Raw genomic sequence first — 72,089 nt, 5'->3', positions numbered from 1 at the left:
TCGATTGATGAAATTCAGTTCTCAAAATACAACAGAAGATGGATAGGCTTAGCGGGTTAAGGGAGATTATTTTTAAACAATTTCTCTGCACTATAAGATTTTTTAAAACCCTAAATAGTAAGGGAAAAAACCAAACAAGTTCAGAATCCTGGTTATAAATAAAACACTCAACATTGAACACAAGTTGGGAATTGTTTAAGAGAAGTCGATTTAAAATGAATAGGTCCATCCAATCTCAGTAGACATGCCTGTGGTCGTATTTATTATGCATACTATGTCTTCAATTTATGTTGATTTCTTTTGGTTAGACGATTATGAAAAATTTGAGTTGTGTTTTAAAAAAGGAACCTTTGTTATAGCAGATGTTGTTTGTAAAGCCTGGGAAAAAAGACAGAACACACTGCTTCAGACTGAACTTTGACAGGAGCTGGCAACTTTGTAATGTTATGGTTTTTTGTGAACCACTGCAACTGAATTCTTTGGTGTCTTACAAGCCCATGAAGGTTGGGCACTTTGTGTGCATGACACGAAAATAAATTCATCATCATCATCATCATCATCATCATCATCATCATCATCATCATCATAGGAATTTAGATTCCTACATATTTACATGGGTACTTGGGTAAAATGTAATGTCTCATAGAGGAGCCTCGTGCCACATATTTGGTTTTAGAATGATTATTTGGTTAATATGGGTGCAGTAATATTGATATGCTGCATTTGTGGGAATTCAGTTGCCACATCCAACGAGGATCAAACGGGGTGAGCAATACTTTGAATACTCTGGGACCACAAAGCAGAGGAATTTGGCCATGACTTCTGGGAGTTATATCTCTGTTTCAGTCCTGTCATATTTCACAAAAATCCACATATTTATCGTATTTATTGTTTTATATACTGCTTTTTTGTCTTCTTGTCTTGTGTTTTGAGGTTTTATTTCTACTGCTAACATCATCCTGCAGCATCACTCTTATGGCTTGAAAATCCCTTGCAAACACAAAAAAATAAATCCTTTAACTGCTCATGTTAATGTTCCATCAACACTTTGTGATAACTTATATCTCTGGCAGTACACGCAGTCATAAACTAACTGAGAACCATCAGTGAAATGAGGTGAAATGAGGCTTAAGAACTCACTCTGACACCTTTGGACTCGTTGCTGGCCTGACTCGCCTCATCTCACAGTTCAAACATCCAGCCTAACGATCCAAACTCTCCTGCTAATGAGTCTGAGTAGGTGGCTCTGACTCAGCATTCAAATCACAACTGAAATCATTAGATGCAAAATGAAAAGGGAGTGTCAAGATGCCATTGTCCATTTGTGCCGCTGCAGCTTGTCATGAGGAGGAGGACAGAGGAATGGGGGGTTGCCACGGCGGCGTATCTATTAGCAAAGGTTAAAGATGACACACTATGAACTAAAAAAAAATAGAAAATGGGGGCCATCAAGCTTCCTATTAATGTCCACCAGGTCCACTGAATGCCTTCATTGACCTCCCTCTCATTAAGAAGCTGTTGGATTTAAATGGCCCTATAAACAGGATAGTCCATTTCTCTGTAACTAACATTACTCCAGTCGATATTGTCATGACAACAGCTGCAGACATCTCAAAAGCAAGAGGGAAGATTAAGCCAGAGTTAAACAAACTACATAAATGAAAGGTTTGCAGTTTGTGGCTATGCTAAAAGTCAGTGACTGTACTCCTGTTCCTAACCTTTTTTTGGTTTACAAGCTAGGCTACTTTGAGGAGGAAAGCTGGGTTTTGAGTTCTGAGCATCTGATTTATGGATTTGGCTGTGTATGAAAAGTCATCATCACACATGCAAATTCGAACTAGATGAAATCCAAAGTAAAATGAAAGTCTGCTCATGTTAATCAGAATCAGAAATACTTTATCAATCCCGGGGGGGAAATCTGGTTGTTAAAGTTGCTCTTTAGCAGTGGGAAATACAGAAATGTGTATAAAAAAAATTATCCATCCATTATCTATACCGCTTCCTTGTTCAGGATTTCAGGGCTGAATCCGATTCCAGCTGTCATTGGAAGAGAGGCTCGGAACACCCTGGACTGGTCGACAGTCAATAACACTGCTGACACACAGAAACAGACAACCAGCCACACTCACATTCACACCTACGGGCAATCTAGAGTCACTATTAACCTAACAAGCATGTCTCTGGACTGTGGGAGAAAGCAGTACCCAGAGGGAACCGACACACGGGGCGAACATTCAAACTCCACACAGAAAGGTCCTGTACGATGGGGATTTGAACCAGGAACTTTCTCCCTGTAAGGCAACAGCGCTAACAATTGCACCACCGAGCAACCCTATAGATTATAGAATCAAATATTAATATTAATAGAATAAGCATGAACCAAAGCACCGAGTATCTAATAATGAGTTATGTACATGCACAGGGAATTGAATGTATGAATAAGATTTACAAATATAAATTTACAGAATGTGCACTGTTGATGTTGTAGGTATTGCACTAAGATTAATATTCCTCTTTCTATGTCCACCAAATGTTATCAACTACAACGCTAAAATTGAATGAAAATCAACTAGCTTGGAGCTTGAACCAGCGTTAAAGATTCACCCCGTCACCCATCGTACTGCGCATTCTACCCGCTCACCTCATAGACTGTAAATATTACGTTCACCTGCCTGGGAGCTGGAGTCTGACGTCACTTTCCTGCGCCGTCCACTTTGCCATTTCGTTTTCGAGTTGGTTTGAATTATGATCACTTTTTAGCACGGCAAGTTTGAAAAACGAAAAGCCAAAGACCTTTTCGTTTTCATTTGAATGATGTCATACAATATGCATACATAGAGAGTAAAAGTATAATGCAAACGGATGACTGAATATTCATTTTAAATATAGGTCAAATGTGTATAATCTGAAAATTAAAACGTGTTTCTGTTACTGTATTTTCATTTTAAAATTAGCTTTTTCATTTGAATTATGATACAGATGTAGCGGGGCATTTTGAAAATGATAAAGCAAATGTAATTTTCTTCTTCATTTTAATTTAGTCAAAGAATGTGCATTTTTGAAGTTAAAAAACTAAAATTCAAATTAGATAAATTAATCATCATTTTATTTTTGAGTCAAATAATACACCCATGTTCTGAAAATTAAAAAGCATTTCTGTTAATGCATTTGAATTTTCAAATTAGCTTTATCATTTGAATTTTGATCACTAATCGCTTCCATAGTTACAGCACAAACCAAGAGGCAGGGTTGGAAAAATGTGCTGCAGCAGATTAATGCTTCCTTCCCTCTGGTTAAATTCACTAGTGAGGAGATCCAAGTCATATAAAAAGAGAGGCAGTTTCACAATTACAGGAACTTCTATTTCATTTGGGTTACCTCATTGTAAACCCTCTTGTCTTGTTATGTTTCTGAACAATCTTTAACCCCTTTGTTTAGTTTGCAATGGGAGCTGCAGCAGAGGAAGGGTCACAAGAAAGGGCTTCTGTTCTGAACTCCATACTGAGGAGCTTTGTCAGCTTCACTGTTGGCAGGTAAACTATGGTAAACATCCTCTCCGAGAGCTAGAGGGGGGAGCATGTGGTGATGTGGCTATCAGGTTCAGATATGTCATGCCAGGTGATATTTTCACTACAGCCGGAGAAAACAACTGTGATGTTGAAAACAACCTGTGTTTGGGGGTGCCGGTGGCCTACAGGTTAGTTCACGTACAGAGGTTGTAGTCCTTGAAGCGGCATTTCCCCGCATGGCATTCCCTACTCTCTCTCCCACCGATTTCTGCCTCTATCCACCTTCCTGTCTCTCCAAAAAAACCCTGAGATAAATAAATAAAAAAGCTATAGTTGCAGGATAAAACCTGTTCTTTTTGGGGGGGGGGTTTTTATCAATGGGCTGCTGTCAGGTGTGTTTCAGGTTATGAACAATTCAGCTTTACTGAAAATGCCAAACACCTGATGATATGAAAATGCTTCATGTTGTTCAATTTCCTATAGTCTGTTAATTTGAAGAAAGGCTTTCTTAATTTAATTTAGAAACTGAGTGGACTCTGACAAAATTTTCATGTTAGTAATTAGTTAATTCAGCTCATGGTTCTTGGTCTCTGGTCCCTGCAGGGCTTGTCGGTGTTGACAGTGATGTCATGGTGCATTCCTGTATCAGCTGAGAACTGCATTTACCAAAAGGGTTTGAGAGATTGAGGTTTGGGCTATACGTTTTTCTCCTTTTGACTGATGCAAAATCTGTAACACAGATTTATTTACTTTATTTACTTGGATCCTCAGTTTTGTCCAAAATGCGGAAGCCAGGACCTTAAAGAGTGAAAAAAAACATTTTTAAATTCTGATTCTGAGATCCGAATTATGTTCAGCTCATTTCTATATTGTCACAAAAATGTTGATTTTTAAAAGAAGAATGTGTGACTTTTTGATTCAGTAGATGTCGTCCTTGAGCACCAGCATGAAACCAAAACAAACTACTGTTTTGCCAAACCGCCGCCACACTGAAGCCACTGCTCTCCTACAGCGACACACTTGCAACCCCTCTCCAAATTGTCCTTTGCTCGAGCTGCAATTGCTTGTGGCCTGCATTGATGTGTTAGCAGGCTAATGTAAGTGCTTTTTAGTTAGCTCGTAGCTTAGCATTGCATTTAAATTTACAGGAAATTACCGTGATCCACCGTGACAGTCAGCATGTTATTCTTCTTTTCTCTCGTCCTTGACTTAAACAGCTTTTATATGCAAAGGGAAAAGCCGGCCATCCCGTCCATGTAAACCTGATGCAATCACGGCTCAGGTGCTCTATTGAGAATCTAATACAGCTTCATGGTGTATGTGGGGTCAGGTCAAAATAAATTACAGCTTGTGTTTGTGTGCTTAATAGACCAATTGTGCTGCTCATTAATTTGTTTTTACGTTTGGTCTGTGGCTCAGAAGATAGATGTAGTGTTGGCTTTTGTTGAAACATCCATTGGTTTGCTTGGTTGTTTCTTTTTAATGGTAAGTATTTCTAAACAATAAAAACATAAAATGTATTCTTTACCAAGTCCTTCATTTTAACAGTTTCATTTTCTCTTGCATATAATAATGTGTCCAATAGGACTACAGCACAGAGAAAAAGAAACTTAGGGTTGTTATATGTATTGTTATGTTTCAGAAAAAGGAATACTGTTTAAGATGGAGGGAGAGAAGCGTTTTTTTTCTTCCCTAAAATGCATCGAAAGGTTTTTACAGTCATGGTAATTGCTTCAGTGTTTTATTACTGTAATTTTCCCCACACTGTAAAGGCCAGAGTCTGCGAAGGCTTTAATGCATAAAAGGTTATTAGTTTGTGAAGGGGGTATGTAATGCAGCATTATCCATTATTAAAGGTTTTTAATGAGTTTGGAAATCTTTCAGTTTATTTTGTCCTCATGGAATCTTTGAAATTACAAAATATTTTGGGTAGAAATTACCTGACATACATCTGTATAATATAGGGAGTGGTGAAAAAGAAGCAGTTGAAAAAGATGTAGAAACAGCCATATCCAGAAAGATCTCAGGGTGATTGCTAACAAGCTTAGGTCGCTAATGAAAATGTGTGGCCCTTTGCAACAAAACTAGATGGCTGGCCTGTTAGCAACGACATCTGATTAATGTAGACAGGGGATAAGGAATGAGTTCTTCACAGTCTGACGGTTTTATTATGAGCCCTTCAGCTATAATAAAGAGTTTCATTAGTGCTGCTAATTTGAATAGCAGAAACACACATCAATCCGTAAGTATGGATTCATATACCTCCGCACAATGTATCCTTTATTCTCCTATGGATATTGATTTGCAACAGCCTGGTAAGTATCTAATGATTTTTCACTGTGACGTATATCCCTCCATTAACACACTAACACCCACAGAATCATTTAAACTAATCTGTCAGGTGTTGTCATTATGTGGGTTAATGCACCGTGGGGAAAATGTATTGTATGTAAATGTACATACATTACAGGAGATATAGTGATAAAACAGATAACTGCAGTAATGCTTAATCTCTGTTGATGACTAAAAAAAACAGTCGTTTTCAAACTCATTTGCAAACCAGTTTATTTTAGCTTTTGCAGTTGCTTGATGTGTTTACGTGTATTACAGTCGCTTAAGAGAACCCTGAAGAGAACAGCTAAGGTACGGTTCAATCAATCAATCAATTAATGTGGTTAATTAATCGTATAGCGCCAATTCGTAACAAATGTTATCTCAAGACACTTCCCGGTGTGGAACAAGCCCTGCCAAGGTACCCTTGAGCAAGTCATCAAACACCTTTCCCACCAGCTCGGGGGGGAAAACTCGCTGTGGGCAGCACCCTCACTCTGACACCTCTCTATTGGTGCATGTCCATTGGATCCTGATTGTGCATGTGTGTGTATTTGCTCAACAACGGAGTGTGACATTTAATTTCCTCTCATGGTATTAATAAAGAAAAAAAAAAAACTAAACTAAAAAGTTCCTTCAAGAGGCAGAAACATCAAACAGCCATCTGCTGAAAATGTGTCGGGCTTGGAAAGTGGGATAGAGGGAGATGCAGTACGGGTACACAAAACAGTTTTCAGATACACCACTTTTATTTTATAATGTTTCATTTCTGCTCTCAGCCATGATATCAGTATGATACTCTGTGGATGTTGTGTTGAGAAGCTTTGTCTGTGACCTCTGAAAGCAAAAAATCATTTCAGACTGGAGACGCTGGGATAAAATGTTACCCAATGGGGCCCTGTGGTCTTGCTGCGATAGATTTTGACATGAAGAGCTTTGAGAAAAACAAGTGTGTGACATCATCAGGCTAGCTTAGTCCCCTGTTGCTACCAATATTTTTTCATGTCTTGCCCTGTATTATTTTGATTCTCATCTTACACCTCAACTCCCTGACAACCTGTTTTTACACCTGTGTGATTTCCTGCCCCGCTCTAATGTAGTGGTTCTGAACTGGTGGAGGGGGAGCCATTTTCAGTGGGTAGCGAAGGTGTGCTTGGAAAAACAATGTGTCAGAAAGTCTATGAAGCGCTTTTTAAACAAAGTTTGTAAAAAAAAAATTGGAAGATCCTCCATCATTGCCAAAGGGGAAATATTTTCAGATCACTTCTGGAGAAAGGAAACATGGAATACACAAATTGGCACAATAGAAAGCCCACTGCTGCCTCTGTGTTCCTCTGCTTCTGTGCCAGTTCGTTTTGTTTCTATGTGGCGGCCTCCCAGCATTCCCTTGTGTTCTGAGAAGCTTTTCATCTGACCGTATTGTGTTTTTGGATTCTGCCTTATCCTGCTGGTTTGGATATTGCTTCCTGTCTACTGACCTTCTGTGTAATGGACCCTGCTTTAAACTAAGCAGACTTTGATGTTGCATCCTGTCTCTGAGTCTTACACTTGGGTCCTCACATCGGTTCAATATTGACAATTAAATGCACTTAAACATTGGCTTTACCACATTGCTTTCTTTGGTGGCAAAACAGCAACAACACAGCAATCAGTTCTCAGGAGCAAAAATAAAAAAAATATACAAAAACAGAAAAACAGAAAGAAAATGAAACCCTGTAATAGTGTTAGAGCTTCAGCACAAATGGAAAATGTATTTAGCCTAAAGACCTGAAACAGCAGTGCACACAGAATGTGTAGGAGAGGAGATGTTTTCAAAAGCTATCTGGAAAAAGAGGCAAGACAAATCACTACACACCTAACTGAGGGGATGTGCATTGAGCAGTTGCGGCTCCTTTAATAAAGGGTTATGTAAAGGTGAACTCTCTGAATATGTAAACATACAATCACAGAGAGATGATTCCCAGCCTCGTCTTTGTCGTGTTCTTCCTTGTTTATTCTCAATTAACACATGTGATGTAACATATTCACAGCACTAAAGACTTAATAGATGAAAGTTCACTTCAAAGCTCTCCTCCTGAAAGCTCTTCATTTGGTGCCTCAGTGTTTGCTGCTCTCATTATTATTCTGCAATAATTCCAGATGTACCACTAAGTGGAACCCCTTCAAAGAGATGTCACTTTTTATGAAATACAAAATCTTCCACATTTCATTTCATTCAGAAGGACTCACTTGTAACTGTCTCAGAAACAGTTTTGGTCAGTTGCCCCGCCTCACTTTAAGTGCAGCACACAGCCGCCTTCTATAGTTTTTCTACAAGATTACCACGGCTTGAGCTGGAGGAATCAAAACAGCAGGAACAGCTTGCCTGGCCCTTCTCTGGTGCCGGGGGGTAGACTGTTCTGTTATTTCAATATATCCAGGCAATGGCGGCTGGTGCATTGTTCTCCAGGGTGGGCCCAATTTCTCACAGATGGACTGGGATGTTTATCTAGTTGGTTTGCCTGATTCGAGCACATACTCGAAAATGCCTGTAACTGACTTAAAGAATTCGCATTATGATAATTTTGCACATAGGAAAAGATCTACTTTACCTAACAAACTTATAAACTGCACCATGTAAAAACTGCTGACTCATGCTGGTCTGGTCTACTGCTGTGATCCGTCTTTATAAACAGCCTGTGCTCTGATCCAGTGACACTGCATGGCTCGCTCTTTATGTCTGAGTTCATGGAACGTATCCCCCCCTGCTGCCTACTTTTGAGTGGTGTTGTGTAATATATTTTATGAGTGCATTTTTCAAGTACATCTCCATGCTCCAAATCTGTTGTATCGAAGAGGAGAGGAGCCCGGAGCTCTGTCTAAGTGCCAAAGAATGGAAGCACTCAACCAATCAGGAACACAAGACAGGTAGAATGTTTTTTTAAAAAAGAATGCTTAAAAAATGAATTCAGTGAAGGTCTGTTTTTCTCCTTGTGTGGAGTGGGTTGGTGGCGCCCTAGCACTATCAATCGACCAGCCGCCACTGGCATATATCTCTACATGTTTCTGGGATTTTTAATTTTTCAATATGTAGAAATAATTAATCCAAGTTATACTATTATTGACACTAGCAGGCACTGAAAGCTATTGAACTATCAAACAAACTGCTGCAGAGAGTCGTGACAAACCCCACAGGCATCAGGAATAATATCCTCAGGCGAACAGGCTAACAAATGCTGTCTTTTCTGTTACATTAAGGAATCAGGGGAGCCCAGCAGCTCCCAATGCACTTTTTGAAGTCTTCCTCAGCATGTGGGCTGCAGCTCAGCGTGCAAGGGAAGTGAAGAGCTCAAGAGAGCTGGACTGAGCAGCAACCGAGTCAGTCATCAGTGTCCTGTAGAAACGCACCAACCCTGATGAAAGTAGGCTTCATTTTATTTTTTCATACCGTACTGTGCGCCTTGTATTTACCCTGTTTTAAAGTAACATAAGTGTGAGCACACACATCATCCTGAGGCAGAATGTAACAGTGCAGACCTTAATGAAAACTATATTTAGTGTAAAGTTACTGCTTTTTTATGAACCTTGTGGCTTAAAAATAGCAATAAAACAATAGTTTCTGGTTAAGCTAACAGAAGAAATCTTACTTCAACTAAAAGCTCAGTCTCTTTAAGGATCCTTTGTGTTATGTTTGATTGTTTTGATCAAATCTATTTCTCCTGCCAGAAGCAAAAACATTTCTTGTGCATGTTCCCCCTGTGCATTCGTGAAATCTCTCAGGCCATGATAAACGAGAAGGACATACACAGAAAACATCACACTGAATTGTTTTTCATTAGCATTCTTTTTAAGTTCCTCATTCAGATGGAAACGGTTTGATAACAACCGCACATGCGCCCATACTTATTGCCCTTTGCTGGGTTTTGGGTGGATTCAGTAATTGGTTCAATTAAAGTGATGGTGCATAGATCAACACTTTGCTGGAAAAGCACTGTTGAATTTAATAGAATGAGCAACACAAACAGAACTTGGGAGTCCACCATTGTTGTTGTTGTCCAGCTACTTGTGCATGGCTATTGACTGACACCATGATGAGCTAAATGTCTCCGTTTTCAGAGGGACTGCATATTGACAGTTTACACAGTGATGGTATTTGTGCCGTTTTAAAAGTGTGCATTTTGTAACTTGTCTCAAACTTTTGCGTTTTCTGGCAACCAAATTGCAGTTTGTGCAACCAAACAGTCAAAGGTCACCATTGTTGGCTGAAATCATCATGTAAACAGGTCCTACAGAGTATTTTGGCTTCCTCTCTGTTTGTTAGGTTAAATGCAATGGTGTCTCTAAAATGGCCCATAGGTGCGAGTGTTAGAATGAAATGTGGTTTCTTTGTACATGTCAGCACTGTGATTGACTGACGACCAGTCCAGAGTGTACGCAGCCTCTCGCCCAGTGACAGCTGAGATCAGCTCCAGCTCCCCTGGGACCCTGAATTGGATAAGTAGTATAGATAATGGATGGATTATGTCCACAGCCAGTCTGCTGGCTGAAGAAAACTCTATGAACTCTTTCTTTTTTTTTTTTTTTGCGCTAACCCCTAACCCTTAGTTAGTTTTAATCTACGTATATTAAACTACATTTATTTTCTTTGCTGATGTCAAGTTACACGATAGGTGTCTTCAAACTCACTATCAATCCAAAGCCAATTGTCTACATCTTATTGTTGTGTAAAGACGATGAATTAATGTGTAAAACTAGCACAAATTCATCGCTTTAGCTCAATAAATGGTGCTATCTTCCAAATTGTATTTTTTAATACAATGAACTAACAAGATACAAGATGTTAAATAGTGAGCTAGAGAAGTGCTGAAATGTGTATACAGTAATCTTATCTTTGGAGTAAATCAGGGATGCTGTTTCCTACTGCTTTCAAATGACTGAAAAGCATAGTGAATATTCTCATCCGACTCTCTTTAGTTTCACATCATGTTTTACAACATGTCACACTATTCCTCTATTCCTCTATTCCTCTATAATCAGCCTGTCACTGTTCATAACAACCTGATCTCAGACGGCTTAAGCGTTTTCCTGTTGACAGTTTATGATGAAGCACATGACTTCATTCATTATAAGAAAATCTTTGAAAATCAGTTCTGACATTAAAGAGAAAATAGTTGATTGAACATTACTGACATGTCAAAACTACACCTTGGGAAACAGTCTGTGGTGAGTTCAGGATTTAATCAGGAAAAGAATGTGCCCGTTCAGTTTGTCCAGGAGGGAGAGAAATGCAAAGGAAGTCGATTTTTAAGCAATAACAGTCAGGCCTTTTAAAGGGCACTAATGATTAGGAGATGCAGGCCGGTTTGGGAGGAAAACTTCAGAAGAAATAGTTTGCACTAACCTAAGGCCTGACATCGTGTTATGGCTGGCGAGTCAGCGGATCGTATATTTTATAGAAGTGACAGTTGGTTCTCTGGGAGGACTCTGTGGGGTAAGCATAAAAAAAAGACAAAGCTTTGAGGTGCAGATGTAGGGGCAGAAGCTGAGGAGAGAAGATCAAAAGTTAGGGTTCATCTGACAGAAGTGGCTAGCTTTCTCATAATGGGACAGATGGAAGTGCAGGGACAAGGTTTGCAAAAGACAGTAAGGGTGACGTAAGATGAAGCAGTTTAAACCAGTCAGGCGTTTTGGATGAGCCAGTTGGGGGCCAAACTAAGGACAGGAAAAAAACATTCATATCCTTTGTTCTTCTCACACCAGAAATAGTTGTGTTTAAGTTGTGGGGGCAATAAAGGGCCATGTGGTAGGGTTGGCAGTATCAGCGTTGTCACTGCATGGAGCTTGCATGCTGGGCCTGTAGGTGGCAGTGCTATTCGGGCAGTGATGGCAATGCGGTAGTAAGTAGGATATGAAAGTTCTGCATGTGGGTATGGTGGTCGGTGAGAGCTAGGATGGATATGCCAGGCTCTGGGATGCTGGAGCAGATTGTCCAGTCTCCCTAAGGTGTCGGGGGGCTAATTGGACCAAAGGGAGGTTCCCATTTGACAATGTTCTGGCACTGGCTGCCCATTGATCTACCTGATTGAGTTGTGTGGGCCGGATTGGCCAAGTGGTATAGGGTAGATAGTATCATCGAGGATGTCATTCAAGCACACAGGTTAAATGATCCGCAGCAGATAGTGGTTGTGATTGGAGAGATTTTGGTTCACTCATGCACGCACTAACTCAAATAATATGGTAATAACAGTGAGTATTTTTTGTGCAGTCCTGTTCAGTCTCATGCTGTTTTATGATTTTGTGGTGATGACATTTAACCTCAGTATTGGGTAGTAACTGAGTTATTGTTTGAAGTTAGGGGTGGAAAATAGATCAAACCCCACATCTTTCTATAAAGTGCAAGGCTTGAACATTTTTGCTCTCTTCCTGCAACTTTGATTTAGAAGTTCTTATCATATTTGCATCTAAAAAATAACCAAAGATTAGACAGCACATGATGGGGATTCTATTGCCTGTACATGTTCTGCACAGTCAAGACTATTGTGCACTTTGTTTATTGTGCTGCTTACGTCCATCCAGATCTCAGATTTTCATCACTTCTAGGGTCTACACTCATCAGGGATACATTCCTGTGTGGCTCATGCTGTGTGTCTACTCACATGATTTATAATCATTCCATGATGAGATCTAATCACATCTGTTCAGCTTTTATATCTTGTCTCCTAAATGTCACATATATTCACTCCACTATTAACTCTCCAAGCCCCCTTTTTTTTGGTTAGGCATTGCTGATTGAAGAACAAAGAACACTGATTGCAGCTACATTGTTCAGATGTGTAATACACTCCAATCCACCATGACCTTTCTAAGAGGGGGAAAAATTCCCCCCAAGTAGGTGTCTGAAGTATCTCTTAGAGTATTAAAGTTGTCTGACGGACCATCAACTACTTTTTCCTTAATGCTGCTGCTATTGTAACTGGAAGAGACAGCTCTAACAAGCAGCCATGTTTGTTTGTTCAAAGGGCTGATGCATTGTTTAGACCAGAGGTTCCCAACCTATTTTCCTTGGGGCCACCTTATTTGTATCCAAGAAAAGCTGAGCCCCCCCCCCCAGGACCCACACAGAAATAAGTGATACAGCGCTATTAAAAATGAACATCAATTTTCAAAGTGTTTTATAGAATAGGCCTGTTGTTCTTACATAAAGACTGTTGAATAAAATGTGTTTTATCAGGATTTTAGTCAATATGCTCATATCTAATTTTCATTACCTCAGAGCAGACAATAGGCCCCCCCCCCCCCCTCTGAGATCCCTGGAGCCCCTCTTGCTGCTAGGATTCTGGTTTAGTCGACTCAGTACAGCAAGCACCCCAGACACAGCATTGATCACAGGTTCGACTCCTGGCCCCCATTGATGTGTTTCTATCCCACTCTCTCCTCACAACATTTCCTTTCTCTCTTTAGCTGTTCTATTGATACAAGTAAAAGGCCAACAACATGCAGCTACCTCATTCATTTTAATGAGAAGAGCTGCAGGAGAGTTACAGCTTCCTTTGAAAAGTACCAGGCAATGGGCAATATGCTGCATTTTGCACACACTGCAAGTATCCATTTTCAGTCACCATGCAACGGTGAAAATGCTGACATACAAAGCCATTTTAAAACAAGCAACCACAAAGTATGGGTACAGGCTTGAAGTAGCACTGTTTTGATCTACAGTACTTCAGTAGAGTCAACACCACCTGACAACCAAACGAGCTGCTCAGGAGGGCATCTTTACCTACCACAGACCACCTTGTGTGACTATAGTGCAGGCCACCTGTGGATGGATACATGTGGGTTTGCAGTAAAACATGGTCTCTTTACTTAAGACCCACCTCAGCTCCAGCTCTTTGCCTTGTGTTAGGTCGACTGAAATTTAGGTTGAGACAACACTTTCAGCATGGCGACGCCATCGATGGGACTCCAGAGCCTCCTGCAGTAACCAATGGGTGACATCACTGAGGCTTCCTCCTCTATTATTTACAGTTTATGGTAATTAATAGTCAGTAACCTGAATTATGTAAATACTAAAATAGGAAACCAGGTTTTTAAAAGTGTTATTCCCCTTCAACTAAAGGGAAAGTTGACTACCACTAAGCCTCTTCTTTAATAACTTTTACTTCACTGCCCAGCTCTATTGGACATTACAGTCTCCTTTAAGCAGCCAAAGTATCATCGATCAGTCCTAAAACGATCTATAATCTTGGATGAGAAAATGAGAAACGAAGTACCACACAGGTTTAAAGCCTGCTCCTTTTTGGGGGTCACACTGATGATAACATTATGCAATCAGATAAAAAAAACCAGCCAGGAGGTATTCAGACAGCTTTTTTTTGTAGAAATCTGAGAGCTGGAGAGTGCACAGCGGTGCAGTGATTGATCATGAGGCGTGATAGCACTCTATCGCTGTGAGCAGATGAGTAGTAACACCAATCAAGTCTCTGGCTGCATCAGTCTGCTGCCTCTCTATTCTCATTAATGTCACGCTGCTTCATGACAATCTGTCTCTGCAAGGATTCTGCAGCTTAACTGGCTGCACACTCCAGATAAGACCAGATGTTGAGGAATTCCCCGTGTAAATACATTTTATGTTAATGAGTAATTGAATGGGATTTTTTTTTTTTTTTTTGCTTTCATGGCTGAATTTAAGATGACAAAAGTTTCTTCCTGACATCTGTTTTCTTATATTTTATTTCTTGACTTGTAAAAGGAGATAAAGCAAATAGATCTGAAACATTTTGTGGTAAAACAGCCTGACATAAGTTCAATAATTCAAGGCAGGGAGGAGTCATGAACACAGTTTAATAGACTCACCTCTGAACTACTAATAGCTAAAGAATCTTCTCTGTGACTTCAGTCAGGAAAAAGTTTTCGTTTGCTCTGAGGTCACATTCTGCTGCCCTGCAGTCAGCTGCATTGCTTTTGAGCGTTGGAGTTTGTTTCGGCGTGGGTTTCCTCCAGGTGATGCTTTCTTCTCCCACAGTCAGGTTAAAGGTGATCAGCACCAATTTAGTATTGAATTCTTATAAAGCAGGAGTTGTGAGAGAAAAATGAGTCAAAGAAATGGTCAAAATCCAAGAATCAGATGCCAGTGTGAGGCTTTTCAGGCCTTTTTATGAAAAAAAACTAAGTTCAAGAACAAAGACCATGGCTCACAATCATCCCATTTCCATTATGTATTGAACCACACCTCACCTTTTGCTTACCCCTTTGATTCTGCATTCAACCCCCCTGACCCAAAATCTCCTTTTGTAAATACAGGATCCACCGGGGGCTCCATACATCAGAGCATGAACTGCCTGACTCACAATCCCATCGGTCCCATCAACACCACCGCTCGCTACGACTTTATCGTCTACATTTGATCCCTATTCCCTACCCTCTTCCCTTGAATTCCACCTTCACCCTTCATCCCTTGACCTCTACCTTTATCCCTTAATTCCTCAACCCTCGACCCCTACCCTCATCCCTTCATCCCTTCATCCCTTCATCCCTAAACCCCTAAACCCCTATCCTCATCCCCTCATCCCTCAGACTCTATCATCCCTTCATCCATCACCCCTCGAGCCCTCCCCTCATCCCTCAACCTCCTACCCTCATCAGGGGCACCGCCAGGAACTTTGGGCCCCATGAAAAGATATCACATTGGGCCCCTACCACGGCCCAAACTAACCCGGAAATGGATGACCGCACCTCCATCACACAAATGACCCATAAAACCTTTGAACAACTATGCTTTGTTTTACACCCTGAAAATAGAGATAAATAAAGATAAATAATCACTGTAATATTTCCTCATAGTTTCAAAATTATTTAAACTTAGTAATATTTGCACCTTTCAGACATTTGAAGCATTTCCAGCAGCATTATTTTACTTATTAACTTGCTATAGTTAATGTTGTAAAGGCTTTTATTGTCTAAAGTGATCTCATTGGTTAGCTTATTAAATAAAAAATTCTACTGGCATTAATGATAAACTATAAACAAACAATAACTCTGAATTAGATTCTACCACTCTTGTCAGCGTGACTTTAAAATGAGGCTGTAATAGTTCTTCATAGTTCTGACTTCACTTTAATTCTTCTTACACTGCATTATCATTTGTCTCACTTGACGTTAAAATATAGTTTTTTGGGCAGAAGTAGCGGACTCAGTTTTGCTGCTAGCGCGACAACATTGGTATCATATGAATTGACATATAAAGTCATATAATTATCGCTTCAAAGTGGATTCTTTTTTACCGCAATTTCATATTTTTACAAAATAGGGTCATATGAAATCGGATCTATGAAGGAGATTCATATGATGAATTTATGCATAAAACACAAATTGAACCAAACAATATTTTTGGCTGAATTCCTCTAACAACTGGTTTAATCTGCAGCCTGCCACATCTCTCACTCTTGACTCGACTGACCGCCTACAGATCAATCCAGTTGAGAGGTGCGGGGCGGACTAAACCATTCTGCGCATTCAGAAGGGGGGATAGGGGCCTTTGAGACAGACTCCACATTTTTTCCAGAAAGGAATTCTGAATGTTTGTTTATTTATCAGACAATTTTAATGATCTTATTGTGGTTATAACTTACAGAAAAAAGCGAAATGAGAAAAACATTTTTATTTCAGGCCCATGAAGGGCCCCCCTCCCCACTAGGGTCCTGGGTAGTCAGTCCCACTTTTCCCCCCACTACAACGCCCCTGACCCTCATCCCTTCATCCCTCATCCTTTGATCCCTATCCTCTTCTCTTCATCACTCATTCTTCAACCTCTACCCTCATCCTTTTGTCCCATGACCCCTTCCCTTTTCCCATTTCCTTTCACCTCTAACCTTTTCTATTCACCTACCACTTATCCATTCATCTTCCATTCATCATTTCTATCCATGTATGTCATCCAATGCGATAAAATACTCTAAATCCATTCCTCCATTCCTACTAAAGTGGTCATTGTTAGTGACTCAAGAATGTAGAAGGCTGCATCGCACATCTGTAAAGTGCAACCTATTGAATCATCTTTTAAAAGGACACAACCCCGCTTCTTCTTTCATAGCCTTCAAGTGGCCAAACGGAGAAAAGAAATCTATGGTCTCAAATTATTGCATTGAACAATCAAAATGCTCACCCATGTAGCGTATATAAATTATGAAGATGTTATGTCTTTATTAAACCTCGGATTTAAGAAGGGGCACCACTTCCTGTTAAAGGAAGAAAATAACTTTAATGGTATAAGTTAATTAATTAATCAGTCAGTTTCATATCTTGAAAGAAGTAAGTGCTGGAAATGTTAAACAAGAAAACACACAGACAAAGTCCTGAATTTTATGTGTAAAATTTAATATAAAAAGGGGTAAACAATGAGGTATAGATGAAACAGATAAAGAATATGATTATTATGATCAGGATAATGCAGTTATAATGTATGGTGACATTATATATTTAGAAATGAGATAAGACGTGGTATTGTTTGAATGACTTAATCAAAAAATGGTCAAAAAGAAAAAAGTTGATAAAGGAATTTTGGGATTCTATTTGGATTTAAAGGAGGGCTCTGAATAGACACGACTCAATCTTCTCAATCTTCCAACACCCCTTGCCACCAGCAGTCTTACTGTGAGATGTGTTCAATTGAACTCCGCCGGCTGGTCCCGCATTTCAGTCTCTGGCAAGCGGTTCTTTTCAGGCCCAGAGAGGTCCACGGGCCAGATTAGATGCCTTAACACTTGGGTCGGAGTGTGCAGCTGGGATGGAGATTGTACGTCGGTTCAGTCGTCGTCTCAGAAGCTCCAAGAGGATCCAACAGGAAAAATTATTTAAGAGTCTTTTGATACGTCGATTTCCAGTTCAGATTAACCGGATGGCCATCTTGATGAATCCAAACTAAGGAATTGGCATTCAAAATTGAAGAGCAAAGACTTTGGAGAAGAAAGTTCAAAAACCTTGCTTGAGCCAGAAAGAATTGAGGTTCCAAAAATTGTGTGTGAAAAAGAAAGTTCGGCAGAGACTCGTCTCTACGGCACAAACTTAAAAGAAGTGATTCGGACCGAAGTCCGAAGAGAAGCAAGCAAGAGCTGAAGTTCTAAACTTCAAGAAACCAAAACTAAGAAGAACCCAAGATCTGAGCTGAGTGTGAACTCTTATCACCTGGATGAGAGGAGGGGGGTCTGCAGGCAAAGAGGGGTGCCGCCCACGGGTGACTCCTATTCTGACTGGAGGACAACTGTTTAAACTAAACTGAGTTTACTCACTAAGATTAAGAATAAGAATCTAAACATATAAACGTCACCATACATTCATTTCGATATTATTTCTATCAGATCCACGTTGATGTAGGTTCACGTCATATATTTAAACAAACATTTCTATCAGATTCATGTTGAGATGAAAATCACACCACCTGGAAACATCTTTAGTCAATCCCAGCCTGTAGGTGAACAAAAACATGTTATACAGTAAACATTCTTAATAAGACATATTAATAAAGTAGGAAAATAAATTGGTGTCTTTAAATAACACCTTCTATCGCTAATATCAAAGAGTATGCTTTATAACTCGTCTAAATGTATAATTATGAAGGTTATGTATTCATGGATATTCTAACACTAGATGGCAATAGCGCTCCACGTCAAATTCCTATTAAACATAAGATAACTCTTATTCCTATTCTGAAAATCAGATTTTGAGTTTAAAAAGATGATTATAATACATTCAATGTGACAATTACAAATATCTAGATGAAGAAAGACATAAATGTTCATTTGATGCAGAATTGAACGCTTTGGTTTAATTCAGCTCTTCAGCAGTCCTTCAACAGATGGTCAATTTTACGACTTTGCAGAGACTGGTTTCGGTCATAGTTCATGTCTTTGGGGTCAATTCGTAGATAGCAGAGTGTTCTGTTTCCGCTCGGTTGTTTATTCCAGGTGTTGTAAAAGTTCAAAACATCCTGTCTGAGAGGGAGACTTAAATCATTGATCAGTTCCTTTGTTCCTTGGTAAAAGTAATCAACATGTTAATCCACAGTCCTGAGTCCTGCAGGAAGAGAGTTGTAAACGTGGCTGCTGATAACGGCTACACCCATATCTTGACCTTCAAACATCTACCTCTAAGATAACACAAGTGTGAGGGTTTAGGGCGCTGTCCAAGGTGCTGATCCTTCTCCTGGATCACGTTCACAGTGCTCCACAGAAGGAGAAGATCTACGAGATCTAATGTTTATCATCAAAAAGTGTTCTTTAAAACAGCTTGCCAAGAGGTACCACCTTCCACCAGGACATGCACTCAGGTGGCTATTCCAAGGTCGGTTTCACATGGTTTAGTGACGTGCAATCACAAATTAAAAGTAACCGTGCAAGTCACGCAGATGATGATTATCATTGTATTGTTTTATTTATTTTTGCATACTCAGATATCTTTTAACAGGATGATTTACATTTTAATGAGCTGGAAAATGATGGCTCACGAGCTAATTATAATTTCAATTTAATAATAATGCAAACAGATTCACGGCACTCATAATGTGTTATGAGCGCTCAATGCAGTAAAATACGGAATGATGAGGGTTTTTTTTGTCTCTCTGTGGGCCTCCAGGCTCTGTACAAATTGCTGGCAGTTCATAAAGAGATTATCGAGTCCCGACATTAGAGATAACCCTCGTGACATCAGTACAACACTCTAAGATGACAAAGAGTGCTGTAGGTTAATTATTTTAGACTCACTGACTGGATGACTTACCTGCCTGTCTCCTTCTTTCGCCCACTCTGCTATCAGTCTTCCACAAGTAAATTAAGCACAACAGTCACAAAAAAGAAAATGAATGAATTGCGCTCCTCTCCTTAATGTTCCTTTCATGACTCGTCACGCAGCAGCTGTCATGATTCATTCTTGTTTAGTTTAGTTTTTTGTTTATTTCATTTTTTTTTAATAAATTTCCTGTTTTGTCAGTATCATTGTGTTTCTCTCTCCCTGTGTGTCTTATTATTATCTTCCCATGTGGGGGTTAGTTTTTTAGTGTTTTCTGTTTCTCTTGTGTGTCATTTCATTGTATTATTTCCAAGATTAGTCCTCAGTGTGTCCTGTTTTAGTCAGATGCAGATTTCTAACTAGCAAGTTAACTCTTTTATCATTTCTCACAGTTTCACTTTTGGCACAATATGGCGACAATGAATTAGACAACGCACAGGAAATGTAGTGGAAGTTATTGCTGAAGTATCCAGTCTTAAAATAAACTATTCGAGGCAGGACCAATTAGTAGACCAAGTGTTAGTTTGGTAGAACTACAAAGCTGATTGACCTACAGTCCAACCCATGAACAACAGCCTGAGATTATAATACAGAAGGTGTCTGCATCATTTTAACCACAATGTTTAAAACCCAATATAAGGCTGTGTTGGTTATTTCATTCGACTTTTAAAGAAATCAAGTTTAATGTACTCTTTCATGAGCCATTTACTTGCCTGAGTAAGGACATTTCCATTATAAGTGTGTTTTTTTATGTGAATTACAGTTCTTTAACTTTAGACATTAAGAACAAAGTAATACCCGCTCTTAGCTCTGGAAACTGGTCTTTATTTTTTCACACATACTTGAGGCTGACGATGGCTTTATCTCATTCCCCTCTGTGTAAAAAGAAAGAAATGGACCAGAACCAAAGCAGTCAAGGAGCAGCTGCTAAGCTTCTGCAGAGTTAAACAAAACACCATAAATATGAGGGCTTTTATATTTCAGTTAAATTGCACTAATCACTGCGTAGCAGGGCGTAGGCGTTTTTCTCTGAAGTTAATTTTCTAAAAGGTAATTGGTTAATCTGCAAGCCTCTTTCTCTTATTGCCTGAGTGCTCCTAAATGATGATTTTTTTTTCCCCCCACTCTAACTTGCCACAATTTTACATAAAACATTCAGTGTTCACATTTTAGCTGGTAAGAATTGGGAAGAAAAGCACACTTAAAGTCAAATAGTGCAGATACTGTTTAGCTACACGTTATTTAACAAAATTTATTTTTGATTGATTGGTTTTTATTCCCGTTCCCAACCCAGTCCCTCCAGTCTGAGCTACTGCCACCCCCAATCAGGATAATTCACTTAATGGTTTTTGTTTGGGGTCTTTTGGTAAGAGTAAGTGTATGTGGACCTGTTGTGATGGGGTTGTATCAATGACAGAAAAAGAAGGTAGTTATACGCACATCACGTAGGTGCAGGGCAGAGCAAAAACACCAGACTGAGGTATGTCTGCACACTCATTTAAAACTAAAAGTTGTATTTCATCATATTCACAAGGTTTGACCAGAGGTCTTCTTAAAGGAATAATTATGCCTTTGTTTAAAAAAAGAGTTGTGATTGCGATGAATTAAATGTTTTTGTGGCATTTGAGCAAGGTTTGAGGTTTTCCCTGTTTAAATAAAGGTCACATGGAAATTGTATCAATAAAAACAATAAGAATAGATGATCATTTTTGACAGCACTGTCACTTCTTTTTGTGAAGACACTAGGGAGGCTCAGCTTTTCTTAGACACAAACAGGGAGGGAAAAAAGGTTAGGAACCACTGTTCCAGTGTATTGTAGGTATAAAATATACTTTTCTCTTGGTAGCTGGCACCTCCATATGTATTATTCATGAAGTGATTATCAAAGAAGCTGAGACATTATGGGAAACTCACCACGGTAATTTAAGTCAAATCAGCAGCCTTTTTATTTCACAGAGAGGGGTGATCTGTGAGCAACATGCAAAAGAAAAGAATGTGTACTGTATTCAATCTAAAAAGATTGTTAGAAATACATTTCCATTTGTGAAAATCAAATTGAACAGTTTTGCATTTCTGCCCTTTTTGGTTCACTTCCAGTTTTGAGATGAAGTTAGGTGTGAAATTGATCTGCCAGAGAGTCATTTCAATTTTCCAGTAACCGTGAAAAGTAAAGTTCCACATCAGATAAAAAAAAAAACTGTGATTGTACTTTCCATTTGCTTATTCACATCAGTGTGGTTAAACGTACAATATAACATTTATGAATGTTTACATTAAAATATCTAAATTCATTAAAAATGTGCTGCACCTATGTCATATTTTTTCTTTTTGTTGAGTTCTTATATCTCCTCAAATATTTCCAAAAGTTATCAAAGCCAGAGAAATCCGTAATTTGATAGTTGTAACAGGACGTGTCTTGTCGTGGCAGCCGCCATGATGAGCCGCCATGACAGACACGACTTGTTTATCGTTGCCGTGGAAACCCCTAGATGTTGCGTCAAAGACCGCTACACAAGGAAACGGGAATTGATACTGAAAGCTGCCGTACCTTTGCTGTTTGTGCTGCAATATAATGAAAAATTCTATTATCTTCTTTATTTTCCAAAAATAATATTGTGTCCCAGGTAGAAGAACGCAGTGTAGTTTTTGATATGACATCTTAGGCTGGATTGCAAGATTCCCAGAAAAAGCAAAAGATCCCCAGAGAATATAAACTACATATACTATCTTAATTCCCCAATGTTAAAATAGAGATTTCAAATCCCAGTCTTGAGTAGATGTCCTGATGAAAAACTTTGACCAGGCACAAGTCCTGTCAGATTTCATTATATCACACTGAACTGGTCAGCACTAATGTTGAAATGAAGCATGTTGTTTGATGTCGGGGTTAAAGGGACAGAGGGCAAAAGGAGAAGGGGAGTCAAGAAAGGAAAACCAAAAGAAGAGAAAGTCAAACATGTTGGTTCATTAATAATATGTTCATAAAATATATACAACATTGCACTTGCATATTTTATGAGGTGCAGAGAAACTTAAAATTCATCTCAGCAATTTCTAATATTCCTGCAATCTACTTTTTATTCTTAATCACACTCCCTGTGCGTTGACTTGTATCACAAACCTGATGAAGCCATGCGGGCGAAACATGTTGTTTGAGAATGTAATTAAATCTAAAAAAGTAATTCAGCTTTCCTGTGTGCAGTGAATCTTCTTATTTGCTGTCAAAATATCATAGAGCCGTATAAAGCTGAAATCACCTATCAAATAACCAAACCTGAATATTAAACTAAGACCTGGCACACACTCAAAAGTTTCTTAAAATCTTAAACGATTTTGAAATGTGAGAGAGCCCGCACATGACGACATATCGTGACAGATTAACAGCTCAGTTCTTAGAGGTGTGCAACTAGACAAACATGATGTTCAAGCTAAATGTGGCTGACAGTCAGCTGGTACATCCAAAACATTTTGGTCCAACTCCTTTTCTTTTCAGTTGAATTGAGGTTTGTTTCACAGGACACGTAAAACCACTCAAGAAGTCGGTCCTGAATTTATGATGTCCATCTAACTTTATGCTTTGCCTTTGCTGTTGTTGCCATGGTAACAACAGCAAACTTACTTCTGGCTTACTTTTTTATGGGCTATTGTTCTGTTCCACATGACAGCTCACGGAGTCCGTCCTCGGGCCGTCCTTGTTGTTCTTAACACACCTCACACCATGTTTACCCCGCTTAACTGGACAGATAGAAGATCATTTTCACCTGATCGTTGAGGGGTTAAGTGATGCTCTCTTATAAACAGTATTGCCAGTTTAACTAGCTACCAGTTATATCAAGATAACAGTCATGCCAGATCATAAAAATAACAGTTTATTGCAGTTTTCCTGTCCAAAGTTTTGTTAAATAATCATGCTAACAGTTAACCCTCGTTTACAAAGCAACAGTTTGAGCAGATATTGGCACTAAGATCTTAACATATTGCTTTGGGAACCAGGTAACCATATGCTATAAGTGCTACAATACAGTACCTAATATAAAGCTGTGTAATTTGTTGCTTTGCCTTCAGCCTATGTTGTGCGTCAAAATGTTGCAGTATTTATGCTGAGATGGTGTACAATGCAGAATTGTTGGGTCCCCCTCTCTCCAGAGGACTCCAAAGACAGATTGTGCATCAAAAACATTTATACATCTGTGTACCCCTCAGTGAGTTTGGCATATTTTTGTTTGCTTCATTTTTGGTCCTTGTGGATTGAGAGCTCAGCAAAGCTTTGTTAATTAGTCGAGCTTGTGAGGCATGCAGTGGCACTCCTCTAATTACACCACAGTTAGCATCACGCCTGTTGGAGCAAAACTCGGCTCCTTCCTGCTGCTCCTCTGGTATTTTGAAAGCAGGGACAAGGGGGGGGCGGGGGGGGGGGGGGGGGGGGGGGCGCAAATATGCAGGCTGTTAACTCACACAGGGGGCTGATGGGTAAAGATTTCTGAAAAGAAGGTAATCAAAAGAATCTGGCATAAAATTGGAGACTGCCTGTGAGAAACTTTGCTAAAATGAAGCAGATGAAATGTTGTTTTGTTTTGATTTGGTTTTTTTTGTACTACTGAAATGTTTTCAATTTGTTTCTGCAGGGCAACAAAATGTTCCCTGTGTAACAACAGAGCTGCTAGGTTTTCGCTGGAGATTCATTTTGTTTGAGGCAGGACAGCCCTTATAGAGAGAGAGGGTCTATATAAACACTCAGGCTGTCAGTGCTTCAGCCTACACTCCACTACTTTATCTCTGACCCTCTTCTGGTTTCTACATCTCTCTGCGGCTCCCGTTGCTTTTGTAGCACAGCCATTTTTTTCATAAGTGCAAAAGGGTTCTGATTCACCCCGGTGCAGAATGGACCGGCAAATATCCAGCAGACAGATGAAAGCTAAAGCAAATGGAAGGCCCACAATGGAGATACCGTGCATAATATAAGAAATGGTTCCAGACTGGCTACATATTTAGAGGCAGCCAATTCTGAAGGGGTCTGATTTTTAGCCTCCAGCAATTTCAGTAAAAGCAAAGGATTTGAGTAATTGGCTTAATTTCCATTATAATTTTGAGTGTGATGGGATTTTGTAAGAAACTGTGAGCAGAGTTACAAAAAAAAATGCATCTATGACTGTCATACAAATCTGTTTTTCAAAGAGGGGGACCTCAGTATTTATGACACATGTGGTTTACTTATCCCATCCATCCATCCATCCATTATCTTTACCGCTTTTCCCGGGGGGTGGTGGACCCAAGCCCAGCTGTCATTGGCCGAGAGGCGGGGTTACACCCTGAACTGTTCGCCAGTCAATCACAGGGCTGACATATAGAGACAGACAACCAGCCACATTCACACCTACGGGCAATTTAGTGTCACCAATTACTAACAAGCATTTCTTTGGACTGTGAGAGGAAGCCGGAGTACCGGGAGAGTACCCACGCATGCACGGGGAGAACATGGAAACTCTGCACAGAGAGGAACTGTCCGACGAGGAGTCGAACCAGGAACAACACCACCGTGCAGACTGGTTTACTTATACACTCTACACTTTCAACAGAATCCTGGGAGGTGACAAAAACAAAAAAAAAACAGGACTTCACTGTCCCCAGGATTGTAATTCTGATTTGTAGGGCTATCTTTGCAGTTCAAATTGCGTAAGTATAAAGCGAGATATGGCAGGTTGAAATGACTGTGGATGGTAAAAGTCTGTTCAGCCACTGTGGAGATGACAGTGTCAAAAGTCGGGAAAACTGTCTCCCCTAAGATTCCAGGACATTGGTTTCAAGTATTTGTTACATGATGAGGTTATAAGGCAGCCAGTGGGAAAAAGATCAACTATCAAACTGAGGGGAAAAAATGGCCTGAGAACAAAAGTCTATCACTACAGCGGGTTTTAGTCAAGCAGCAACCTCTGGTGCTGAAAAATGAAGGCTATGCAGAAGTGTAAATTCCCGCAGTTCGACGAGGCAGGCAGCTGAAGCACCTGAAGTTCCATACACGGCTTTTCATTGAGTGATATGTCATTATTTTCAAATCTTGCGTTGTGTGCATGTTTGAGTTTAGAGGAGCAAAACATCAGTAAAGTTTCTTCTTATGGTTCTGAGGCAACCATAAGGTTGGAATTGTTGTTTGGGTATGAAGGCTGGAAAAGGACCTTGGAAATAATGATATTCCATATATGCCATTATCGTATATGTAGCATTCATATATATTTTCTTTTAAGTATAATTAATTCCATACTCAATACAAAGGACTTGAGATTGGCTTTAGAAAACTGAATAAAGGACAAACTGTAGCCAAGTGTATGTAAGATATTTTTGTAGCAGTGAAAAACACAGAACTCCCACTCAAGCCAGAGGAGTAGTACTGATTGTTTGTGTCAATAATTAAATTGATTCTTGCACAACGAGCTCTTGAAGCTGTACACTCGTCTCTACACATCCATGGCCGTAATGAGTGGGCACAGTATAGAGGAGAAGGTAATGTGCACATCAGGATGTACTCTATGTACAGTCCCAAGAGGACATTGGGTTGGGGAGTAAGCACTTCAGTGATATTGTGTTTCATGGAGCGCTGCGCATGAATTGATTGGACGTTCAAGAACAGATAAAAATAACATCTATTATCGTTTGACCCTCGGGATGAATTTCTCTGATTTACAACTCCTCTTGTTTCACTTTGAGTAGTCATCTCAAAGATCTGGGTTTTGTTTGTTTGTCATGTTTTTTTTAAAGGTTTATTTTGAGATAGGACAGTGAACAGAGTCAGACATCAGGGAGACAGAAAGATGGGAATGACATGCGGGAAAGGAGCAACAGGTCAGATTTGGCACTAACATAGGCTCAAAGTATAGAGTGTTTAAAACAAACGTCAACGCAGTCTGAGTGATGTCACCTATTGGTTTCTGAAGAGAGGATTTGAAGCCAAACAATGGGGGGGGGGGTTTATTGAAAAAATATTTCATCTTAACTTTTATTCTGTAGTGATCAATCATTTTGGCTTGTTCCAATTTAAATGTTTTTGTTCCCTAAAATAAAGTCTCCTGAGGTGTATGTCATTACAGAACCTGCAATCTATAAAAGAGGTGTGACACTAGGCTGGTATAAGGAAAGTATGTATTGATAAATTCATGTTTACATTTACAAAGTTGGATGTACAAAAAGTGAAATACTTAAGTTTATACAAGTTAATATGTTTATATGTACAGCACATTTCAGCAACAAGGCAGTACAAGGTGATTCACACAAGACATAAAAAGTATCAAGACAAAGACAAACAGAAACATTATCTAAGAAAATTGAAAAATCATTCAAAGGAATGGTTAGCAATCACAGAGAAGATGAAATATGAAAAGAAGATCAAGATCCAAAAGAAATACAAAAATAAGAAATTGAGAGAAAATAAGAAATACAAAATATATACACCAATTTTTAATCGGAATCTGTTGGGTCTGTCAATAAAAGTCAATGATTAAGTAATCAGCTCTGCGTGCACACAAGACTCTGGTGCTCTGAAGTCACTGACCACAGAGTCTTACTGTCCCTCTGGACAAAGATCCACCTGCTGGTCCTGAATAATCGAAATGGATTCTGTCTAACGATCCCCCTCAGAGGTAACATACAGGATACACCTTCATCCTTTCACACACATTCTCACGCTGATGGTGGACGCTTACATTCAAGATGTCAGCCTGCCTGACTGGATCGAATCTCACTCATTCAAACACACTTTCTCACACTGACGGCTCGACCTTCAAAGGAAGTTTGGAGATTAAGATTTTTCCCAAATACGCTTTGACGTGTAGACTGTAAGAGCCGAGAATCCAACACATTAAATTCAGATTAGTGGGACCCCACTTCTTCAAAAACATTACAACAAGGAAAAAGGGTTTTTTCTAAACTTTTCCTTAACTCCTCTATCCTTGTGTCCTCCACTCATATCTCAGGTGGGAGGGAATAGGATACAAGGACAGGAGGGAAGGAAAGGAAAGGAAGATGTACAAAAGATTTTTTAGAGAACTAGATACAGGCAAATACTGCCCCCCCCCCCCCCCCCCCCCCCCCACAACTGCCCCCCATTGCCAGACGACTAGGGGGCCCCTGAGGACTCACAAACCTTAACCAAGCAGCAGTGGCCCAAAATGTGCAAATTTTGCAATGACATTAGAAAACCTCCCTTAGGGGGCCCCATCTGACACCATTTACCCTTGTTGCCCTGCTGAATGTTGCATGCATTATTATTACCATGAAAACCAAAGTTTGTCAATGAAAGTCACTGAAGAAAAAAATGAAGAGGAATAAGCTGTCAATGAAAGAGAAAAATAAACAGGAAAAAAATTGGAGGGCCCCCGAATTGATTTTTGCCTAGGGCCCCAACAAACAAAAAAATCGCCACTGTCGACACTCAAGTAAATTACAAGTACATTACGACTCTACTTTGTTAATTCTGATCCTTATTTATCAGAACTTTTATGATCTAATGAGATTCTGAACTCATGTACAAAAAAATAAGAGTTATTCTACATGAAATAAGCAGCCCCCCCTTCTTTGAATAAAATCTGGGCAAAAATAACTCAAAGGCAAATCATCTCAGCACCTCTTTCAAACAAGTCAATGTTTCTGGAGAAAATGGAAACCCTGACCTAAGTCAGGCCCTAGGGCCCTATCGACATTACTCTGTACATTAATATGGATGTAAGATCACAGAGGAGGTTGTAAAAGGATCATGAAGGATCCAGTGTAATTATTTCATCCTGAGCATTCTGCCTCACCATCCCAGGCAGCTGTGGAAGAGAACCGTAAAGACAGCCTGCCTGGCAAACTCTAAACGCCTGCCGGGAAGGACATGTAATAAATTGGTGTTTTTTTTTATTTTTTATGTTCTGTCTTCCTCCATCTCCCCCCTCACCACAAAGCACTTCATCATCTGACAGAATGTATTCTCCTGATCTGAAGCCACGCAGCAGCCACATTTGTGAGCATCACGAGCAGACACTTCCAGTGACACGTTCCCCGCACCCTTGTGACGATGGAGAGTGGCAGCGGGCTTTGTTATATTCACAAAATGTAATTACAGCCCTGCATCCATGGCCTGCTTCCCTCCGAATGCCCCAGAGGAGCAGCTGTTTGGAGACTCCCACGGCTCTCTGATGATTCAGTGATGCCCCGCAGCCTTGTTGACATCCATCTCATGCGGCTTCAAAAACACAACTCCTCTATTCTTTACATGAACGTCTTCATTTGCGCTTTGTCAGCAGCAACGTCTTTTCAAGGGTAACCCTGGGATAACCTTGGATTTCATTATTGGACCTATTAAATTGAGATGTGATGATTACATGGCTGCTAATTCATCTCTTCCATGCTAAAAATCCTAAATATGACATTGCACAGGGATAATCATGAATTTATGTGGAAACTTTATCTAAGTGTAGCTGCCTGCCTTTAAAACTCATTCCATCGATTAGTCCCCGCAAAGACAAATTGGGCATAACATTTTCATCGACCCAGTGCAGTCATAAATATTCAATGCCCATATTCAACATGAAGTCGAGCTCACAATTTCTTTCTCTGTTTTTTGTCCCTGCGAGAACATAATAACTCACCAAACTACGCAGTAGCCGTCAACATTTGGAAGTCATAGCCAATTATGTATTCGTGCAGCGCCGCTTTCTGAATGCCTTCTGAGTTTGTTTATCTTGCTCTGCAATTCACAAGGAGGCTTATTGATGCAGATCCCATTCAGATTATTCTGCTTTTATTTTGTTTCATATTACCTTGATATTTGGAAAACCACACAAAGTTTGAATTGCCTTTCTGATTTGAAATTAAGGATATGAATCATAGTCGGGACATAAATGGATCATACTTAGGTATTCATTCGTGACTTTCATATCTGTATATTTATAAGGGAGGCAAAGTCAAAAAAACAAAATACAAAATTAGATCATAATGAGAGCAAAAATATCCAATAGCTTTGATTTCAAAAAGTGACCGAACAGGACGCAAGGTAAACTTGTCCTCAGGTTCCACTTGCCGTCATTTGAAAGTTTTCATCCGTGTATATGATAAAGAGCTATACAGCTGTTCTTCTTCTCCAGCTGCTTTAAGACTAATCAAGACGTTCAAGATGTCAGCAGCTCTATTTAGATCCTCACACCTTCCACTAAAGATTTGACAAGGTGGTAAGTAGCAATCCAATTTAGACCTCGTCTTACAATCTGCAAATAAGAGCCCTTACGCCGAGACACCATGTATTTATAGGATTCATTCAAACTAGCCTGTCACCAGCCGGAGGCACCCTGTCAAAGCCACAGGATGAGGCTGGTATGGTTCGCTTCAGGTCACTTGTAGCACATCGCGCTAACGACTTTGTCAGTTCAAGCTGTAAGGCAAGGCAAGTTTATTGCATTTATATAGCACATTTCAACAACAAGGCAATTTAAAGTGCCTCACACAAGACATTTATAAACGCTTTATAAACCAGCAGCAGTGTTTTAAAATCGATTCTCTGACAGACTGGGAGCCAGTGTAAAGACCTTCAAATGGAGCAGATCTTTCAGGTGGAAGATAATTAAAAGATAGACATTAGCACGGAATCAATCAAGACCTTATGGATTTGCACTCCATCATCACTGCTGACGTGCAGGAATTACTAAAAATCTCATAATGGGATTTAATCTGTGCCCCAAGGCGACATTGTTAATAATGCCAGCACCTGTCTTCTCAGCTTTTTTCTCCTGCGTCACTAACAGTGTTCTGTACCTAAGCTGCTTTATTGTAATCCTGAATCCAGGATGCTAGATTTGTAAACTTTGGTAGATGAATTCTACGAAAAATAGAAGAAAAAACGAGACCCACATCAAGACCACAGCAATTCAGTTTTTTATTGCCAAAAATTGCAATCAAATACTTTCAATCTGTCTTAATTGCAAAAGAAGGTTGCACAACCTACTTAGCAACTTTTAATACGACCTTTTTGTCGGAAAATCTGAAGTTCCTTTAAAGCTTTAGTGCTTTTACTGATCAACAATATTGATCATTTAAATAACAGATATTGTGTCACTTTAAAACGCATGGTATGGGAAGGTATAAAAGAAGATTGATTGTCATCCCCTGCTCTCTCTTCCATACAGTGTCTCTTTTCAGCTGATCAGATAAAGGCAACAAAAAAAAAGGGGTTGTAATACAGAGAAAATATATATATTCAGATTATATGTTTTACTCCACAGTGATGTATCACTAAAAAGCAGGGGGACAGCTTTGATGGATCATTGGACCACAGTGTGCAGAACTCATCACTCGTTTTTCATGACCACAGACATTGACCAAGAGTTTTTAATACAGTACAGCAATCTGACCAATGTGTCTTCAGCTTGTGTTTGCACATGTAAATGACTTACAGACGGACGACTTCAGCCAGCACTGATACAAATTTATAAACAGGAACCCCACAAGCCAAAGGGGACATTTTGAAGATCCTGTAAGTTCACCTAAAATCACATCTTGACCCCTCAGGTAATTGTTTTTTTAAATTTTTTTTATATACTTTAGCCCTGGGTAGACCGGCTGGTGTCTTAGAGTTTGTCTACATCAGCACTGCACCTGAGACCTGAGAAGGATTTTAAATCGGTCAAAAAAACGGTTAACACAGCAACGTGGTCCGACTGTCTTGCAGCCTGCTGGCTATAATTCTGCCAAATAATAGGAAAACTATTTTCCTCACTATGTTTGGAAATCAGATCCAATCTTGTTTCCACTGTTACAAGAAAAATGAGTTCCTCACTAAGTCTGTATTGAAGAATAGTCACCCATTCTTAATAAATTAAATACACGTGTGAGAGAAAGAAGCATTAATCAAGCAGTGCCCAAAGTTATCAACAAAGGAAAATTACAAATAGATATTAAAAATGTTTATCATTAATATTCTGTGAGTTTACCAGAAACCCTTTTTGTGATTTGTAGCTCTATTAGGGCTGCATGAGTAATGGGTCGCTCATGACTCATATCACATGGATTCAGGACTCAACTTCAACAAGTGTTGCTATTGCGATGGTTAGTTATTCGACTGCATCAGAGTACTTAAAAACTGCAGCTTTTGTGGTCGATACCTGATGGAGCCGATCCCAGCTTTCACTGGATGAGAGGCGGCGTACACCTTGGACCGGTCCCCTGTTAATTACAAGGCGGTTATATAACAAGCAGTCACACTCACATTCATCTATGAGTCATCAACTAACCTAACGAGCATGTCTTTGGGCTGAGGGAGGAAGGCATAGTACTTGAAGGGAACACAGGGGAGAACATGGAAACTCCAGACAGAAAGACAAAGCCTCGGTTTCAAACCAGCTACCTTCTTACTGTGAGGTGACGGCGCTACCCACTGCACCGCCGTGTAGCCCGTTCCATGGGAGAAAAAAAAAAACCCTTAACGCTGAGACAGGGTCATGGCTCAATGATGCACATGGGGACCCGTGTGGTTTGATCCAACAGAAGAGATACTGAAGCTACTGAAAGAGTTAACGCCGATTCTTGTAGAAAGGTGTCGGGTCCATAGACTGTAAATATTAATGGATGAAGCCTGAGTGACGTCAGCCATCTGTTCCTGCAGGGGGCTCTCCGGGGGCTCAGCGCCAGCCACCGCCATGTTGAAAATCCTGTCTCAGCCTAACTTTCAGTCAACCTAACGACAGGATGAGAACTGGAGCTGAGGCGGGTTTTAAGCCTCTTGAGAAACCGTTGCATCGCGCCCACCTGTCAATCATGTCAGCTACGCGCCTAACTATAGATAACACATATCAGTGATGACCATAACTAATCAGACCTATTTAATTTTTTGTACCAGGCTGTAAACATGTTTGTTTGTGCTGTAAAAACGTTTTTTTTTTTTGTCGTGCGTATGTGACTTCCTGCGTTGCTGGTGCTAGCCTCAAGCGGACACTCGACGAACAGCAGGATTTTGCACTTCAGCATTGGCTTCATTTTTCCAAGACTGGAGGTTGCCACTTGGTCAGGACACACAATGCCTCAACAGGTCAGGACTGTTTTGGGGACAAAAGTTGGACCCACCCAGTATTTGGAAGTGGTCATAATGTTACAGCTGATCGGTGTATATCTGTTAGACATTTGTAACTTTATATGTCTTCTGATTATTGACCATTAAAGTCTGATGATTGGTGTTAGTTTTGAACTTTGACATTCAGTTGGTTTCTTAATACGAAGTGGAGTAGAACGGTGTCACTGTTGACTGACACCATGTTGATTTACTGCTAATTAGCATTAGTATATTGGTAAATGGTAAATGGAATTGAGCTTGTAGAGTGCTTTTCAAGTATTCTGACTACTCAAAGCACTTTCACACCGCATGTCCCGCCTACACATTCACACACTGATGGCAGAGGGTTTCTATTTAAAGTGACCATCAGAAGTAACTAACCCCACTCGCACACATTCACACGCTGCCGACAAAGCAGTGGGAGCAATTCAGGGTTAAGTGTCTTGCTCAAGGACACATCGGGCATGTTGTTGCAGGAGCTGGGGATCGAACCAAACCTTCCAGATGAGAGACGACCGACTAGCTGCCCCAATCACGCAAAAGGGCCAAAGGGACATAAAGGAGGTTTGTACAGAAATCCAAGTTCCACTTCACATTTTACCCTTTGAAGAATAAAGAGCCGAACTCTGAAAGGGAAGACATTATCCTGATAAATATTATTTATTAGTCTTACACCACATCATAAAGTCTGTGTCACTGGGACTGTGATGAATCAATCTGCACATTTTATATTACACTGCCCTCATCTGGTCATTGTAGACAGCTATATATTGATTCTTCACTTTAAGTGGACAGAAGAATGAAGTTCCTGAAGAGGAGGCAGAATAATAATGACAACATGCTGAAATGAAAATCACAGGTTGTTTTAATTTCTGAGTTGATTGTTCATTTGTACAGTGTGGCTTGAGAAAAAAAAAAAAAAAAAACATTTTAAAGATCTCTGTATAAAAAAAAAATAATAATAATATTTTGTACCATTACTAGTCGGAAAGAACATTCGAGAAATACTTTACAATTAAAATATGTCAGCATTACTGTGGATGTACAATATAAAGTCAATCAAATCTACATGAATGATCTATACAACTGCAGCCTTTATAAAGTACCATAAAAGAGGCAGGAAAATAAAAATATGTACATTTTCCTGCTTGGATAATTCAATTATAAACATAGAATTAAAGGCTCAAAACTCGTAGTTTTCTACACAGCCGATGAAGGAACAGAAGGTGCCTTATTAGAAGATGATCTAGTGATATGTGCTCTGTGAGAATCGATTAATAGATCTACAAAAATACAGTAAAATGCACAATTTTCATATTAAGTTAGAATCAGCGATCTGCGGTTTCCAAACAGAGGTCAAATTATGATGCTAACAGAACTATAAGTGGTTATTAAATAAGAAACACACACTGCTGCACGCGTGTCTTTCACATTTTGTCTGAACTTTAAATGAAGGGTGAGATCCTGTGAGGAGTAAGGCAGGTGCTGCATGGCACCTTAAGATGGACCTCTGTGGTACCTTTTATATATATATATTAAAAGAAAAGTGTATAAACTCTAGTTTGATGGTACCACTGACAGTGTTAGAACTAACAGTCTTCTCTGTACTGTACGTGCACAGTCTCATAGAAAATCTAAGGTGAAGGCAGGTAAAGGCGCAGTGAGTGTTTTCCCTTGCGGGACACAGTGTGATAACTCTCCATCATTCCAGCTCAAGCAAACTATTTCTCCCGTCCCAGCAGAGGACGAGGAGGAGCAGGAGGATTTCTTAATCTTTTACTGTTGGCAGCATGTACCTCCATCATAGTCGCACCAACAACCAACCCCTCCCGACCTGCAGTTTGTCTGTGAACTCATTAGTGGTGTCTTCTTTTTTTATTTCACTTTGGTTCCAGTTATGAGCAACAGTGGCGTCGTCAGCTGATGCACGGTTAGTAGGCGTCAGTTTAAAAGGGACCAAATAAGTCACATGTTCAGTTCATACTTGGGAAGAGTGGGAATTGCACCCCGGTCTAAGTGCTTTACTGGTCAGCATGGGTGGCTAAGGCCGGTGGAACCTGGTGAAAGAAGAGAGAAAAGTTCAGGAGGTTTTCCTTAGCCGTCTAGAGGTGAAAGAAAAGTCTCAGAAAACAGAGTTATTAAAGTATTGATGAGTTGCTGAATAAACATGCTCAACAGCTGAGGTGAATTATTGATGTGTTTGTGTGTATATGGGCCTCACCGGGTATAGATCCTGCTTGCCTCGTGAACCTCCATCTCTGAACTCTTGAATTCATTGAGCTCCTTACGGATGGCGGCCTGAGAGGAGACATGAAACACATCAGTGGGGAACAGTTTACACAAAGGCACAGAAGAAGAAAGAGAGTGTGTGATCAAAGCTGCACATATGTACACCTTCATTTTAGACTGATGATGTCGAAGACCAGCTACAAATGTACATGTTTCTAACTTTAGCACAAACGAGTCCTATAAAAAAAATAAACACAGTACATCAATATTTTGCATTACACTGTTCAACCCATCAAAATAAAAGCTTTAATAGCCAGAGCTTAGCATAACCTACAAATATAATCCTGAAGTTAAGTAAGGTTTATGGATATGAAGAATCTGAATATAAAGACATCACAAAAACAACAATGTAGGAACTCAGTTTCTGTTGCAAATCCCTTTTAACCTAAAAAGTGAGCAATTGTCAAAAAGTGAAAAATATAGCTTGCATGTTTGTGCATTCAGATATGCTTCCAATCGATAGGTTGTGTTTGTTCATTCAGCCTTATTTTATGAAACATCAGATTTGTTTTGCTGTAACAATTCAAATACTTTCTTCAATTGTTATGGCTTTTTTTTTTTTTTTTTTTTTTGACTTGCATACACTATTAGCTGAGGTTATTCTAAATTTAAGGACATGAAGTATTTTGAAATACTCAGATATGAAGAAATGACATCACCACAACAAATACTGTGAGTGTAGGTAGTACTGCCTGATCATTTCTAATCAGAGCTCTAACAGTTAAACATGGTCTCTTCCACTATGTATATGTATATAATATATTATATATATACACACATATAAATATAATTTCTGTTCTGTTCTATTTTCTGAGCTTCACTGGACCAGGTAATTCACTTGCGTCTGTATTGCATTCTTGGCATTCCTCCTCGATACTGAATCTGCTTGGAATGCAAATCCTGTCATGGTTGACCAAAGTGGAAGACATTGCTGTCAAAAACGCAAACAGATTAGGCTCGCTCTCACTGAGACGCTCTGCACCTCAACAGCCCTGCTGACACAACAGAGCTGTAGGGTGCGCATGTGTGTGTGTGAGGCTGAGCATGTGCAGAGTCTCACCTTGTCAGCAGGAGTCAGCTTGGTCCAGGGTTTGTCCGCTCGCCGGTCGTAGTCGTGGGCGTGGGTGCTCTCTACGTACTCGTGGAAGCGCAGGATCTTCCTCTCCTGAAGTTCAGCCACAGTGGGTCTCTGGGAAAGCTGAAGCCAAATCAAATAAAAGCATGTTAATACTGTAGCAGTGAGTTAGGAGGAGCGTCACATAATTATAAAAATAGTAAGTGTAATACGGCTCCTTGGTTGCAGCCTGACCTTTCTTGTGAGCCTCCGTTTGATCTCACATCTCTCTAATCGCCGATCTGCTTCGTTCTTGGCTGCGGGAAGAAAAAACATTCCATAAGAGAGAGAAACACTGCGGCCAGTCAAGGTGGATTTCACCCGAGCTGCCGTCGGCATGCTGCAGTTACATGAATCTTTAATGACTGGCTCGCTCCTGACAATGAGCTGCATTGTTTAACCGTGGGCACGAAGCGTCGCCTTGGCAGAGTCATTCCAGGACAGACAAGACGCCGTTTGGTGGAATGAGTCCTGGATCAAAACGTGTTGACAGATTCTGAATAATACTTTATGTATGGGATCCATAACATCCATACTGCCGATTTACACTGTACCCAGTCTGCTGGTGGACACGATACCAGAACTTAAACTTAGGCATCCGATACATAAAATACATCAATATCGGACCGTATACCGATACAAGACCAGATTGGTCCCGTCTCTCAACCTGTGAAACTACACAAAAATGACTCCCCCCACACTGCGACGGACTACATCTGTATGCGTGGGTGTGTGTTTGTATGCAGTAAACATGCACAGTTCCACTGGAGGATTACAAATGGAGTGAACAGGTACAGAGAAGGAGAAAAAAAAAAAAGAGAAGGCCCAACAAATTACATTGAATATTAAATTAAGGAATACAGGAGTGATTACAATGTTTATTTGTTATACATGAAGCTAGATTGAGACTTTCTGGGGGCAGGAACATTAAGAATTTATTTGAATAGAGCCAGCATCCAGAGCTAGGCTTTACGCATGTGTTGCTCGTCGTCTACAGCTTTACAACTATTTCACATTATTAGAAAATTCAAAAAAGGATTGACCATGTCACATATTGGCAATTTTAAAAATGTCACAGGTCACCTAACTAGGTAATCAAGTTGTATGCAGCACCTTCCTTTGCATTTAATATTTACAGCGACAGCACAACTCATTTTAAAACATAGGAACAAACATCCAAAGTTAATGAGGAAACAGGCTGAAGTAGAGGGAAAGCCTCAGATTATGTGATGAAAAAATCAATAATTCAGTGCTTTTGAGTCTGGAGCGATAATGCTATTATGACAAGAAGTTGCAATTTGGCATTTTAAATAAGTGTTTAATAGAAAGGGACGTGATGGGCGCTCACAAAGCTAGAGCAGAGGTTTGGACAGAATGTCTTTGTCAGCTGTAGAGGTGTTTAAATACTGACCTACGATGCAGACTACATTTTGGTATCAGTTAAGTAAGCCGGTCAATGCACTGATCGGATAACACAAACATGTAGTTTTCCTGGTTAATGATGATGCGAGTACAATAAATAACAACCCACTGAATCTAGCAGCAGGCAAATGTCATCCATCAGTGTTTTACTATCAATAATTATTATTTCTTTGGGAATCAGTGGTGTATAGCCTTGGTATTGGAATCTGACTAGTAAGAAAAAAAAAAAAAGGACTGACACATCTGTAGTCAGCTGGACAGTCACATTTGACCAAGTTCTAAACTATGTTTGATTCTAACATTTGGGCTTACTGTTACTTCTGATGACTAAATGATCCAGCAGCAACTGCCATACCTGTCAGACTTTTCTGTGATAGGCCTCCTGACTTCACAATGACAAACAGTCCGAGTAGTAGTAGCTCAGCGTGCTTTTATTGAGACACTAAAGGGCACCCTGTGAGTATGTACCAGACAACAAGGCCCCGACAGAGAAACAGTTTAAGAGGACTTGGTAATGATAGCCGGCACAAAGATCATCAAGGAAAAGGCTTGGCTCCATGGTGCCTGCTCAACGCCCCCTGAGTGATTCACTAACGACATAATAAGTGAACCAGTGCATAGTGGATTCAGTCTTTGACCTCATTCAATTCATGTTATCATTACAATATTACCTGACCTCACTCTATTTAAAGATTTTTGGCTTTTTGTGTCTTTACTGGAGAGACAGGACAGTGGATAGAGTCAGAAATCAGAGGGAGAGAGAGATTGGGGAATGACATGCGGGAAAGGAGCCACAGGTTGGATTTGAACCTGGGCCGCCCGCTTGTAGGACTATAGCCTCCATGCATGGGGCGTGCCCACTAACCACTGCGCCACCAGCGCCGATGACATTTTATTTATTTTTTTTTAATCATGTCAGGTCACACACATTGATGGAGCCTTCTGCACCCGCGGTAACGAAGGCGCATGTGTCAGCTTTTTATACTGGTATATCGGTCGCACCGGTGTATAAGACGCAGCCAACTTTTAAGATGAAAAAATAGGTATTAAAAGTGCGTCTCATACATCAGATTTCACGGCATGTCTCAATTATGACACCTTCTTTTTCATTATTGACAGTTCATGTGCATTGGTTTGGGATACTATCAGTACTTCAAAGAAAAAAAAGTATTTGATAAGTGATATCAGAAATAGTTAATAAATTCTGATGTGTCTTTAGCCTCAATCAATATGCCGTAGGCAAGAGGTGAAAAAATAACCACCAATTAGCAAGCTGATGAATGTTGAATGCAGACTATTGATTTCAGTAAAGATGAGAAAACTGGAGTTTTGACGTTGTAGTGCAGAATGAACAAAACTGAACAAGGAGATGAAGGATGGAGGGAGAGGTAGAGTGACAGAGAGATGGAGTGTAAAAGAGTCTTACCTAGAAGGATGTTCCTCTGCTCCAGCTCCTCCGCTGACGGTCTCTGACTGAGCCGCCTGATGAAAAATAACACAGGTGACTTCCCATTTTTAAAGGCTGATATGGATCATTGTAACAGGACTGTAATTTGTCTCGAGACGCCTCCAGCTCAGTGATAAACTACAGGTGTGCGTGTGTTTTACTGTGCAGTGGATGTACAGCAGCTCAGACAACACGCCTCACACTATAAATAATGTAAGTCATCTGTCAAACTGTGATGGATAGGACGTGTACGTTAAACCATTTACCGATTCAGCGTGGTGCCGATCTTGTTCCTCAGCGCCAACCACTGCTCCTTGTTGTGCCAGCTCGTGCCGTCGTGGTTCTCCTGGGTGTCTCTCTCCTCCCTCTCCTGTCTCTCCAGCTTCAGGGCCAACGTGTCCTTCCTCTTGACTCGGCTCGCCAGCCCACCTGATGCAGATATGAAAATACTATTTTACATTTGGAGAATTGGAAAGATCGCTTATTGCTTTGCATACATCTCCTATAATGTTGAAAATGAATTTTCACTGTAGTGCTGGTTGATGCGCTCATTAGGACCCATTGCCACCATAACGATTTATCTTTGACATTTCCTCATTCCACACACATTTTTAAACTGGTATCTTAATGGGCATTTGGATACTTTAACATCTAAGTCCTATTTTGATGTATTTATCTACAATACCTGAAAAACATGAACATTAGAGTTTCCTGTTGTTTGCTTTCAATGTTGGTGTAGAGGATAGGAAACACACTCTAACTTTCAAGATTATTTTCTGTGTATACCCTGAAAAATATGAAAATACACTACATACTACTGCAGGTGTTTGAACAGAGCATCTGTTAACTCATTGAACATCATCATTTATGTTCCTGTTTGGAAGTCAGGCAAAGTGACAGGACCCTGATTGATTTCCTGCGCTGCTTGAGGCAGATGATACTGAAAATTAATCAATGATGGCTTCTACGGGGGTTTAATGGGAAATGCAGGTGATCTATTGCAAATGTAGTTTTCATAATTCAGCTGTATCCAAGAGTGTGGCAAACAAAATATGCATTATAAATTCAAAGTTATTGCCTAATGATTAACATTACTCGTGTCCATGAATGAAGTAAAGACTTAAAAGTGTCCTAGCATAATTTTTTTTTTAGATATATTATGCATATATTAATTAGGTAAAGATCTATTGATACAGCTAGCTGCAGTTCATCCACTTTGGGCTTAATGTAGCAGGAAAGTGAAGACCAACTTACCCGTTGGAGCGTCCTCATCATCATCATCTTCGTCTGTATCTCTGTACAGGATGGGGCCGTCGGAGTCCGACTCTTCCTCGCTGTCCCCTGGACCTCCACCCTCGTGGATTACACTCACCCTGGAGTCTACGACTAACCCCTTCCTGCAGCGGGGCTCCAGCTCTGCCTGACGAGACGGCCTCTGAGGATGTAGCTTCCTCATCTCCTCCTCCATGTCGAAGTCATCGTCTTCTGGCCTGAAATCAAGTACAGCTCTGTTATTTCCAAATGTGGGAATCAACTCTAAATACTTGTTTTTGTAACCATAATCTCAGGTATCTAATCCAGTATGCAGACAAGTATGAATAGGTGCTGTCGCAGAAATTTTGCAACCCACTTGCCAGGAGCAAAACAAGGCCAAATATTTGTTGCAAAGATTAACTCGGCACAGTTTTACATAATTCTCATTTGTCTGACTGCAGTGTTGCTTTCTAGAATCCTGTGGAAAAGCTTCAGGTCAACAGCTTCAGAAACATGAAGGCCAAAGATACGTTTTTGTTGCCAAAATAGAGAGACATTTTATAGTATATAAAGGTAATGCAACTTCAAACAGTCATGAAACTGCTTTATGATTTTCTGTTCACCAGCATGTTGTTCTCTGCTCTTTTGTTGCTATGGTAAATATGTTGAACTGCTTGTAGCATTAATTAAAAGGCTTAAGTTATCATAGTGTTGTTCTTTTTTGCATCATGTCCTGCCTCCTAACACTCCCTTCTTCCTGTCTGGCAGGGAAAGTCTCTTTCTGTGAGGTGCATGTGTGAACAAGACGCCCAGGAAGATTTCAGGGGCAATCTGCATGAAGATTTCTAGACATTTTCAGAAGTGTGAATGTGTGAAAAAAGCTCCTGCTTTCTTGCTCACACCCTCCCTCCCTCCCTGCAGCGCTGTGCCCCAATTAGTCATATCTGAAATACAACCTTAAAACTTTAGCAGCATAAAACTAAGGCACTCTTATATAAAATATATATATATATATATATATATATATATATATGAATGTTGTTTGAAATGTGTGCATGGAATTCATTCCACAGTAAAAAAAAAAAAAAAAAGAAGGTAAATAAATATGCAAAAATTTACAGGTAAGGAGAAACTATTTTGCAATACCTTAATGTGTTATAAAGGTTATGAAACATAAAAGAGAACTTGTGCTTGGATGAAAAACCACAAATAATAGTTATGATCATCCTGGATTCATTGGCTACATAGATTCATAATCAATCCATTATTATTGATTGAGAAATGCTCCAATATTAATCTAAAACCAAAATTTAAGAGTGGTTGAAAACTTTTTTTTCCTACTCATTTGACAATCAATGTTTTGACTTGAAGGATACATTCAACAAGGGAGAAAAAATGACCTCTAGAAAAACAGCTCTCCTTTGTTCTCTACTCCCAATGCACTGATGCTCTGCTATGTGAGAGTATAATGAACGGTATGTGGGACACTTACAGCCTGAGAGGTTCGATGGTGATGGGGAGAGAGAGGCGCGAGGGAACCCCCGCCTCAGTGAGGAACTCGGGAGGAGATTCAAACAATAGTGAGTGAGCCCTCTTGGATCCTTCGGGGTTGGGCTGAGCTTGACCAGGGCTGGCTAACGCTCTCTGGATGAGGATGTGTAGGGGGATGGATGGAGGCTGGCTCGGAGGCTGGCTCGGAGGCTCGGTGGTGGTGCTGGGTGGATCCTCTTGAACAGTGGGCACAGGACCAGAAGAAGAGGAGGAGGAGTTGGGCGGCTGCAGTGACTGAACTCTTGGAGGAGACGGAGGTATGTGGGATGGTGGGGAAGGCAGAGACTCAATGAAGGCCTGAAGAGCTGCATTGTTGGTCTTGTCTTCGCTGTTCTCCCCTATCTGGACAGTAGGGGGCGTCTGGAAAGGTACAGAGGCTGGATCAGTGGTGGGAGACTCTGATGCTTGGCTTGGAGGAGAAGGGTCCACAGAATGGCGCTTGGTTACGGGGGTCATCCTCTTGGGTGGTGTTGGTGGAGAGCGCTTTTCTGGCGCTGGTACTATGATGACACCACTGCCAGCCTGGGAGAGTTCTGCTGTTAAATAAAAAATGAAACAGTTAAATTAGTAATCAGTGATTATTTTATAGAAACTCTCTAAACCTTTGATTTTTGTTATCACTTTTTTTATTTTTTATTTTTTATTTTTTTTAAACAGCTATGCCAGCAAGTGTATTAATATGCACAAAGAACAACATTTGTTATTTGATTTGAGTATATTAGTTTATTTCTGAGAAAAAAAGTATTTGTAGAAATCTGTAATGATGCAAATGTTTTTTAAAAAGCATTTTTATACCTGTAGTTCCAGGCTGGGTCTAAATTTAGCAGCCTTGAGTAACTCTAAAGAGCATGGGCAGAAATGACATGAAGCATTCAAACAGCATCTGTTGGTGACCTGATTGTTTTACATTGTGTCTCTTGGATTTGTTTGCGTTTCGTTTGTGTGGCTGTATTGTTAAACTGCGTCACAAAAACCTATTCAATGAGAAGATTTTTTTTTTTTTTTCAATTCTGTAGAGTGTGTATGAGGGTGGGATAGGTTGGACCATGTGTTTGCTTAGGTGTTTTGGATTATTTAGAATTGGGAAAATAAAATATAAAAAAAAGAAAGGCAGCATCTGGTGGTATATTCTAAACTATTTCTTATGGATTTTAGTATTTTGTGGCATTAAGTTTAAGTATACGCAGCTGCAAGTAAATGGAAATTTGGCTAAAAAAATGTGGAAGCAATTGTACAACTTTGAAGGAACATGGTCTTTCTGAGAAGAAGAACAAATCAGAATAAAATGAAGTGAAGAATGAAGTTTCACCGCTATGGTAAAATGCTGACACCAGATTATATTCTCTTTTTTGTTTTTTTTACCTTTGGATGTACCTAAATAGGCAGAGGTGTAAAGAAAAAAAAAATTCTCAGAGAATTGCTCATCCTTCATGGGATCAAAGCGATATTTCTCATTTGATGATAACAATCAATTTCAGCTTGAGAGTCAAATTTATGACACCACAAACAGAAAATCCAAAAATGTATTAACTGCAATCAGAGAACATTAAAAAGCACATTATGTAGCAAAGCAAGTTAGTGTAATTAAAAAAAAAAACAAGCCATCAGATCAATAAAAGCTTTAGAGGAGGAGAAAAAAAAACATGGTCCTGTTACTGTTGGTTGCTGGGTCAGTAGGGGATGACACACAAACACACACATGTATCAACTATCTGTAAGGGGCATTCTCTGAGATCAACAAACACAATTCTGCACATTCGATGTGGCCAGTGTGCATGCAGTCTTTTCTTTGCACAGTCAAGTTAGTTGAGCTGAGAACAGCTCCTACTGTCTGGCTGAAGTACACATGCAATGCACTATTGGTGTTAAAATGGAAGTGAGCTATTCCATTAGCAACGACGGTGGTGAATCATTACGTCCAGTCTGCAGGCTTAATTAAGATGCACTGAGATCTGGCTCCTTGTAGGGTACCTGAACAGGTCTGGCAGGCCCTGTGCCGCATGTACACAGGTAAAGAGAGGTAGAGGCCGAGCTCGCTCTGGCGTCTCCAGCTGGTCCAGTAACAAGGCTGCCTGACCCTAGAGCCCCTGTTCAATGAGGAGGCTGGCAGAAATGAGTGGAGATGTCAGGGATTGGGCTGCGCTTACATTCCAAGTTAGGAGAGACATTTCTGTAGATTTTTCAAGGCGGGGGATAAAGTCAGTCCTGGTTTGACGCGGTCTTGAAGCAGAGTTACACCCATATTCAAACCTTTATTTCTTCTCGAAAAGGACACGGACGTTTCCCTCATTTTCAATGCCGTCGAGATTACAAGCACAGTAAAACAAGCAAAAAGAACAAAACAAACACTCCAGAGTTTAAGACCATCTGTGCAGATATAAGAGAAGTTCTGAACATAAGACAAGAAACACTTTCTCACCCTGGTAACATAAAGTAACACCGCAGTGGGGTGTGCCCCATTGACAAAATGTTTCATTTGAAGATTTTTGCTCAGCCATTATACAGGAAGTAGAACAGGAAGTTATCTTGAAATGATTAAAAGTTTACTTGGCCAATGACCCCAAAAGTGACTGTGGCCAATAAATTAAAAAACAGGTAGATAGCTAGCAGGTGTCCAGTACAAAACAAAGTTTTATTGTCAAATAGGGAAGGGAGTAAATAATGTACCATGTTTAAAAGAACTTCAATCAATTCCAGTGATTCTTCAATAATTTTAAAAACATATATAGGCTGTGTCCGAAACCACATACTTTTATTTATTCTTAAAGTTGTGTTGAATCGTCATTGCCGTCATTGTATTATTTATAAAACCATTTTGGCAACCAAAAATGTCATCTGGCCACCAAGTTTAACGGCTTTGTGGCCAAAGTGACCAGAGCCTAAAAATAAAAGAGTCCCACACTGCTATACATCAGTTCATATCAGTTATTGCAGGTTGTTCTTTTTTGTTTTTATGCTGGCTGACAAGAAACACGATACAGAAGTAACAAATAGCCAAAGTAGGTTCACAGTAATTAAGAATTGGGTCTCAATGATTTTCTCCACCAGGAGGCACTGACAGGTTGATTTTTATACTACGAGAGGTCAAATACAGACAGTCAGTAATAAATCTGAGGGATTCATATCTAAATTATTTCTTAAAAAGTCCATGTTTAAAAAAAATAAATAAATAACTTGGGCTGATTTCCCATCACTAGTTTTTTTTTATATAATTTTCTGGATCAGCCTCAAAAAACTGTCTCTGTCTTTTTGGTAATCATGAAATTAAATCCTTTTGTTGTGAGAGTAACAAACAAAACATATTACAAACAAACTTTTTGTACAACACAGAACCAGAAAAAGGATTGCATGCATGAAGCCTGTGTGTGTGTGTGTGTGTGTGTGTGTGTGTGTGTGTGTGTGTGTGTGTGTGTGTGTGTGTGTGTGTGTGTGTAGTTACAGTCAAACCAACACTCTCCAATCATGCCAAAGTCCATTACCGAGTAATCTCAAACAGCCAATGAGAAAGGCTGCTCTGAACAGGCGCATACCATTAGTCTGTAAATGTGACAGTGAGAAATGAAATCCACTAACATATGTATGGAAAGCTCGCCTGACAAATGGTGGTGGAATGTGTCCCTGCCACAGATACTGTTACAAACAGAACAGAACTGGGATTGGCTATAAACAAGAGCAGCTGTAGCAAGCTGGTATAAAGGATATGAAATACTAAAAGCCCGTCAGTTTCTATCTCACCTCCAGAGAAGTGCTGGCGTTGCATGAATGCAGCAAAGACAAGCCGGTGCGTGTTCTCTCCTCAGAGAGTGATGGCTGCACAACAGCAACATACTGGAAAACACCCACACAGCTACGAGCTGCAGCATATCTCTTACACTCAGTTTATACTTAGATAACATTAACTACGTGAAGTTTGAATATTTGTTCTTGATCATTATTAAACGTTTTGTTTCCCTCATGAACTAAAAATGATTAAGCCTGTCCATAAAAACAAGTGCAAATCTCCATCTTAGTGATGGGTGTGGGCTAAAAACTTGCACACCAGAGTTATCATGTAAATAGCAACTTCAACTGACTTTTCACAACAGTTCTTTTGTTTTGTGAATGAAAATTAAGAGACTTTCAGCTACAAGACTACACATGTATTTGGTTTGAAAAAGAGACCCCCCCTCATCACCCCCCTCTCCTACTCGCTCAAGGTGAATTCTCCAGATTATATACTGCTGCGTTCTCACGTCAGATCACTCGGACTTGCTGTTGAAAAAAAACATTAGGGCTCTGGCAGGAGAAACTCCAGCCAATATCAGGAGTTTTTCAGGAGTATTCTGCAATTGTGAAAGCCCTATAAATAATTGCTTTTGCCACTGATAGGCCCATATTGTTATTCTTAGCGTATGCCCATTTTGAAGATAAGATCCCTGTAGCTAGAGACCTTTTTGACAGGGAGGATAATGATGGTCTTTTTAATGAGAAACAGCCGTTACATCACATGTTACTAAGATGAGAACTCCATTTACAAAAATAGTACATCTACTTTGCAGAATGTGGAACTTCATTTGTTTGTTTTGTTGTGTGACTTTTAGGTTTCAGACACAAAGCTTAGATCCAGCACAAAAAGACTACGTGGTTGAGGCAGCTATAGACCAACAACTCGTGTGTTGTGCAAGGTAAGATTATTGTTTTTAAATCGATGGCATGTAGTGGCTTTAAAAAGAGCTACTTAGCTCTGTTTATTGTTCACAAAAAAAAAAAAAAAAGGGTCATAGACTGGTCTGAGGCCTTTTTGGAAAGGCAACTTAAACTCATAATCTCGGTTTCAGTGGCCAAAATAAGCACTTAAAAGTCAATGTGCTTTGAACCAGCTGTAATTCCCCCTGAGAGATTACATTGCAGAAAATACAGAAAACCTTTGTCTGGCTCTGCTATTATCAATCTCATACCATGGCAACAGTTAATAAAAAATTACTAAACACCTGCCCTGGGGGACGGTATGTTGAAACTAACTTTGTGTGTGTGTTGCAACCTGTATTTCATCCAACAAGTCGATAAAGCCACGACCAATACCTTTCTTACTTGTGAGAATGACTACAGCACCTTAGAGGCAACTTTTTAAAACCCGGTATTTAACAGGAAAGTTTATACCACTGTGTCTGTAAAGTTTCCATGAGCCTATTAAAATCTTATAAAGCTTATTTTGGAGGTTGTTTGTGTCTTTTGTCTTTCTTTGTAATCTGAGCCATAGACCAAAGCAGCTGTGTATAAAGAAGCCTATAAAACTGCAGAAGCAGACGCCGACAAACTCACCAAGCAGTGCAGGGTTGCTGTTGCGGTTGGAGGGTTTGGGTGGAGGGACGGGAGGCTGCTTAGCGTGAGGAGGAACAGGGGGCGGTGTGTCAGAGTCAGCTGAGGAGGGAGCAGCGTGGGGGGGTCGAGGTGGCTCGTCAACTATAAGGGAGACTGTCCTTGGCGGCTTTGCCACAGCTACAGCGGCAGAGGAGGAAGCAGAGGAGGTGGAGGAGGATGAGGAAGAAGAGGATGGGGTCGGACTCCTGCCGGACTCAGTGGAGGAAGTGGTGAGAAGCTTAGGGGGAAGCAGGGCCTGTCTGGGTGGGGGAGGTTCCTGCTTGGAGTCTTGTGATGGATGAGGGTCAGGGGTGAAGCGGACACCGGCAGACTCTACAGAGAGGGTCCATACGTAAACACAAACACAAAGACAAATTAAAAGAAGGGGTCACAATAACTCTTATGTTGCTCTGCTTTAAAGAAATGACATAAGAGAAACACAAACAGGGGAACACAAACACAAAAAACACTCAAAGGAAAGCTGTCAGAGCTCACCCAGAGGGAGACTCTGATCAAGCTTCTAAAGCTGTAAGAGGATGAAGGGTATAATGAATAAGTTTGAAGTTCACACACAGCAGACATGGAGACAGATCAAAGCAGCACAGAGGGGTCTGATGTGTTTCTCCTTAACCCAGAGCTACATATTTACTCTCGTCTGGCATTCTGACTGAGATATTAGCATCAGGAGGACCCGGTCAGATTTACAGTTCACTCAACATTCATCTAAAATGTCTTTACAGTACTATCAGGAGACTTTAGTGAGTACATACAGTATGTCTGTATTACAGCATCAAAACGGCTTAAACATTGTTTGTAGCGCCCCAGAGACAGAACATATGTGTGTGTCAGCGAACGTCTCAACTGGAGAAAACAAGTACAAGAACAAACAAGACATTAATGATTCATCCACCTACATCAGAGAGTACAACAAAAAAGAATACAACAAAAGAACAACAAAAGGCATTCACATGCCAACCTGGACGCTCAGGCTAGTTGTTTAATTTGGTTTGAGCACATCAAAAAGTATATGATGCGTTAGAGTGAACTTAATAGAAAACTAGCCAAAGATGGCTGGATGACTCTCAATTTAATTACACACATCTCACCGATTTGTTGTCATTTTTTTTTTTAGTCAAGTAAAATCGTCCTCTCTCTAAGGCTTCCTCCGTCGTTGCTTATAAGATTGCAAACCAAAAAAAAAAAAAATGTGTCTTGTCCCTGTAAAGAAAACAATTGCTAATGCAATCTTTTTTGACCAGAACTATTTATGTTGACATTATTTCACTGACTGTGAGAGGCAACGGGACTGTAAAGAGAACGTGTGGTTTAAATATTGCTTTGGGTAAATCACAAATTTCAATTTTCATAAAATGACATAGATCACAGAGCCTTTCCACGTCTTGCTAAAATATATTTACACTGTAAACAAATCTCTAAACATCACTAGAAACATGAAATATAACAGTCAAACTTCTTGCAGTCATTAAAGGCTTTATATAACATTTGTCACACACTGTTTCTTGAGTGTTATTTACTTGTTGAATGTCACAAACTGGCAAAATAGAGAAAATCAATTGTTATGTTAGCTACTCAAACTCCACATGAGAAACATTCTTACCTGAGCGCTCTCTGAACTCTGCGGTTGGTATGTATCTGGGCAGGGTAGTCCTCTTGTCAGACTCTGAGGCTGGACGCACCTTCTTGCTGTCTTCGGATGAGCTTTTTTGTAGAGGAGGCCGCAGGTCAATCTCAGAAACTGGCCTGGCAAGAGGCTGAGAGTCCGCCACAGACCGTAGAGGCTCAGGCTTTTCTCTCCTGTCCTTCTCGTCCCTCTTTTCCCGCTCGTCTCGTCGCTCTCTTTCATCTCTCTTGGTCCACTCCTCCCGTTTGTCCCTGTCCTCTCTCCTCTCTTTTTCTTCTCGCCTGTCTCGATCATCCCTCCTATCCCCATCATCTCTGTCTCCTCGTACATCTTTTCTCTCCCTGTCTTCCCTTTCTCGCTCTTCTCTCCTTTCCCTCTCAAGCCTTCGATCCCTGTCATCCCCCCTGTCTCTCCTTTCCCTGTCATCCCCCCTGTCTCTCCTTTCCCTGTCATCTCGATCTCTGCGCTCCCTCTCGGCTCGTTCTCTAACCTCCCGTTCGTCCCGGTCTCTACGCTCCCTCTCGCCCCTATCCTTCCTATCCCTGTCATCACCATCCCTCCTTTCTCTGTTTTCTTTCTCTGTTTTTCCATCTCTCCTCTCTCTGTCATCTTTCCATTCACGCCTTTCTCTGAAGTCTCTGTCTTCCCTTCGATCAACTCCACCATCCCTTTCCCTGTCCTCTCGCAAGTCTCTTCTTTCCACGTCTTCCCTGTTCTTCCTTCGACTGTCCTCCCTGTCATCTCTGGTGTCCCGCCTCTCTTCCCTGCGGTATCGATCCTCTTGTGGAGGTCCTCTTGGTAAGGACCCAGCTCTTTTATCAACATCTGACGGCAGACGGCTTCTCCTGTCCGGGTCCACAGAAAGCCGTGCGTGAGAGTCCACATCCAATGGTGCTCGGTTACTTCGGGAGGCATCAGATGGTGCTCTGCTTCGACGTTCATCTACTAGGGGCAGCTTGAGGGGATTCCCCTTGATGTCAGATTCCCCTCGAGACACTCGTGTTCCTCCTTCCAACAATCTGTCCACGTCCATTGGCACAGGGTGTCCATTTCTCACTGGTGGAACTTTGGAGTGGTTTACATCATTGCTCTCTGTTCGAAAAAGACACAAGCATGGCACACAGTTAATGTCAAAAATGGTGCCAATTCATGAATAGAATATTTATTTAACAAATGAAACTAAGGGTCAGCCTACCGTTTTCTGGGATATCCTTTAGAACCCCTCTAGAAATCAGCTCTTGGCGACTCTTTCTAACAGAAATCTTTCTTTCTAAGGCTGAAGAAAGGAAATAAATATCAATAAATAAAGCACAAGTTAATGAACACAACTAGTACAAAATACTAAGCCCAGCATACCTATTGATGCTTCAGCAAACTTTTCACTTTGCTTCTTCTTCCTCCATTTCCAGGGCTTGAAGATCCGTCCCATCTTGGAAAATTTGCCTTTGCTTTTCGGAGGAGGGGATCCTCTACCAGAGTCTCCTTCCTCACTCCGTGCTGTGTTGTGTTGCAGGTCGACCTCATCATCTGCATGAACATGACAAAGTGAAGAATACAGATGAATTCAATTAGATGGTTTGTAAATTTGCATTTCGATCGATGACGTAGAAGTTAAAACTTGACTAACAGGTGGTAATATCAACAACAAACAACAAAAACGTAATATTCATCCCAAACACAACAATAACAAAAACATTGCGTGCGGTTGTGGAAAATCTCTAAGAAAACTGTCTTTAATCAAGAGCGTGGTCCTTGACCTTGAGATCACGGCTGTCGCAATTGGATTTTGTAATGCTTTACCAAAAACCCTGCCACTGCACTCAAACAGATCCAGTTAGCACTTTGAGCGTAAGAAACGGCCAAACTGTTACAATTTAACACGGTTTTTGAAAAAAACACCGACAGTATATTCCCTCTCATACTTTTAGTCTGCACTTCTATTTCATCAGTTCCTTGTACTAATGTAGACATTTCTAATAAGTCCTTGCTATGTTATGTTGACAAACCCAGATATTTATTATGCTTATCAAAGAATTACTGGCAAGCCTCTATTTCAAATTGAGCTAAATTGAATTAGATGATCAATGTACTAATTACATGTAACTGCTGAGGCCTAACACTGAAGTGCATACATATTCATTTCAGTCTGGGGCATTGATGGCCAAGTGGTTAGGTCGGGCCCTATGTGGGGAGGCCGTGCTGGCAGGCAGGGTTGTGTTGGACCTGCATATCAGTGATCCAGCACTTCAGTCTGTTATAAAGTCATTGTAACAGGTTGATATACAGGCCTTCATCAATAAATAACATTTAGATAAAATAAGACCCTCTTTTATGGCAACAGTCCAGCCCCATGTGGCTGTGCATTTCTGGGCACAACCACACAGGGCAGGGCTTGAACTCTACACTATTGCCCCAATCATCTGTCAAAATAAAAAAGGACTAAACCTCATAACAAGGTTGGTCCAAATTCCATTCCTGCTCAGCTGTCTGAGCTGTTACCATAGAGCCAGACAGTGAAATATGGGCTCTGCTGTTGTGCTATTATTTACATTGTGGTGTGAATGAATGTGATTTTTTACCACAGCTGTGATGCTGATTTGATGGTGCAACACCCTCTGCATTTGTCAGGGTTCACAATCAATATCAAATGTTTAGGTAATATATTTTACACAGAGTAATGCAACTTGGAGATTGACAGAAACCTTGACTCAAAGTTGGACTTGTACTACTGAAAATCCTCTAACGGCTACAACTGGGTGTGAAACTGTCGGTGTAATTCTTAGGTGATGAGTCGTGCAGCAGAAGTTGCACAACAGAGAGCACATAGCAGAGGTCTGTGGTGTAAGTGCAGGAAGAGAGGAAGAGGGGTTGATCACTATTCCACCAGTTCATGTACGGCAACGCAAGAGAGCTCATTCTCGCATGTGTGACATTGAGCAGGTGGTATCACAGAGGCTCAATAACTGTTATAATGGAAAAGGGTGTGTTTTAACAGAGGTGGTTTGTCCGTCAATTGTACCTTACTCAATTTTAATGACAGTCATTGATTTTTTGACTACATTGTACAATTTCTGAAGGACAAAAGAAAGAAATTCAGCTCCCACACGTTGTTCTTTAAAATGTATCCGCACATTTTCTCCTCTCCTTCTTCAAACTACTGCTCTTTACCAATGCTGGCCCAGCACCAAATGACTTTCAAGCAGTTTCACCGTGGCAGACAGTTTTCAAGAACTATAATGGAGTCAAGACGCACTTCAGCAATTTCATACATTTTGCATAAGGTGGTGTGTGTGGACTATCATTAGCCATTTTCCTTCCTGTCTTAACATGATTTTTTTATCCATTTAAATGTCCTCAAAGAGCTGAATGGAAAATTATCTCATCAAAAACCCAGCTGTAGGGCGCAGTGGTTTGTGTGCGTGCCCCATATATAGAGGCTTTGCTCCTCCAAGCGGGCATCCCAGGTTTAAAACCCACCTGTGGCTCCTTTCCTGCATGTCATTCCCTACTCTCTCTCTCTCCCTGATTTCCTACTCTATCCACTGTCCTGTTTCTCCATTAAAAAGGCCCAAAAAGCCCCAAAATACATCTTAAAAAAACCCTGCTGTCTCTCTTTAACTTTAAAAACATATTGTAAATTAAGAGAAATTGTGAAAGACTTTGGTCTTTTAAAAGTTTAAATTCTAATGTGTATGGTAGTCATTGCTAAATTTTTGTTCAAAGAAACACACTGGATTTACTTCACTGACTGCACTTGTGATGCTGTTGTAGAGCAAGGCAAAGCAGTTATTAAACTCCGAGTAACTACATACTTAACCACTTCTTTTTTAAAACAAACATTATCATTACAATCTTAAATATCAGTCATGTACAACTGACACCATCTCATTACAGTATCAAACCAGTCATCATAAAACAAACATTTCTTACATTACTACACTGATTGTGCTAAGTGTAGGTAGTGGTTAAAAAGGTTCTTAAACAAGTAAATAGGTTTTGAAAAACCAAAATCACAGAGGAGGCAAATTGGGCTTTGATACCGTGTCCATCATTTTTACAATCTTTGCTCATTGTCGTCATCCATTGGTTTCTGAAGGGGAGTTTTGAAGCCCATATGGCCATGAATGGAAATGCTGTCTCAAACTAACTTTTGGTCAAGCTATTAACACACAAAAAAGTGGTGTGTTGTAGCTGTTAGCCTCCTAGCAAACAGCTACAATAGGCCAGACAGTCAGATCAGCAACACACCTAATTATGCAGAACTCTGATCATTAACATAATCCAAACAGCTGAGTTCTTTTGAACCAGGCCGTAAACACATTTGTTCTTCAGTCAAAATTGGCATTTTAACATGTGTGTTAATAGGACTTCAAGACTGGAAACTCAAGGAACTTTTTGCACTCCCTCCCGCACCAGCTTCTTTTTTCAACACCAGAGGTTGCCACTTGAGCAAGACATGAAAAACGATGCCAAACAAGGCGAAAAGATTGGATCCCTGATTTCCCTCATGGAATGCCATAACAGAATGATTTCAGCAGAGCAATAACTGACAACAGGAGACGCTAACCCATCTTACTGAAGACTGACTGATGTGCTGCAGGATTTTCATCCAGTTAACGATAACAGAATAAAAAATTGATTGTCACGTTTTACAGTCACTATAAAACCTAGTCTAGAGGATGGGTTTTTCAAGGCCGGAGATAAATTGAGCCTGTGCCAGGAATCTGAAAGTAAAACTTTTAATGTAGAATCTATAAAATCACCTTCTAGAATTTGATCTATCACTAATATAACAGCTGACATTGCGGATCTTTACAGAGGGTTCTGTCAGCCAGATTTTTTTCAGCCGCAGGCATCTGATTTCCACACCGGAGATCAATGTATTGTACATACAGTGAGCAACATTAATCATACCACAGGATGAGGACACAATGACAGAAGTTTCCCAAATGTCAGAAAGAAAATATAGTTCAACCTAACTATTCATCCTATCAGATCATTGTACCTTCTTGTACCATTCCTGTTCGTATCATACAAAACTCATCCTTCAAACATCATTATAATTGTTGTGATTTTCAGCTCAACCACATAACTGGGTTATCTGTCCTATATGTTCTTACACCTCATAATACCTGTGGCTAAACAAAAGTATCACAGTTGACACCTGGCTAGCTTGGCAGAGTTTCCTCTCTGAATTTTCAACTCATATCTCACATCTACATTTGTGGCAGATTTTCACAATGTGATGCTTATTAAAAAGCAACAAATCATAAAATAATTAGCAGGGTTGCAAGCCTGGTTTATACTTTTGAATTGAATCTACAATATTGGTGCAACATTTTATAACATGTCATGGCTACATTAACCACAACAGATGTTGTTGGTCCACTGGAAGCCCTGTGACCAAATTATGAAGGACACTGTTCTTTTCGCTAGTTTTTAAGCTATCTGCTATAGCTGGTTGGTTTAAAACTAAAATTCAAATGGTGATAGTCAATCTCTGTAATTGTAGATTTATTTTGTGTGCAAACTTTTACTATCATCAGCTACAATGTAAAACACTCAGTTGGGGTAGTCATCTTTTTGAGTACACCGTGAAATTGTAAAGGCTTAACACTGTGGCACTGACACCAAACCTGTAACCATTTTTTGGGTTTAAGCAAAGAAAGTGTAAAAACAGACAAATCAGCTCCCAAATATAACTGCTCAAATTGACTTAGTGCACTTCTATAGGTTATGCTGTAGGCTTTATCCAAATTCAGCACAGTCGTATACTGGAGATGAGTTTTACATTCAGACTGCAATTATATTTCAAAAAGCCTATGACATTACAGCTTGATCAACACTGTTTTTGAGGCAAACAAATATCAATAAACGGGAGTCTGAAAGAGCTGTGACACAACAGCAAAATGTATTGTTTTGTAATAGTGACATCAAGTGTGAACTGTGACTGTAAAACCTATAATCATCCTCAATGGACAAACTATGTCTTGGCAACACTGTTTCTAAGCTTTTTCTGTACTATTTCTATACTTACTCGATCCTGACATTTTCAATGTTTTATGCCAACTTTGCCACTGCAGCAATTTGGTAACCACTGGAGATTGCAACACAAGAGTCATATTAAATAGTTCATTAGTAACAATTTAAAGAATAAATGTGAAAAGAGAACACTTTGAGACTATAAAGAGCTACTCTGTTTCATGTCTCTCATGGCAGGATAGAAAGTAGTTTAGTCTTCAGCCTTGACCTCTTTTTAATTGGTCCTTTGTGTCGTTGCACTTAGTTTCATTTATCTAAAAAGAACACTAAGTTGTGCATCACCTTCATTTGTCATGATGTCAAAAAGCCCCGTTTATTTTCAAATTCCTTACCTTGTGTGTATCCTGTACAGTTTGAATGATTGTGATTACCTTTATTCTTCTTAAGATGACGTTTATTTGTTTGACATTCACATGTATCAAAGAGGAACTCATTTTTTTTTAAACCAGGCCTTTTTGTGAGACTCAAAGTTACAAAATGTTTTGGAATAGTCCCTGCATGCTGCTCAGCTTGCATCTTAAAAAACAGTCTTTATCCCTGCAACATTATCTTTCTTAACGCGTTTGTCCTATGTCATCTTGTCACTGTCAACTACAGATTTGATTGAAATTGTATGAAAGGATTCCTCCAGATATATAATAGAAACAGCTGATATATCACTCTCTTCAAAGCCCCATGACTCCCCAGACAAAGTTATTTTACCTTAAAGAACACAGGAGTTGATGGTCTACAGCTGCCTTCACGGGTTAGTTTGTTTTGTATTGTAGAGTGACTTGGTGATTAAAAGGTTCAGCTAGCCTCAATTGCATAAACAAGCTATCCTATCTTAATAAAGAATCAATTATAAATTATTATGCATTATATCCCATGAAGGCAGCAGTAGACAATATATTTTGGCGGGTTTGTAAATGTTATTGTGTAGGATCCCATAGCTGAGCCTTTAAATCATCAACAAAAAAGGACTTCTTGTAGCCTTGTAGCTGCACTTTTAGCAGACTTACTTTGATCGTGCACATTTGCCCTCACGGCTGCTGGCTGAAGTGAGCTCCTGGACTGATTCCTAAACTTTTCTCCTCTCAGCCATTTAGACCCCAAAGATGTTTAAGAAGGGCCAAGGTTTTAAAGTTTTATAAGTTTTAGATATTCAGACAGATTTATCAAACAGTGTTACAGGTATATTGAAGGATATGCCTGCAGCGTAGTACACAATTTGCTGGTGAACGTATATTTTAGTTCTGGTTGATTTGCATTCAGCCTATGCCATGTATTACTGTTGCATCCATAAAATGTTTTTTTGTGCGCTGGCTGCATGAAATAAGGCAGGCCGTTGAATGCACGTGTGAATTCTCATGCTTAAATGCAGGCTACAGAGGTCAGTGCACTCACAGCTATTCCTGACACATAACACAGACTCCAGTGGGTGTTAAAATGGGATGGGTTGGGTGGTAGTAAACTGGGAGAACACAGGCGTGGTTTAGCTTTGACTGGATCAAACTTTGATGTGGTGTCATAAGAAGATGAGACGGCTGCTTTCACAGAAGCGAAATAAAGGCTCTGACCCCTAACAGCTGTCAGACACAAGCTGAAAGACCCAGTCCTCAGGTATGCTTTTATAAACCCAGTCGACTGGAGAGCTTATCTAAACAAAACCTGAGACCCCAGTAACAACACAGGCTTCTGTAAATGTTCAGCCAGTCAAACTCAAAACAGGAAATCTTCACTCTCAGTCAGCCACTAATGCAAAACCCTGCAGTCATTTGGTCAATCTGTCCATGTGACTCATGCCAATCAAATGACACCCTGTGTTGACACAGGCTTCACAGAGTGGCACTCCAGAGGCAAAAATACATTTAGAAAGACGATATTCTCAAGTTAATAGATTTTGTAGACACGTGTGTCAAAAGGTTTCAGAAGAATAAAACTCCAAGGCAAACATACAAACATAGTTTCTTCAAATCGAAGGGACGTAATGGCAGAGCTATAAAACAATTTCCATACAGTATTTCATGAAATTTAAGAACACAGCAGTGATACTTTGGACATGTTTATATGGATGGATCTAACACAGTGCTCTGGTTTGTTCCATCATTCTCAGGATACACCTCAGACTGGTAGTATTTTCAAATATACAGTATATTAATCACATTTGACAATAGAGGTATCCCCCAGCCCAAAGACAGAATGCCATGAGCTACAGCAAAGTGTCAATACATGACTGAGACTGTGAAACTATGAATAAAAGAGGTAGAACAGACAGTGGTGGACCTGTATTACATAGACTCTGAATTCCAAAAAGCTGCAGGCTGTGTTATTATGAGTAACCGTAGGTGTGCATAGAGACGGGACCCTCCTTTTGACAGCGAAAAAAACAGGTTTTGATCGTTGAAAGTGTTATTAGCTTAACCAAAGACGGAGACAGACCTGGCTACAAAACTCAAGGGGCTACACTTCGACTTGACAAAGAACATTTAAAACATTGAACTATGGGGATAGCTAGTGCCAAGCAGTGCCTTGAACCCCCAAAACTTATTTTCACATCAGCTTCTACAGAGACTTGAAGCTCTGCATGCAGACAGAGAAAAGTTTGTGTATTTCACAATCATCACATTCCATCTGCATACATTCTTGTACACCAGTCTGAGCCTGCCGCCTTCAAGTTTCTCTCTGCCTTTATAACACCTGGTCATGTTTATCAGACCCACTTTCTGCTGAATTAAGAAACAAACGCAACCAAGCTACAAAACTTAAATGTTCACAGCAACCATTCGGTGCTGAGCCTCTGGACTCTGACTCACCCGTGTTGTTCAGGGCTAGTTGCTGTGGCACAGTCTCACTGCTAGCACTCTGTCCCATGCTACAGCTCCTGTCCCCACTGGCCTGCCGAGCCCTGCCACTCCTGAGGCCCACGGCAGGAAGGGAAAACCTAAAGCCACTTCCCTCCTCTCAAACCAGACATCAGAGCTCCTGTAACTTAAGACAGTCTGGACTGCTGACTTGTGTTGTTCAGTCTCTTCTCTCTCTGTAGTCTTGCCCTCCCCCTCTCCCTTCAGCCTGCTTGATATGGTCTCTTCCTCCCTACCTCCCTCCTTCTTTCACTTTAAAACAAAAACACACTCACTCCCTAATATCTTAGGTCCCACCCTTCTCGCAGCTCTGACTTCATATACGAGTTACGCCAATAAGGTAATCCTGCAGCCTTGGATGCCTTTCATTCCTGAGAGCAGATTTTTCAGGGGCAAAGTTCGCAGCAGGCAGGCTTTGAGGTTTGGCCCAGCCAGTCATCAATCCTTGAGGGGATGCAGTGGGGCCCCCTGCTAGCACCATTTCACACACTACCAAAACACTACTCCCTGAAGGACGAGGGGCGGGCAAGAGGCAGGGCTGTGCCGGGGTAAAGTAACTTGAGAAGTGGAAGGTGAGTCAAGCCAAGGTGGAGCTCAGAGCCAGAGAAGAGGAAGTGACACAGCGCAGGTGTCCAGTAACTCTCCAGGGTTTGTCCTTTTAAACTATTAAAAAGCTGTCACCTCATCACATTTTTATTAACGGCTCTGTTTTACAGCTAGACATAATCATTAACTATAGCTCCTTTAGGTTTGCTCACAAATATTTTGTAACAACTTAAATGACAATGGTTATTGAAATAAAATGATTTCTTTAATAGACATAAATCAATGTCATGTTAAACACTCGTCCTTCACTTTTACAAACCGTATCTCACTATTTTGTTATGAAAGTAAAAACGTCAAATGGAGGTGCCAACACATTACACTCCAGCAGTGACAAAGGTCCAAAATGTGTCTGGAGGTACCCTATCTGAGCTCTTTGTGATAAGGTTATAAGTAATCAGTGATATGGAGTAAGAGGAACACCTCAGTGCATGTTAGGGACAAAAGTAGAAAGTAGGAATAAGGATAGTAGGGATCGCACAGGCTTGTGTATATAGAAAGGGATACAAACCTACTCAACAGTTCAAAGGACATTTGTTTCTCCGCTAATGGGGAAGCCGGGACACATTTATAGCTTTCCATTAAATGTTATACATAACTGCATTGAAATGTAACAGAGTTGTTTTAATTTATACCATTTGAAAACAGACCTATTTTGGTGGAGGCCACACATTTTGCGATTAACAGGCTTTTACACTGTGCAGATTTTAGGGATTTGTAGCATTTGATGATACACCAAGACATAATCACAATGTGCAAAATTACTATTTTAGGCTATGCATTCATTCTTGTAACCCAGCAATTTCAAGACATCCAACAAATCATAAGAAGCTGACATCATAATTCATTTTGTGTATAATATTGTTTATGTAGTTCATAGCCTCCCTTGTGCTCTCACAGTTATCCAATACATGGTGCAGCATCATGAGCCAAACTCTGACAAAGGAATGTGAGGAATGTAACGGCCACAGTGGGTATTGAGGTGCCAGGAAATAATCAGGACAACTATCCTGGAACACAGCCTATCAATATCCTCTATCTTACATTCATCATGGCACTGAAATCCTGCTCACTTGTTTCCACAGAGCAGCAGCAGATGGAGACAAACTCATTTTTTTTAAAAGATTCTTAACAAGAGAACATGAAACCCGGCTGAACAAAAGAGTTGATGACTCAGAAAAATACCAATCAAATGGCATCATCATGACTAACAAACACAAATAAATACTAAAAATAACTAATTTCAAGCCCACATGCTCGATGACTTGTAGGACATGTAATATTTATTTTTGTAGTTGCTTAGCATTGATTGTCTTTTTTTTTTTTTTTAAATCAGGAACAAAAAATAAGAGTTGAAAAGGAAGTCCAGTTTATTTTTACCACGTGTCCATGAGTCTGGCCAGGGATGAGTAGATCAAACTTCTACTGTATAATCTCATCCTGCCATGGCCTCATTGCTTATAAAGTGATCATGGAGCCATGCCCTGACCTGTATTGACGTTTGCTGAAAAACTAATCCTTTACTTTAATTACATTATCATTCATTTTATAACAACTACTTTGATGATCAAGACCTTTTCAGTCAAAAGAGTATCACTATATTTAAAAAAAAATGTAACAACATCCAACAACAAGATAGAAAGCCAGATTACTCACGGATATATTCAGATTGAACAGCCATCTCAGCTATTTTCAAAACGCTCTTTAACAGTTGAGACTATAGAAACAAGGATCCTGTACAGCGGCCTGATGAGTGTAAACTGTACACAGTGCTGTCAATGATCAGGTTCAGTGTTGAAATACACACGAGGCCATGAGAGAAAACCAGCTCTGCTGACAAAACAGGTGTGTCCTCTGGACGAGGACCAATCAAATCGCTGCCGTGTCACCAGTACAATGTGTCACGCAGACAACCTGTTAGTGGACTGATTCAAAGCCGTACTTTGTTTGTTGATGCAACACTCTCAATCGTCATGATACTATCGATGAGATAACATCAATCTCACTTCAGCAAAAATGTTTAAAAAAAAAAAAAATTAAATGTAAACTTATTATAAACATGATCTCATCGTAAAGAAGAGAGGGGTTTGGGGGCAGACATGTTTTCCAGCACAGTTGACAATAAAAGTCTGGCAAATCTTGGATAATTAAACTACAAACTATACATTTTTAAATTCTTGTATTGATAAAATAAAGAAAGTTTTTCTTACCAGGATTTTCCATCACAGTGTAAAAACTCAGCAGCGGGCAGCTCCTGAAAAAAAAAAAAAAAGGACAGATTGGATGATTAAGAAACATGTGAGACAGATTCTATTACACACAGCTTTTTTATAGGATTTGTTTAATTGAATAAGTTCTCTGAAGTTGTAGAAATAAATTCTGGGCGAACCTGAGGAAGCTAGAGGCGAAACGTGTTGTTTGCTCACAGTAAATAGTTTGAGGTTTGAGTTTGTTATTTTAGTTAATTTTTTTCTATATTTCTCACTCAAAACCAGCCTGCCTGAAGCCAGCTGATCGACATACTCGCACCAATTAAAATACTTGTATTTTTAACATTTTCAACATATTTTATATTCCTTACTTAAGGCTTTTAGCATTCAAAATGTATAGATATCACAGAATCATTTTTACTGCTTTCACTACTGTTACTTCTTAATTATCACTCTAAAACAAATCCAGCAAAGTTCACAGCTAACACACACAAACACACTCTTCAAACGACCACGGAGAACAGAATCATCCGGTGTTGCCACATCCTCCTCCTCCCCCCCTAAAGATGACTGCACCCCTGCACAGGAAGCGAGAATCGGACCTACTTCTGAGGGAGAAGAAACCGAAACATCTGACTTAGGCTGAGACGAAGAACGCACATAATAAGGCTTGTGTGGCAAAGTCGATTTCTTTTTCTTCGATCTGGCGTTGCAATCAAATAGTTTCGCTCAGACAACTGCCGCACTACAGTATAAGGACCCACAAACTTGGCTTGAAATGGTGACCCAAGTATTGGCAATAAAGCCAGTACTTGATCACCCTCACTAAACTGACGCTTCTCAGAATGCTGGTCATACAGATGCTTCATCTTAGCCTGAGATTTGACTAGTTTTTGTTTTGCTAATTGACCGGCCATGTAAAGTCTGTGTCGGAAACCATTGACATACTCAATTACTCAATCAAGTTCGAAGGAGGTTCCTGCATCATCCACTCATCATGAAGCACCACGTACCTTATGGCCAAAGACAAGATCATTATGACTGTACCCAGTGCTCTCCTGACACACTTCCCTTGCAGCCAAAAGCAACCATGGCAATCCTTCCTCCCAGTCCCTACTCATCTCTGTGCAGTATGAGCACAACAAAGACTTGAGAGTCTGGTGGAAACGCTCCAAAGCACCTTGGCTTTGTACGTGATAAAGCAGATGCTTGATTATGCTTGATGTTTAACTGCTTAAGGACTTGTGAAAACAAGTGTGATGAGAAATTTGACGCCTGGTCACTCTGGATGATTTTCCAGAGTATACCAAATATGGCAATAAACTGAGTCAATGCTTTAACGACTGATCTGGCTGTGATAGTACGCAATGGATATGCGGCAGGATAGCGTGTAACCTGACACATCACAGTCCACAGATACTCAGAACCAGATTGTGATCTAGGCAAATTTCCAACACAATCTACAATCAAATGTTCAAATGAATTATCCACAACCGGAAATGGATAGAGAGGTGCAGGCTTAATACACTGGTTAGGTTTGACATGTATGACACGTCTTAATGTAAGCTGCCACATCACGCTTGAGGCGGGGCCAGAAAAAAAAAAAACGCAAAATGTGAAGATACGTTTTACCAATTCCCAAATGCCCGGTCTGGTCATGAGAACACTTCATTTCGTAACAACACACACACACACACACACACACATTCCCCAAAACCGGGAGCAGCTGATATGAACTTTGCAGGACATCACTTTAGTGTCTCCGGTGAGTAAAAGACTTGAGAATGTCATTATTACTCAGTAAATCAGTGAGAGACTGTCAGGGCCCTGCAGTAGACTGACTGCTCTGTGCAGCTAATGAGGGGCCCGAGCGAAGCTGAACAAAAGCTCTGTTGTGTTAGCTAAGACAAAAAGACCGAATTAATTAGCTGACAAACTGAGTGAAAAAAAAAAAACATCCTTAATTCTGCTGAAAAGAAAATGAAATTCAATTGGTTTAATTAACAATTGCATTTAAAGTTGCATAAAAACAACTTAAAGTACATAATTACATGTTGAATAATTTTACATTAATGAGGGCAGAAAATATTTATCTGTATGACTCACAAAAACAGGGCTGCAGCGCTTCAACAAAATGAGAATGCATTCAACCCCAAAAGACTGCAAGGATAAACGAAACAGATGTTTTCTTGAATTATCGATAGGATTTAATCTTTAACTTCCCACACAGCATGAGTGTTGAATAAGACCAAACAAACAAAGATTTCTCAGTGTTGAACATCAGAGACTATAAATACAGCAGATACGTATATAAACGTACAAAGGATCGATTCAACACAACAGTCCAATGAATAGCAAAACAAGCGGAGCACAGGAATGATGTGATTGTTTGAAGCAGAGTGAGCTGCAATGCTGCCAACAAATCTTCCTCCAGCTTCAGCTCAAACTGAAAAAACCTGCTAACCATTGCTATTTACAGTAAATTCATGTGAGGGATGTTACCAGCTGAGTGATGCCTTTTCAGTAAGTATTTTTAATAAACAAGGTTTAAATAGACCACACAACAAGGCAACACAGAAATACATCTTTGCTTTATACTCCAGATGCACTTATTTGTCAAGCAACAGTGAGTACAAACTCATAAATTAACCCAAGGTTTCCTGATCCAGCCATGAGTGCTTTCACATTGGGGGGGTGATCATGTTTGCCACAAATGACTAATCAAAAACATGCAATGGATTCCCAACAGTAGATTGGTGGTATACTTTACAACAACTAGTGAACTATAATCTTAAACACAGATATTACAGACTAAAAGCATTACAGCTGACAAATACAGGAAAGATAGCTCGCAGAAGCCCTTCAGGGTCTTGAAGCTTAACAACAGCGTTAATAATATTGGAAAAACTATCTCAACCTTTCAATCAAACTAGTAACGGGTGTTGATGTGGAGTTGGAGTCGGAGGGGGAGCGGGCCGTGAGCCATCTGGCAAACACTGCTGGTCTACTACATGCCCAGCTTACAGTTAACTCATCTTTTGCCCTAGTTATGCAAATATATGGAAAACTCTGAGGCAAAATACACTTATTTATAACAAATTCACCCCCTTTACAGTTTAATTCTAATCAAGAAATGAGCTAGATAGCAAAACCGGTTTCATACCAGGCTGTAAACATGTTTATTTCTGTTGTAAAATTGCCCCCATTAAAAAAGGTATAGTATGTAGAGTTGTATGACAATGTTTACATTCAAATATACTATATAAATTAATTTTAAAAAATTGACAAAACCTTAAATTATTTTTTTTGGTTGAGTACTTACATTATCTGAAATATGTCCAACAGTTATCAAAGCCAGAGAAATACATTATTTTATAGCTGTAACGGGACGTGTCTTATCGCGGCAGCCATGACAGAGACAAAATGTTTACCTTTACCATTACATTATTATTTTTATTTTTTTGGGGGGGCTTTCTGTGCCTTTATTGTAGAGATAGGATAGTGGATAGAGTCGGAAATCAGGGAAAGAAGTCATTTAAGGATACCTCTTTGATAGAAAAGGACAGCTGTCATTAAAAGTAACGCACAAACACCAAGATTCCTTCAAGTGTTTTTGTCAGCGTGTCCCCTGAGAGGATTATCAAAGTGTAAAGATAATGATCACAAGCATAGATAAGCAGCTGACACTGACAAATAAAGACGTGATACGTTCTCTACCTCAGTGAACGTCACCTCGACTATTGAAATGATGGCCCTGCCCCTTATTGGTCAGAAGAAGTAGGTGCAGCAGCTTTACACTGACAGGGAGGGTCCCAGCAGCAGAATCAGGCTGCACTTTGGAAGGTCAAAAGTCCTTTGGCCTGAACAGCCAGCAGATTGTGAACACTGCATTTTAAAAAGGAGAGTGCAACTTTCCAGTTAAGTATTTGAACTTCTTATCAGGAGGACTCTGCCAGGTTCTTGTGGAGCTTTGATAAAGCACAGACTCTCTTATATTCAACTGAAATAAACCATAACATTATGTCTTGTTTGGGCATCTTACCTCTATTGACGCTCATTGATCACTGATAAAATCCTCCCCAGAAACAGTGTCCTTGCAGTTTGTCTGTGACTTGGCAGCAAAGTAATTAGGGGACTCCTGTAAAATACACAAACAGACAGAAGGTCATTCTCCTACAGTACACGTTGCCATAATCTTTGCAAAAGTTAGGCCGGAAAACATAACCACAATTCATCAGAAAGCCTGAAGTGGAAGTTGTAATGGTGAGTCATCACCATAAAAAAATAGTACAAAGTCATTATCCCCTGACATTCAAACTCAAAACAGAAGCTCTGCCTTAAACTTCTGAATCAGCTAGCTTGCTTTCGGCGGTGCATAGCCCTCTGCCTGGTCAGCTTAGGTTCAGTCCAACTGGTCCGACAGGTCTTTGGCTTTAATGTACACACAGCTCAAAAGCTGCAGACAGGACCACAACTCTGTACTGTATACCATTTTAAATGGTCCATTTAAAAAGCTTATTATGTCCACTTCACTATTGTGTAGCCAATAAGGTTTACTTTTTGGCTAAAGTATATAAGAGTCATTTTCAATGTGCAAATGTGTACACTCAGGGCAGTGTCTACAACATTAAGATATTCTGAACAGTGAAGACAATTAAAAAGGATTGAAGACATTTTATAATATGAAGTCAAGTAAACAACATTTTTGTTTAAATGCTTATGCAGTTGGAAAACGGTCAAAGAATCACAACAATGCAAGCCACAGGCAATCGCAGCTCAAGCCAAGGACTATTTTGATCACTGATTGCCCTTAATTATAGTGCGTTCCAATTCATAACTCCTTTGTGCGAACGCGTGTGGAGAGGGGTTGGAGGTGTGCCGCTGGAGGAGAGCGGAGGCTTCAGAATAGCGGAGTTGTCGCCAAACAGAAGTTTGTTTTGGTTTAACGCTGGTGCTTAAGGGCGACATCTACTGGATCAAAAAGTCACACAGTCTTCCTTTGAGAAAACAATGCCCATGACATTTTCTTTGATTTCTAAATGCTGTCTTACAAGTAGGGTTTTCAAGATACAAAAACTGTTAGTAAAAATCAGATCATCATTTTTTTATATCACAGCGGAAAATAATTCAAGACCTATGCAGCAAATATTGAGTAATTTCTTGTTTCTAATTACCAAAAACTGCAGACAAACTGTTGCACACCGTCTAAATATTACAAATACTTAACCGAAAGGTAGCCAACATATTTGTGCAATTTCGACACTACCCTCTCTGTGTTGGCTCATGGCAGATGTTGGTTAAATAAATGAATTAAGATCTGATTTTCTTCTTAAGCGTCTGTACTTTTTGATACAATTGATCAATAGATCATTACAAAAAAAAAGGAGATTGTATCGTTTTAAAACATGTGGTATCAAAAAGTATTTAAGTGCCAAGAATGTTGACAACTTTACTTCCAAGGGCTTCTTTGGTCAAACCAAAAGTCTCTTCATTTATTCCCATGAATGACAAACAAGAGAATCAAATGTTGGACATTTTTGCTTGAAAAATGACTGAAACAAGGCATTATCAAAACAAATTTCAAATGTATTTTCTCTAATCCACTGATTGATTTGACAACCAACTATTTCAGCTTAACTTCCAATAATAATAACAGTCCATGTGTAAAAATATGGCACTAGACAATGTATGATAAAAGTAATACTTAACCCATTTATTATTCATTGTTTTCAACCTGTGCATAGACAGGGAGAAGTCTATCCGTGCTTGAACTAACAAATAATTGATCAGATAAAGTTCAGCACCACCACCACACTGCAACCTAATGCTCTCAGATGTCCTCCTGCTGTACTCCGCACCAGTGAACGCTCGCTCTGAAATGTAACTTACTGGTGAAGACTGGCGGCAGAGTAAACACAAAGTTAAGTTAATGTGCAGCACTTTGTTCGCATACCAGCCTGTGAAGTAGAGCAGCTGAGCTTGTGGGCTCAGTCCCTGCATTGTAACGCTGGAGCCGTCAGGACATCACGTGAGCATGTGCAAACAAGCACAAAACACACAGGTTCACACACACACACAGTCCTGTCATTATTTGACAGAGCATCAAAGGTTCAGGAGGAGAAATCTGAGCACAGCTTTCAAGTCGATACATCCAGGTCATCTTTGGAAAATAAGCCCACATGGAGATTCTCAGCATTAGCAAGAGGTAACTACAGTTTAGGAACAGTAGACAAATCATCAACCAGATTTTCAGGTTTGGTAACAGGATCTCACTGCGGGATTACAGCTGTATATTTCACATGAATGCATGTGTAGGCCTTTGTGGGTTTTTTTTAAATTGAGTTTGGTCCTATTCTCCGCAAAACTTGAAAATACTAAATTAGTTTTTCTGTCATACATGTTCATTTTCTGAGACCATCAAATAATTTTGATATATGATCATAAACAATTCCTCTGTAGAGATCGTCATTCACTGCTTTATATGAAGGAATACATACGCTCTTTTTACATGGAGAAACAGTGTCATTATGAAGCTCCGCCCCTCACTTTTACACTGAACCAACAGCAGCATAGAATTGGTGTCCCAGTGTAGGATATTCAATTACATTACAGTGTTGTGGAAGCATGAGAGCCGTGACTAGAACAAACAGTGGGAGCTTCACATACACACTCATATGCGCACACACACACACTATACATACAGCTGATCCACCCCGCTGGCTCTGACATTTACACTGACGGCGAAGTGTATCGGGGTGTAGAAGTGCCATCTTGAAATGGCAATTGAAAAGGGGCTATTATCTTGGGACCAACAGAATCAGGGCATATGGCATTTTATGCAAGGGGATGCAAGACTCAGGAACTGCAACAATGAGCTGCTCAATGTATATTATAATGCTTATTAAATGTCTACCTCCTAAAGAAGTTCTTAAAGTTGACTCAAATTGATGGATGATTGTGTTGTATCGTTAGAACATAATATGTATTAAGCTAATGCCCCATTACTTTCACACACTTCTATAATCCATTTACTTCATAGTTGTCCTCTTCCACTTCCATTCATGTCTCTGTTGTCCAGTTCAGTTGTTTAACATCCCATTGGCCTTTTTTTTTTTTTTTTTGTCTAACAACAGAGCCATCGGAACCTTTTCTTTTCCATTAATTGTTACTGCAGTGAGCGCCTCGAAAATTACAGCACATACACTTAGTGACAGACCAATCATAATCCAGCCGTTAACAAAAGCAGTGTAATAAATGTGTTTAATGATTCAACTTTGCTCTTCAAATTTTATGTTCAACCTCTTCTCGTCTAGTTAGTTTACCTCAGAAGCCACCTTTCAACAAAAAGTCTATATTCCACAGTCTTTGACAATCATTAAGTAGTCTGACACTGACGCCAGGGTACAGCACTTCCTTGACATGAATCAATAGTAAATCAATGCACACTCTTGAGAGCCACAGAAAGGTTTTCAAACCACCAACAGCAATTGGTATCATGCTAATTGGATAAGCCTCAAACCCAAGAACTCAGAGACTGCAGCTCTGAACCACAACCGCTAAATTCACAGTTTCTATTGAGTATAATAATAAGGTCTGAAACCTTCTTTGGATTGAAATAAGAAGTTTGCTCATGTAGTTTTAATCTATTCTAATGGACACTCAGTGCCAGTTTTATGACAACACGTTATGTTGCTCCAGCAAATAACATAAAATCCTAATATTTTTGCATGAAACACTCCAGTGAAAGGGGCATAACTGGAATGTGGAAAGATTTAATTACTTTGGAAAGTCATTGTTTGAACTCGACTGAGCTCTGATCGCACTGCACTGTTAGTCTGAAACTTTTTGACAATCCTGTTTGTTCACTGTAAGTTCCCAATTAGCTTATTAAGAACTCTCAGTTCATTGGATAAAGGGAAAGAGTCTAATAAGCCACGGGTCCGAGTTCATTCTGCACACTCTGCAGAATCTAATTGAAGAGCTGAGTTGGAGTTTGTTTGAGAGCGAGCTGTATGGATCTCAATAAGCCGCTGTCAAGAGATAATGACACACACAGCTGGTTATATAAGTCCCACACAGACCCACCATGTCCAACTGCTCGAATAACTACAGATAAACAAATATCTGTTCACCAAACAAAGAGGCTCCTCTCACCAAATGAAAACCTTAACCTAGGGCTGGGAATAGCAAAATGTCAACAGGGGGTCACAATTAAACTTGTGTTGACAACAATTTTGGATGATATACTTTGGACATTTGAATTGATCCAACAAAATTGCAAACAGAAGCAATAGTTACAACCGACAGTACGTCTGCAGTTAATTGCTTGCATGTGAAGTGTACGCCAAACCACACATTAATGACCACTGCAAAGCATGGTTTGAGCAAGAAAAAAAGAAAGTGGATGTATTATAAAACAATGGGGGAAATATGTGTAGAAAGAAGGGATGTCCTGGTTTACAGAAAAGATGCTGGAGAGTCACTGATGTTAACCCCGGACACAACTATTTAGACATTTAGCGTTTTCCTGATTTAAAGCATGAACCATTCTTTTGAAGAGATGTACAGTTATGTTGGCGGATAACTGGCTCCTGTGAAAAACCTTGTGAACGATGAACACCTCAGGAATTCTTACCCAAAACAAGCTGAGCTAATGGTAGCAGCTGCTAACCTCCAAGCCCATTTTCCTCCCTAAACTTTAAGCTTTTCTTAAATTATGTTACCAGATTAAAATCAGAATTGATCAAAATTGAAGAAAAAGAAACGGGCTTATATTACTTTCCATATCTCAGAGCTTACTTTTTATCAGAATGCACAACACATACCTTTACTGAAAACTGCAGAATCATGTATGCAAAAGCTAGATAAACAATGAAAAAAAAAGGTTTTAAAGCAGATTCTATGCAATCAGGGGAACTGGACTAAACATCCTCGTTGGTGGGGGTAAGAAATGCCTAAAGACAACTGTTGGATATCTGCCAAGAACAGTGTCATTGTAAACAAGATTACAGTTAAGAGCCTTGGTAGGCGTCCATTTGCCACCATTTAAATCCTGTGAAAATCAATGCCAACACCCTGGAAATTGTACCTTCACCGTCTGTCCCTCAGCCACATTCCAATAATGCTACCCACCTTTCAGTATTTAGAGGAACGTTTCCAACACCTATTCTGCTATAAACGAAGATGCACCGGATGCAACAATCCACGGCTCTCTGTACACAAAGCACAATAACGTGACCGACCTGATTACGATGTTGCCTATCTAGAACAAATACAATAAAGCTGCAGCTCCTTTTGTCTTCTCTCACTGAGTCTATGTCGTCCTTTAGGGCGTACAACTGCTTTCAGCCGGTACTAAAAAAGCCTGTTAGAACAAGTAGTCGGGCCTGTGAATGGAATGCAGCGAAATGCTTCACACAGAGGCGGCAAGTGTTTTTGTTTTGTTTTTTTCACTGGAAGAGAAATATTGTACACCTGCACGCTCCCTGCAGTCATTCAAACATGATTTCAGTTAATGCTACACGACGCCACAAATGCACATGTAAACAATTATGAGGCAATTGAAGAGGTCTGAGGCACTCAAGATGTTAATGCATAAAAAGCAGCCCTGATGAAGGCCTGTATGCCTGAAACATTGTTGGCATTGTTTTTATGAATCTGCAGCCCTGATGTATTAAACACTTTTTATGCATAAGTGCCTCAGACTTTTAAGTTGGATTGGTAATTATTAAAAAAACTGTATTTGAATTGATTTATTCAATAGGGACAATGCAATTTAACAGTTTCAATACAGAGCATGAAACTGATGTGCTGCATTAATATAATATATATTGTTTATTATATAACAAAACAATAACAACATAATCAAGTTTGTCACATTCTTGCAGCTGTAAAATACACGGAAAACAAAATATAAATATATATATATATATATATATATATATATATATATATATATCAAATAAACTTCCATAACACGTCCTGTGTTTTATAAATATGGCTTACGTTACTTTTAAGACAACGTCAGCCAGGTAAGAGGGAGCGGCTACCTTCAGCGTTAAACGACCTGTAACAGACTTTAATACAATCACACAGTAATTTACACTGTTTTGTCTCCTCGATATCAAATCTCCTTCCTCCAAAATGACCCGTGAGCTAAAGATAGCGCTGATTACAACGAGTAGTGCCGTAATGTTAATCCTTCTGCTGCTCGCCAAAGTAAACTAGAGGCAGCAACAGGTGGCTAACTTACTGTGACACATCACGACACCGCAAGCCTTGTTAGCTTACATAAATTAGCTCCTACTTTACTTTCCAGCTTGTGTAGACCCTTATAATATAATGTAGGTTAACTCACCTTCCACTGTCAAAGTCAGGAGACGTGTTTTTTCCTGTATCCCGTTGACCCCTTGTTACTTCTGACACTTGTCGCTGCGATCCATTCAGAGAAGAAAGCAAGGCGGAACTAGCTTCCCCCTTTCTACCTTTTGACACCAAATAAACTCACCCACTTAACTTTTTGACGAGAAAAAAAAAAAAAAGCAATCAAGTACCGTCTGAAGTGTCCTTCAAGTGACAACAGATCCGTGAAATGTCCTAAACGACCACTTCTTTTGTGAACACTTTGCTGCCAAAAAGGTATTGCAAGTCAACTCGGTAGAAGATTAAATGCTGTCGCGCATGCGCACTGCTCAATATTGTGCTGCTGCTGCTGCTCCCCCACCTGGGAACAAAAAAAAAAAAAAAAAATGCAGTAACCACGTGACCAACTGTGTTATCTATGGAAGCTCATTTCCGCCAGTAAAAAAAATAAAAATGAAAATAATAAAGTCTCATCTCATTATTTCAACTTTTATCTCATTATTATGACTTTATATCTCATAATTTCGACTTTATATCCCATAATTTTGACTTTTTATCTCATTATTTTGACTTTTTATCCCATAATTTTGACTTTTTATCTCATTATTTTGACTTTTTATCCCATCATTTTGACTTTTTATCTCATTATTTTGACTTTTTATCTCATTATTTTGACTTTATATCTCATAATTTCGACTTTATTATTTTTATTTTTATTTTTTTAACTGGCGGAAATGGGCTTCCATAGTTCCCAGAGTGTCATAACCATAACAAATGACATTTCTTGATTATTCTTGATCATAATTTCGACTTTATATCTCATAATTTCGACTTTATTATTTTTATTTTTTCGACTTTATTATTATTATTATTTTTTTTTTAACTGGCGGAAATGGGCTTCCATAGTTCCCGAGTACTGAGTGTCATAACCATAACAAATGACATTTCTTTAAGCAGAAGTGTAAACATAAATATGGTTAAGGTTTTGCGACTGAAACACGCATCTGTTACAGTCAACCAAATAAAGTTGCTTAATTTGCTGAGAAAATCATAAATACAATTTAAAGAGAGACTCGACTCATACTTTGATGAAGTATTTGGACAATATTCTAAAAAAAAAATATATATATATATATATATATATATATATATATATATAACTAACATCATTATGTAGGCCTAATTGAAAAAAGTATGTCAAAGTACAAAGCGTTTGCACAATCAGAAAAGCAACATTTTGAAAACATAGCCTGCTAGGCGATATCACAAATGATTGTTTTGTTCATTTGAGCTATAGGCTTAA

General features: G+C 39.8%; 1 protein-coding gene across 8 annotated transcripts; it reads right to left on the bottom strand.

Moving 5' to 3' along the window:
• Window positions 1–33,509: 33,509 nt before the first annotated feature.
• On the bottom strand, window positions 33,510–71,104 carry phactr4a (phosphatase and actin regulator 4a). 8 transcript variants are annotated; one of them, XM_065947987.1, is made up of 16 exons: window positions 70,782–71,104; window positions 64,467–64,562; window positions 60,425–60,468; window positions 50,083–50,253; window positions 49,922–50,002; window positions 48,703–49,818; window positions 47,046–47,417; window positions 43,716–43,847; window positions 41,686–42,280; window positions 40,194–40,429; window positions 39,206–39,368; window positions 38,919–38,974; window positions 36,266–36,327; window positions 36,017–36,154; window positions 34,889–34,965; window positions 33,510–34,724 (listed from the first exon to the last, which is right to left on the bottom strand). In XM_065947987.1, exons 3-16 carry the CDS (start codon window positions 60,435–60,437, stop codon window positions 34,709–34,711), a joined length of 3,228 nt encoding a protein of 1,075 aa, XP_065804059.1. In that variant the 5' UTR covers window positions 60,438–60,468; window positions 64,467–64,562; window positions 70,782–71,104; the 3' UTR covers window positions 33,510–34,708. The 8 variants fall into 8 exon arrangements, with proteins under 8 accessions (XP_065804059.1, XP_065804060.1, XP_065804061.1 ...); XM_065947988.1 differs by lacking the exon at window positions 70,782–71,104 and adding an exon at window positions 69,557–69,694; XM_065947989.1 differs by lacking the exon at window positions 64,467–64,562.
• Window positions 71,105–72,089: the final 985 nt, after the last annotated feature.

Source organism: Labrus bergylta, chromosome 19 (genome assembly GCF_963930695.1).
Source record: "Labrus bergylta chromosome 19, fLabBer1.1, whole genome shotgun sequence".
In the NCBI taxonomy this organism is placed as follows: Eukaryota; Metazoa; Chordata; class Actinopteri; order Labriformes; family Labridae; genus Labrus; species Labrus bergylta.
This window is presented reverse-complemented; position numbering and strand designations above follow the sequence as displayed.

Bases quoted from the DNA above. Each gene is read 5' to 3' on its own strand.
- phactr4a (XM_065947983.1), bottom strand. From the start codon at position 57,621: ATGGGACAGAGTGCTAGCAGTGAGACTGTGCCACAGCAACTAGCCCTG. The intron at 50,254-57,563 runs GTGAGTCAGAGT...ATGTTCATGCAG, and splicing joins ACTAGCCCTGAACAACACGG to ATGATGAGGTCGACCTGCAA. The intron at 34,966-36,016 runs GTGAGACTCTGC...GTCTCCTCTCAG, and splicing joins AGCTGACTCCTGCTGACAAG to GCCGCCATCCGTAAGGAGCT.